This window comes from Hyalella azteca, unplaced genomic scaffold, assembly GCF_000764305.2.
Source record: "Hyalella azteca isolate HAZT.00-mixed unplaced genomic scaffold, Hazt_2.0.2 contig7236, whole genome shotgun sequence".
Lineage (NCBI taxonomy): Eukaryota > Metazoa > Arthropoda > Malacostraca > Amphipoda > Hyalellidae > Hyalella > Hyalella azteca.
The window spans coordinates 294,394-350,580 of record NW_025937364.1 but is presented as its reverse complement, the minus strand read 5'-3'; the positions used below and the strand labels follow the sequence as shown (position 1 = coordinate 350,580).

General features: G+C 37.4%; 2 long non-coding RNA genes across 3 annotated transcripts; both read left to right on the top strand.

Moving 5' to 3' along the window:
* The first annotated feature begins 29,429 nt into the window (after nucleotides 1–29,429).
* Nucleotides 29,430–35,724, top strand: LOC108672469. Its single transcript, XR_001930896.2, has 3 exons — nucleotides 29,430–29,484; nucleotides 33,029–33,143; nucleotides 35,642–35,724. It is a non-coding gene; the product is annotated as an uncharacterized LOC108672469 (long non-coding RNA).
* Nucleotides 35,725–39,807: 4,083 nt separating this feature from the next.
* LOC108672468 lies at nucleotides 39,808–54,991 on the top strand. 2 transcript variants are annotated; one of them, XR_007156799.1, is made up of 4 exons: nucleotides 39,808–39,912; nucleotides 43,142–43,415; nucleotides 43,764–43,941; nucleotides 53,620–54,991. It is a non-coding gene; the product is annotated as an uncharacterized LOC108672468 (long non-coding RNA). The 2 variants fall into 2 exon arrangements; XR_001930895.2 differs by lacking the exon at nucleotides 53,620–54,991 and adding an exon at nucleotides 44,680–44,740.
* Nucleotides 54,992–56,187: the final 1,196 nt, after the last annotated feature.

The window sequence follows — 56,187 nt, the reverse complement described above, 5'->3', positions numbered from 1 at the left end:
GCGTTCAAGAACAGACTAGATAAAGCTATGGAAAAATATATGTTCAGATTTGAAATGCCTAGCTCCTTATCGAACCCGGTGGAAGTCTAATAGCTTCTTCAAACTATCGCCAGTCATGAAAAGATCCGGTCAAATGACACGAGTTTAGATCTATGAACAAGGCACGAAATGGAAAAGAATCGGCGACAGGCCACATCAGGCCTACACTTCAGAGCCGACATCACTATGTTATGTTATGTTACACCTTTTTTGGAAAGCTCCTTAATTGTCTATGCTACAGCATATTAAAAGTTCAGTTCTCCAGTTCTTTTTTTCAGTGTTTCAGATCCCTCCACAAAATTAAACCAAAGCTAAATTGATATACTAAAAATTAGCAGGTAATGGTAAATAAAGCTAAAATTTTCGGTGATTTATCGGTTTAGCGTTATTAAAGCTAACTTTTTAGTTGGCGGATTAACGGTTATCGAAGCTAACTTTTCGGTTAGCTGTGCCCACCACTGCATAAATCATTATATCATGCCAGGAGAGAAGTATTGAATCTTGCCACATAGCCAAACGTTTTTGAAGTCTTTTCCTGTCCTATGAGACATTCATGCGGAAGCTTTTTCCTTGTATGCATGATTCTTTCTTCTTACTGCAACGTCGAGGAGGAAGGCTTTGTTAGAAGATATTAGTATTATTTCTGATCCTGGAACATCTGAATCAATACCTGGTTCCTGAGTTGGAACCCTAGACGATACAGGACTTGTAGCTCTAATTCTAGCAACTTCATGACAGACATTTCCCTTCTGCATCGCTTTATCGAGTGGTTTGATGATTTATCTTTACTTTTCTCCTTTGTTTGCTTTTAATGTTCCATCCGACCTGAGATGAACCTTTGTCAGTCTCACAATTAAAACGTAATTTCCATCATATTTTTTTATCAAAGTTTTCAGGGGATTGTTTTCTTGATAGCTCCCATAATCCGACTATTCCATCAAAAACTTCATAACCAATTCTTAAATCATTACCTTGAATGAAGACAATTATTGTATTTTCTAGCATGACATTTTTCCATCAAGTTTTATGCCTAAATCGATGTCGTTTTTAGAAATAGGTTTGAATGCATAATTTAAAAAAGTTTTAAATATTGAACCAACTAGACTTTTCTGAGTCCAGAGGACCTCATGCTAATCTTTCGACAGGTTTGATTATTAATACTTCTCTAGGAGCATCTTTCAGATAGCTAACCTTGTTTACTTAGTTTCTTCTACCATTTAGGTGAGAGTTTCAATCAGAGGTTATATACTTTTTTAGCATCATTGTATAGACCTTGTTCCATAAATTTTTCTCGTGTGTATTGTTTTCTCGAGTCTCTCTTAAATTTTACAGAATCTTTTTTCGTTTTTCTATCAATTAACGACATTTTATTAAGTAAAACATCGTAAACAACTTGGACTCAAAGTCTATTATTTTTTGAACTAAATGTGTATTCAATTCGAATTTGATGTGTGTTTAACTTAACGTCAGTTCAACTTGATGTGAGTTCAGCTTCAGGAATCCAATAAGGATCATCATATCCCTTTCATTTGATTAACAATTTACCTCTGCTTTTTTCAAAATTTTATCAATTTCATAAACGTCCCTGATATATTTTGATCATTCTTATTTGTAAAAACTCCCTATTACTTCTTCACCGTTCATTTATTTTCCAACCGCATAAGTTACTGATTTCGGCTCTGATATTCTGGAGATGATAACCAACTCACGTGTGAAATTAGGGACCATTATTAAAATCCCTACGTTTTCTACCTGACACGATATCCAATCTTAAATTTAGGCCTTTTCACAACAGTCTTTATCTCGGGTAATAAATCTACATAGACTATTTTACTATTCTGCACCACTGAAGCTTCACGAGGTGTCATTTTCATTGATCAAGCATAACTATTGTTAGAATTTTAAACTAAATCCTGTAAAAGTTTTCCATATTTCGTCTTGAAAGTTCGGTTAACCTTTTCAACAACTAGATCCTTTGGTTTCATTTTCAGTAACAAACCATTGAATTTTAAGCTCAATGAAAAATTATTGTGTTGGCTTGCTTATGAATTCCAGACCTATGTCTGTTTGAATTTTAGAGGGAATTCGTTCAGTGAAGAGCTTTTGGAAAGAGGTTGTCATCTCTTCTCCAGTCTTTCTTCGTATAGGAACTGCTTTTGCATGTTTACTCGAGATATCAATCACAGTTAGAATGTAGTATTTACCTTTATCTGTATACTTCTGCATGCCAACTTAATTTGCCTGCCATTGATCATCGATTTTTGTTACATTGACCCTTGTGTTGAAATTATGTTTTATTGGTTTATGTGGAGTTTATGTTTCCTGTGATTCCAACCAATCCATGACTTGCTTCCGAGATAAACTACTCCTATACGAACAAGTTCATTCATCCCCATGTAGCACGTTTTAGGATTGTAATAAATTTCATTCAGAATTTTACTTTTCACTACAGTGAGTGGACTTTTACGTTTTTTGATACTCCGAGACCTCATTAATTTTTTCGAGCTATTATAGCATTAACTAACATGGTTCTAACATACTCAGGCTTAGTAGGATCTATCGCAATTTCAGCCGCTTTATTTGCTAGTCTCTTTCTTCATTTAGTTCTTGCATTCATACTACAAAATATATCGTGCTCTCTACCAGATATATCCAATAAATTAACTCCTTTATACCTTTCATTAAGTCTTTGTTGCACCTTAGTGCCAATACCACAAAAGGAGTAGGTATGCTTATCAATGAAAGAGCCTTTAATAAATTGCTCAGATTGAACGTTGGAGGGTAATTTTAAATGCCCTTCTGGCAGTGGTAATTTCTTTAACATCGTGTTAAAAACTTCACTACCAGTTTTTTATTACGTAGAAACGCTTTCAATTGGTTTAAATATTCACTATTATCGGTTGATAGTAGCTCAGGACAGTTTATTGATACGCTTTCATTGTAGACTATCATTTTATTAGATTATTTTATGCAGATTTTTATCAGCTTGCATGCATTACAATGGTTACCGTCTAATTCATGTCTTTCATCATCGTCACCATTCAGTGCAATCTTTTTTATCTCCTTCGTATATGATTCATGGTTATCACTTTGGATATTATACATTGTTTATATATAGTCTTATTATTCAAAGCACTCTTATATTCATCCATGGTGGTTTTCTTTTCAATGACATTTCTCTTTACACCGTTAGCTTTTTTAGCTATACAGAACATTTTGTTCCATAACAATACAGCTTTGCTCGAAGACCGACAAATTCTTCTGTGGGCAGTCCCCCACTTTCATCTTTAATTTTACTGACTACTTTTTTGTTCTTATTCGATTATAGAAAATGTTCTTTAGGATAGTTCGATGTATCGAATGAGTCTTTTTTCTTTTTAATTTCTTCATCGAAGTCGTCGGTTTGGATGCCATAGCAGAGTTGCTATGCTTATGCCATGCATAGATAGAGCATATAGAGCAAAGCTCTGCTCTATGGTGATATAGCAATATCTCTAAGGTGATAGAGCAAAGCTATATATATATGCTACATATGTATAAATTTAAAATAGATGTCTTTGTTCACTTCCGTTTCCAATTGTTATTGTAACTTAAGATTTTAATTTCGAGACTCATTAGGTTCATGTTGTTCCGAGATTCGTCAGACATTTATTCGGGCTCTATGTTCGGTATTCCCACGATATGTGTCCATAGTTTTGTTCGAGATTTTGCCTGATTTGTTCGGCATATCTTTAATATTTCTAAAATTTTAGTGGACTTTGTTCGGGATTTATCAGAAATTTGTAGTACATTATCTGAATACGATATAGCTTTGCCCCTTCCTCTTCGAGCTTAGCCTGATTTTTTTTGCAATTTGTCCAATTTATTTCTATCTCTCATTTGGAAGGTGTCCACATAAAATAATGATAGGCATATAATGAATTTCCATAAAAAAGTTGTTTTAGGGGGCCGAAGCCTCTCTAAAATAATCCTAATTATGCTACTGCCATGACCCATGTTAAAATTCAGGCATGGTCCCTGCGTCATCGACGTCAGTGAGGATGGCCAGAGGGGCTCTTATCACATGCTCCTCCCAAGCACGGAACGCGAGCTGACAACACCGATGACTTAAATAAGGAAAGCCATGTAAGGAAAACAATGTCCTAGACAGTAATTTTAAGGTGTAATTACATATAAATAATATATCAATAACACAAGTTATAGAAATTTTCGCAGGCCAGCAAACATGGAAACGGCGACGACCGCTGCGAGTGTTTGTGTTCGAGTGGCGTAACCGCATTTATATTATTGGACAAAATTTATTCCTCAAACGTGTTTGTATTGAAAGAAATTCAAAATAATCAAGAAGGATCAATTTATGTGGTAAATTACTAATCATTCTAAGCATTTTTCTCTACTCACTTTCAGCAAGCACCTTTAATTCTCCTGCTCTGCTAATTATTATTATTCGTCACTTGATTAGTCCTTCATATAAGCTGCACACACCACTTGCTCACTCCACTTATGCACGCGAATCGCTCATCTCACCTACACACCTCATTTACCCACATCACAAACTACCTCCACACCCACACCTCGCTATCTCAACTTATTCATTCCATCATGCACTTACCTCGTAGAAATTACTTACTCCGCCTATTCACCCCATTAATCCTTCAACTGCACAAACTTACACAACCCACGCATTCAACCAACCTAATCAACCGCTCACTCAGGCCATCTACTAAATACACCTACTCATCCCCAATTACTCTTACCCACTTACACATCCATACCAACTCGTTCCCACTTGCTCATCCGGGTAAGTGGGGATGAGTAAGTGTCCGATATTCAAATGTGACAGTTAATTATTAAATTGACTGTCATAATATTGAATTAAGCTCATGCCCATTTACTGATACACACTTACTAATACCCACTTACTCATACCCACTTACTCATACCCACTTACTCATACCCACTTACTCATACCCACTTACTCATACCCACTTCAATGGACAAAACTTTGAGGAACGAGCTGATAAAAATGAATGTGCAGGAAGCAAAACAAGAACGGAATAGAGGCTAAAGAAATCCTTTCCTTATTTAAATAGTTTCAAGACGGTATAAATGGCCATCAATTCCACAAGATAGTTTGGTGCTGCCTAATTTCGGTAGCGGCTCCTCTTCAATATGCGTGAAGAAGCAAAGGAGCCGCAATTCGCTCCCGCGTCTGCCCAACCCGAAATTTCTGAAGAAATGGAAATGGTGGTCAGGCAAGTCACAAAGTTCAGCTCTGAAAGTAGACGAAAAAATGCTCGATGCAATAATAGGTCTTTAATGATAAAAGTTTGCAATCGTAGCAAAAGAATGTCGAGCTGGTGCAACTTGTTGCCACACGTTTCGAGAAAGATGCATTCTATATTATTGGAGAATCATGAATGAAGTCTTAAAATTATCAATAAATATTTAAATATGGATAATTACGGGCTATATTATTTATTCGGGTTTCAAGTGAAAAGGAACAGGATTTAACACCTCATCACCGCTTGCTCCGTGCCTACGAAGATAGGGTGACGTACCTGAAGTGCTAAAAAATCCTTCGGTGAATCGCTGGTGAGGTGCCGGTTCTTGGAGCTGATCCACGCCCGCGCAGAGGTAAGTAGCCGGGGTTAAGGTAGTGGTCGCATCCAAAGCGCCAGGTGTACCACCGAGGTAAGTCGTGGTGCAGACGACATCCACTCCAGCACGTGCCCACGCATGCATGCGTCCAGAGTCCCGACCGAGCTCAAGCTAATCTTCCATGGGTGGCTTCACTCCATGGTTACAAAGGTGAACTGGGGCCAAAGATTCTTCAATAAGTTAGTCCGCACCATCTGACTTGAAGTGTAGACAGATACGTTCGAAATGAATCTGGCACGAATCTTCAACAGCACCCTGGGAGTTGTTGCTATGAGGTCAGGCAGCGAACTGGCGAAGTTTATTTAGAGAAAAGTTAAGTAAAGTATTGGGCGAGATGTTAGTTTCTCGTTGAATGTGCATACTTAAACTACTTGCAACGTCACCCAAATCATTTGAGGCACAGAGCAGGTGAAGATGCAAAATTAATGCCCAAAATTTATCAGAAATTTAGTGAATGAAAACTAAATCATAGTTTTTTTTGTTGGATAATAACCCACTTACTAATACCCACTTACTCATGCCCACTAACTCATACACACTTACTCATGCCCACTTACTCATACACACTTACTCATACACACTTACTAATACACACTTACTAATACCCACTTACTTATACACACTTACTCATGCCCACTTACTCATACACACTTATACCCACTTACTAATACACACTTACTCATACACACTTACTAATACACACTTACTAATACCCACTTACTCATACCCATTTACTCATGCCCACTTACTCATACACACTTACTCATACACACTTACTAATACCCACTTACTCATGCCCACTTACTCATACACACTTACTCATACACACTTACTAATACCCACTTACTCATGCCCACTTACTCATACCCACTTACTAATACCCACTTACTCATGCCCACTTACTCATACCCTCTTACTCATGCCCACTTACTCATACACACTAATCCAGAAAGAGGAAGAAAAAATTAAGAGAACACTAGGGTATGTAAAAGGCGCATAGTGCATGCTTAAGTTAGTTGTATGTGGGACTTGATTGAGGTTGGATAAGGGGGGACAGGACTTTGAGTAGTTTACATGGGGAGGAGCGATGGTTGGGTGGTGGTTTTTATTCACAAATAAAGATGATTCGTGCTCATATTAATTACGTACGTTTTAGTTCGTTTTCCATTTTTAACAGTTTTCTTTTCATAGGTGACATGATGAGGAGTGAAGTGATGATGGTGGTGATGATTGATGATGAAGGTGGTGAGTCACACGAGACTATAGGAGAAAGGAGAGATCCACAAAGGAATTATAAATTCATCAATAGAGTAAATTGTCGTCTCCATCAATAAAATCTAGCGAGTGCAGAACAAATTTCGATCGCGAATACAAAATCGTGCTCAAAAGCTGCAAACACAATTCAAAAATTGTTCCTTCTGCTCAAACAAGCAGATCAGGTTTCATTCTATGTGATTTTGAATAAAGTTATACGTATATTTCTGCAGTACCTACATTTCATCTTTTACTGTATAAATCGACAAACATTCGATCTTCCAGACATTAAAATTTCATAATCTCGAGGATTTTTAACTGCGTTGAAATCATGATAAGTATAATATACCAGTATGTAATCAATAGCAGATTTCGTGAAATAAGCCAACGAATTAAAAATCGGAATTTAGCAGTAAAAATGTTTACAAACATAACAAATTAATATCCCCACTTTTTGAAAAATTACAATTACTTGCCCACTTGTTTACAGCCACTGCATCAAGAATTGAGAGTGCATTCCAGGTGTCAATTTCTTTATTGAAATGCTCCAGCAGGAGGCTGGAGTTAGTTAGTGGCCTTAATTAGTTAATTTAGTGGCCTTAATTAGTTAGTTTAGTGGCCTTAATTAGTTAGTTTAGAGGCCTTAATTAGTTAGTTTAGTGGCCTTAATTAGTTAGTTTAGTGGCCTTAATTTCTGGCGCTTCAGGTCGGGGTATCTCTTGCCGAAAGTCACGTTGGGCATTGCGGGCTAAGAATCAGAAAATATCACGTGTTTACTAAGACCGAATGTTTAATAAGGATCCTAGAAGTCGGTTTCCCATACCCTAAAATGATAAAAGAAAGCTATTACCCTATAATTGCAAAAATATTGGTACAATGTAATTTTGAATAAATTGGGAATGAACGTATTTATTTTGCAATTAAAACCAATAAGAAACCCGGTTACAATGTCGAGACTGATCCTTTATTCTGATGTTTTACTTTGACTGGAGTAGAATCTTTGCTTCGCATAAATCAAGAAGGAAAATGAGACTAGGAATTTGTAATGGATGTAATGTAATGTAATGGATGATGCCTGGCAGTCATTCTCCCATCCTAGTTTAGCGGGACGAGAAAGGTTGTCAATGCAGTAAACGAGGAAAACGCGCCTGCTGGAAAGTCTTCTTGTACATGGGTTACTTAAAAAAAGCATGGTCATTAGGAAAGATTAATTAAGGAATCAATAAATATATAGTATATAATAATGATTAATTATATTTTTTCTGCTGCAAAATGGTTTTTGCAGCCTACGTTACCCAATTAATGAACATTCTAACATGAATAAATCAATTTTTAATTTTAACAATTACATCTGTCGGCATTATTCCAGAGAAAAATTAATTGCTTGTTACACTCAATAAACCTGTAGTTATACTCGAACAAAAAACTTTCACGAATTGAAGAATCTGGATCGAAAGAGAATTAGCGAACCGTAGCTGACAAGTTCATCTTTTGTTCAGTTTTTCCTTATACGAATTAAATATTAAAGTAGTAAATCATAATACACTCGCTCCAATATCATTACGAAAGCATTTAGTTGTAACATGGGCAGCCTAGCGGAGGCTATTGGGCACATTTTAATAACCCAAACAAGATAACAAAGCGCATATCAAAATTTTAAACTGGAAACTAACGTAATTAATATAAGTATCTCTTTTAATACATCATTCGACTGTTTGTTAAGCATTCGTAAAACAACATACGTAGTTACAGTACGTCCATATAAAATAGTTCAAGGACATTTATTCAGGTATATCTTGGGTAATTACTTATTACAATACGTAAAAGGAAATTCGGCATCAGGAAGGGAACATTTAAGAATGAAGCCGATATTTTGAATGTCTGATGACTGACGTGATTGAAATTAATGCCTTGCATTCATTGTGAAAAAGAGAGTCTGCTCTGGTCGTCAAAAAGAAATTTCAACGACGCCAATGACACGATTTTTTAAATTTCTAGGCTTTTTTTTAGAAATCTTAATATACACTCAGATTAAAGCTTTTCCGACCACTAACCGGACTCAAAAAATTTGTCGGCCTATGAAAAAAATTTTTTAGGGCTGCTCAGGTGAATATTTTTCCGGGCGGTCTCACTCTCTGTGCGGAAGGAAAAGAGGTTCGTGTGCTTCGTAAAAAACTTCGTGGCGGATTCCGTCTTCAGCATTCATGTTAATTTACTTCAGTTGCGTCCACCACTTTCACCGCTCACCAATCGGTCTTAAGTATTATATTTTTTCGCTATTTAGTGTGCTCGACACGGGATTATTTATGCTCAGTTTCGGAGCCTCTTTTCCACTTCTTCTTGAATAAATTCTGGACCTGCAAATTGAATGATTTCAGATCCGGAAGACTATCATTTTGAGTAGGATGCTCAAAAGAGTTTGTACTGCCAACTATTTTATGAAAATTAATCTTAAATGATCTATTTTATGACTAAAATTTAGTATAAGCTGACCATAGTTGGCAAGTTGAAATTATTTATCAGTTTTGACCAACATAATCTTAACCTCTGAACTTCACTCGCAAGCTTTAATACCAAAGTGTCAGTGAGTGCGAAACTTTTTCTACAATTGAAGGGAACAGTTACATGAAACTTTAGTTTCGAATCAATGTGATAGCATACGAGTTCCTTCCTTGTAGCGTCTAGTAAATGCGGTGTAAACCAGTGCTGGCACAGTTCCGCTAACTTTTAGTGCTGGCACAGTTCCGCTTCTCATTAGCGAAGCTAACTTTTTCCTCAACGGATTAGCTTTTCAGTTAACTTTGAAAACCATCAGCGGACCAATTAGCTTCCGCTGAGTTTAGTTCCGCTAACTGACAGTCCGCATAAAATGTTTAATAATTTTTTCTGATCTGAAAAATCTTTCAATTGTAGCAGCTATCATCATGAAGTCGATGGAGGTCAAGTCCAAAGGTCTTCAGTACTGCAGTCTGGTAGACGCAATGCAGGCAGGCATTAGGAGAAGGTTGGGCCCCTACTCGAAGACAAGGAGTGCCAGCTGGCAGCTGCCTTGCACCCTAAGTTTCGTCTGTTCTGGCTGGAAAAGCATAACCACAGCCATCTCAGCAAGGTAAAGAAGGCAATGGAGACCGCCGTGGAGGCAGCCCTGAGGGAGACCGTTGAGGAGGGCAGCAGCACCACCAGCAATGACGAGGATGGGGAAGATGACTTCTTTAGCAGCATCACTCAGCCCCAGGAGTGCAGAAGGAGCCACAGGTCACTGAAGTCCAAGGCAAAAAACTTTTTGAAGACATGGCTGGAGGCCAGCTCGAAGGAGGTCCTAACTGACGTTGCCTTCTTGGGTGAGCAGATGTTGATGGCCCTGTTCGTTTAGTACAACACAGCCATCTCATCCAGTGCTGCAGTTGAGCGCCTGTTTTACATAGACAAGGGCATGCAACTTGAGCTCCGGGGGGTAAAAATAATAATGTAAATAATAGTTCATTATTTACATTATTGAGAGGCTGATGTTTATCAAGGGCAACAATCATCACCTCGATGAGATGAAGAACAAGCCAGAGTAGAAGCAGTTTGTAACCCTGCTTCTACCTGTGTGTTTTTATTTCTTTATATTTCTTTTTCGTTTAATACGTTTTTATTCGTTTAATAAACTATATGTTGAATGTCAACTACTGCTAATTCCACTTGTTCATTTAATTATTTATGTACATCTTGATCATCATCTCATCTTGGCATGCTACACGTTTTTTGGAAAGCTCCATTGTCAATGCTACTACATATTAAAAGTTCAGCTCTCTAAGTTTGATTTTCAGAGTTTTAGAGCCCCCAATAATTAAGCCAAAGCTTAATTGATATACTCACAGTTAGCGGTTGGCGGTAAATTCAGCTAAATTTTTCGGTGATTTATCGATTTAGCGTTATAAAAGCTAATTTTTCAGTTCGCAGATTAACGGTTATCGAAGCTAACTTCTCAGAATTAGCTGTGCTCACCACTGACTGGAACGCATTGGACTTGTTGGTATAGGGAAAATGATACATGTTCTTACATTGATATTTATGGTCTGACATGTCCTAACGTGTTTGAATAGTAGATGAATAAATGCAGCATTATTTGGTCTGCTTATCCCAAAAAAATTAGTGAAGTAATTTGTGAACACTTATGAATAGAAATTTTAAAACGACTGGAGTATGAGATTTGAATCAATCCCATTAGATCTTTACAAGAATGGATATTAAAATTGCTTTATTTTTCTCTTTAAAAAGGCGTGTATTAATATCTGTGCAAATAAATAATTTGAATCTTTCATCAACTTGCATAGATGTGAGGAAGAAATAAAGTGTCGTCGTATATATTTCCTCGAGTCTCTGCATGAAAACTTCAATTGAAACTCTTCGAAACCAGATCAGCCGCTATACATTTTTTTACTTTTTTTTTCTCTCTCTTCTTTTTGCCACACAATTCCAACTACCCACAGCAATCCCCAAATTGTGGCCTTTTCCTGTGTGTGTCATTAGTGTATAAAACAGCCAACGGGGAAATAATGCAAAAGCCTTAGATGTTAATATAAAGTTCATATAAAGGAATAACATGAAAAAATGTATGTAGTTTGAGAGGGTGTCACGGTGCAAATCGACTTCTTCGAGAAAGAATTGCCTGCATTAAAATCGATAGTGGAAAATGTTGATAAAACAGTAACTCAGGAAATAATACGCGTAGAAACGAATTCAAAATTGGAAAGTCACGTTAAGGAAGTAAAAAAATTGAGAAATTGAAAAAAAAAACAAATGGAAAATGTTGCGTCTTTGAAGAAAAAGTATCATCATTAGAGAAAATAAAAGCATTTATTGATGGTGCTGTTACAAATATGGGCTCATATATGAACGAACTAGCAGAATTAATAAGGTTTCAAGATCAATTGTTTGAACGAATCGAAGAAATTAAAGGTCACTGAGGAGCGAACCCTGAAACTGATTTACTGCCATACAAGAAACATTTTATCTAAGTTTATAAATCGATTTGGTTAATGTATGTATAATCTTGTTTAATTAAAATGAGAGCTTATGTACCATATGAAATCATTGATAAACAAAAGATTGTTAATTCACTCTACTTAATGCATTGACGCTTTGGTTTAGAAAAGTCATTTCATCTAGTCAAGTGCGATAAACCCAATAAAAATATTCGAAAATACAGAGTGATTCATGATACAGGGTGCGGCGTGGGAACTTACTCTTTTAAAAAAATCACAAAGTAAAAAGTATTAAAGATAGCGTTTTAATTCTTTCTTTTTTACAAAGAGCTACATTTAAAGTTTCGTTGGGTTTACTTACAAGTTTAATTCTTGAATATTACATCTTGTAGGTGACCTCCATGCTGAAAACGCACGCTGGGTTGCAACGATAGACCGGCCACTAGAAAAGTACACAGAGACTGCGAACGCGCGCTCCTCTCTCGACCACTGCATGGTCGCAACTGAACTGAGTGGACGAAAAACTTCATAGCCCGCGCACCATATTGCGCATGGCGCCACCTTCCTAGGACTAATGGCCGCCAAGTGGCGCGCAATTCAAATAAGTAAGTTCCCGCGCCGCACCCTGTACAAATAATTAACGTTGATAGAGGGTAGTTCATCTACACGCTATTGTCATTCGAGGCAGCCTGTGAGGAGATAAAAGCTTGATAAAATTGCTTAAACAACGAAGACGTCGTTACAGATCTCCATGAGCAGGTGATGTTCAATTCTGAAATAATAATCAGCCGCAGATTGATGTTGGTAATATCCGCGACGATTTTCTCCACCTCTCCATCGAAATAAATCCGCTTTTAATTCAAGTGAATATACTAGAACAAGCATTGAAAAGAATGTTGCAAATATAATTTTAAAATGCTCTATACCGGAAAGGCGATAGTGAAAATGAACAGAAGAACCATTTTGTACTTCCTTCTCCAAGTTTGAGGTGTCTCATAATTAGGAGATCGAAGTGTGGAAAAACATAACTGTTACTGAAGTTGCTATTGGAAAATTCGATTGATTTCAACAATCTTTTCTTCTACAGCAAGACAACTCATCAGACTAAATATGAGTTGTTTAAAAAAGCTAAATAACTCTAAAATCCTTGGTTTATTTTTCAACGGCAATGGATAGTGTGATGAATGTACATTGAAAACTTATCTAAAAGACGCCTAAAAAATGTGCAATCGAATACTGCTTTTGCCTTGACACATGTGTAACAGATCTTGCTAATAAAAATCTGGTCATTATTGATATTGCTACGGGAAAGAATCGGAATCATGCTGATTCATACACCCGTGCATTATTCTTACATCATGCTGTTTTACACCCGTGGAAGACACAATAACTGTAGTTTAGATTACTTTTCCCAAAACTTTCACATTTCACCATGACACACCATTGGAACGATCTAATTCAAATATATTAATTCATTTCGAATCACCTTTAACTGATATGAAGAATATTTGAAGTGATTACACTGCTTGCGATATGCCCTTTGCAAAGTTAAAATTTGATGGACATGCCCTGACGTGGTATGACCACGTTCAGCAGTGGTAAGAAACTGATATGTTTTAAAAATACCACATCGGGTATTGGACGGACCATAAATGTCCAAGTGATCAGGTTACGTTTCTATGCATCTCTTATATGAATGGTAATTAGCATGACCTGAGGGTAGTTCGTATGTAGCTGGATCCGATGATATAGAGGGACAGCGTAAACGATTATATAATATACTTTTAGGATTATAGTTCGGCGCACAGTTTAGGATAATCAGATTATAAGTTGGAGCTTTAACACTGATGTCTTTGGCGTCCAGTTGGAGTATGGATACGTCTAGAGTGTATCTCCTACTCTGACATTAATTTAGGGTTACTGTCCTATTGGATACGGACAGGAGTTAGGGCTTACACACGACTGTTCACGGCCCAAGACTAAAGTTTCCGAGTTTGGGCTCTGCCCAAACGCGGTTAGTTTAGTTATAACAACAAAAGCTATCATTTAAATCCATGAATTGGTTGCATATCATATTGAGGATCTGCATGGCTTCCATCTGCTTGACTTGGTAGCCAGCATGACTTGAATCTCGGCAGTACAGGTCTGGCATGACGTAAGCTGAAGCAAATGCGTCATAATATTCGTTAAGTTGGTTTAAATATGAATTTCCAGGCTCAAGTAAAGACCCTATATGATTAACAAATACATTCTCCGGAAGCGTTATAATTTGACGGAAAAAAGTGTTGTTGTACGCTTCTGCGTTAGGTCTTATTTTAATAATATAGTCGGCTGTTGGTGGACAAACCTCGTCGGATAATCGGTTGTGGAGCTTGAAAAATTCCTCAGGAGGAAAGTCCAACTTTCTAAGCAGACCATACGCTTAAGTGTGGGTAGGCATGGGGTCTATATTATATGCGTACTGAATTAGATAAGACGAGAATGGATCGTGGTGGAATAACGTATCGCAATCGCGTAACGAAGAAAACGTCAATGGTTGTGTCGAGTCCCAAAACCAAATCCCGGCATGTCCTTCAGGATCAGATGAAGATTTCTGTTGACTCCTCTGGGAATCTTTACCAACGGTTGACATTTCTTCCATATGTATTCGGAAACGATCTCGAAATGAAAAAGAGTTTGGTAGAAATGAAAATGCATTGCTAGGTCTTGCAATAACTCCTCTCCAGAAATCAGATTTATTTCCCCCAGCATAAGGTGCATGAAATGTGGTGAGTTTTTTTCTGAGATTCAGCCATCCGAGATCCGAGAAATGGACCCACGGATATCGAGATAGTTTTTCAACGGAAGTAGGCTCTTTTTCCTTATAGGCATGTGGCTTTGGTATATTTTGAGCGAGGAATAAGACGCGTGTAGTATCCTTCATGTTTAGCAACATGCGCAGCACAATGGCGTGAATGTCCCACAGATTGTGCACGAGTGTCAAGGGTGGCTGGATTTGACGTCCTTGTAACTCCAGCAGCATCATCCATGTTCCATATCCTGTGTAAAAATGTATACACGTCATAGTTTGCATACAATTCGGGAATGAAATTGATGTGTAAGCATAAGCAATACATTTCATATAACCGCATTTCCTATAATATATATATAAACGCATTTCCTCACCTATTATGATTAGGTCAGGCGCGGGTTCCTCGCCCAGGGCCCAGCTTAGAAGTTTCTTGTAGATGTCAGACTCGAGGATTTCTCCAACAGTAAGCTCGTAGAAACGAGCAAAGCTTTAGATTGTTGAATAAATTAAGAATTTCAAAAGTCAGGAAAAGGAATCAACATTATAAACACACCAAATAATTATTTGATTGCACGTATAGAGATAACATACACGGTATGTTTATTTATTAGAAATAATAATTTGAATATTTCTCCTCGAGCGGTCTCGTTTTAGAACTGCATTGCAACTAACATTTGAGGATCTGATCTCTGAAATTTCTTCAAGTTTAATTGAATTGAATTTGCGGCAAATAATCCAGTATTATAATTCTTATGTTACAACGAATAAGTCATGTGTTTGGAGACGTGAATCGCAGTTCCTATTTCTTGGTACTTGTTTGGGACATAGCAGTCCCAGGCCACGATGGATCGCCGCCTCTGATTATCGTTCATCCGCCCTCATTTGGGCCACCTGATGCACGAGGCTGTTGCTTGCTTCTCGCCGCTGGTAGTGTTGCAGGGGAGGTCGATCTGGGATTGAGCCCAGGAAAACGTCCAGTTGTCCCTTGAAGGTCTCCAGGGTGAACTCCCCTTCTTTTAGATCCCTTGGTATGACGTTGAACAGCTTTGGCCCTGCCACGGAAAGTGATCCTTCCCACAGGGATTTAAATCTGACTGCGGATCTGTTACGTAATGGGGGGACCTTGCACAGTCTCCCCCTTCTCTCGTTGTGATATGTCACAATCTTGAAGGTCTCGCTCTCGAAGTTTGGCACTATTCCGGTTATCATTTTCCATGTGTACAGAATGACATACCTCTCCCGTCTCCTCTGCAGTGAGTACAGACCCAGGCGCCTCAACCTCTCGCAGTAGTTCAACTCTTCCATCCCTCTGATCCTGGAAGTGAAGGTTCGCTGGACACCTTCCAGTTGCCGCACTGCGCCGAGTGTGAACGGGGTCCAGAGCTGGCAGCAGTATTCGAGAATTGGTATTACAAGGGCTCTAAAGAGTGTGATCATCGGTTCCGCTTCTCTTGTTCTGAACGTCTGCCAGATCCACCCCGTCTGTCGCCTACCTCTTGCGGTTATTGCCGTTACGTGATCACCAAAATTTACCTGAGTATTCATCAACACTCCTAGATCACGAACAACTTGTTTCTCTTCGACTTCCGAGTTGTCAGGTGCTAGGTAGCGGTGCTCCATACCAGCTTTTCCGCTACCTCTGTATCTCAGAATTTCAAACTTGGTCCCGTTGAACTGCATGTTGTTCACTTGGGCCCAGTCATATATTGCAGAGAGGTCTTCTTGCAACCTCTCGCAGTCCCTCCTGTCCGTTATGGTCATTAGTATCCTGGTGTCGTCCGCAAATGACGATGTAGTGGCGTGGTTCGCAGCCGCATCTATGTCGGCGATGTGAATGAGGAAGAAGATTGGGCCGAGTACCGTTCCCTGTGGTACTCCACTCTTCACCCTAGCCTCGCTCGATCTCGAGCCTCCTACAACAACAGCTCGTAGTCTTTCTGTTAGAAAGCTGTGGATCCATGCCAGCAATTCACCTCCGACTCCCAGCAGTCTTAATTTTCTGAAGAGCACTCCATGGTCAACTTTGTCAAACGCTTTTGCGAAGTCCAAGTACACCACGTCTACCCCGGCCCCCTCCTCCAGCATGGCCAGGATTAGGTGGTGATGCTCCAGTAACTGAGACAAACAGGAACGATTTCGTCTAAAACCATGTTGCCTTCTGTTGAAAAGGTCATCGTCTTCCATGTACTGCACCAACCTTCTGGTAACAACCTTCTCAAATACTTTGATTAGGTGTGATGTTAATGTAACCGGCCTGTAATTTTGGGGTTTGTCTCTTGCACCTCCTTTGTAGACAGGGGTAATTAGCCCTAATTTTAGGTCACTTGGAACATTCCCTTCTCTCAATGTTTTCCAGAGCAAAGTCAGAGGGACTTTTAGTGCACCGACACTTTTTTTCAGTAATACTGCAGGGACTCCATCTGGCCCGGGAGCCGAGTACGTAGATAATTCTTGGATACTCCTCTCTAGATCCGGTGTTTCAAACTCAATGTTCATCAGCTCCCGCTCCCCTGGAAGTTCCTGAATGACTCCAATTTCGTTCTCCTGTCTTGAGTATCGGGGTTCGCTGAATACTTTTTCAAATTGAGCTCCCAGAAGTTCGCACATGCCCTGGTCGTCTCCGACAAGGACATCGTTATTTTTCAGAATTTTGGGTACCGCACTTTTTCTCGGTTGTCAAAAAGGTGTTGAAGGATTGCGTATATTGCCGTCGGTATAACGCACGAACCATAAAATTGAACCAGAACGCGTATCGTGAATTCCGTTCTAATCCACCGACTATCCCCTACAGGTACTTATTCATGGACTACATTGGCCCTATTTCCATTAAAGTATATGGGGTGCGCACTAAAGTCTACATTCTATGTTTGACTTGCATGTGGTCCCGTGCCATTAATCTCAAAATTTCTATGGATTTATCTGTTGAGGAATTCCTTAGATCATTCCAATTGCATTGCTTTGAATACGGTTTGCCAGAATATTGTATCTCGGACCTGGGTTCTCAGTTCGTTGCTGGCTCGAACATCATTCTGGATTTCCTCAAAGATCAGGAAACCAAATCTTATCTAGAGAGTCATGGCTTGAAGTCCATTAATTTCGATCAATTCTACAAGGGTTGCAACAAGCTGGGATCCATGGTGGAATCGTGTGTTAAATTAACCAAACGTTTAATTACAGGTTCAATTCACAACCGCGTACTGTCTTATAGAGATTTTGAATTTCTGGTTTGTCAAATCGTTCATATGGTGAATCGTAGGCCCATTGCCTTTAAGGAGGCTCTCCGTGATTTGCCTGATGCGCCAGAACCCATTACTCCTGAACAACTGTTGCGTGGCTATGACCTGGTTTCGGTAAATGTAGTGCCTCGCCTTCAGAGAGTTGATCATTCGGATATCCCCTGGGAACCCGAAATTCCTAGCTGTCTCCCGTCAGCTGCCGATAGACTGAAGCAGGCGAGAGATTCGCTCATAGACTTGTATCATTCAGAGTTCATTTCAAATTTAATTACTCAAGCTACTAATGTTAAAGATAGGTACAAGCCCGTGACTCATCGTTCAATCGCCGTAGGCGATCTAGTGTTGATCAAAGATAAATTCACGAAGCCTCTCTGCTACCCGTTAGCCCGCGTTCAAAGCGTTCAGCTAAATTCTTTGAGTGAAGTAACAGGAGCGGTAGTGAAAAAGGGGAAAACGGAAGAATTGCTGAAGCGGCATTCGAGCGCGTTGATACCGTTGATAGAAGCATGCGTTCCACAGGACGGGCCCGTAAGCAAAGGATCGGACGCCGCAGAGACTTTGCCACAGAGACCTCGAAGAAAGCATGCCGTGCTCAGTGAGCAAAAAACGCGCGCCATTCTTCAGGATACTGATGATTGACTAATCTTAAGTATTGTATTATCTTGTATTCTAAATTTAAGACTTAGTCTAAGTTTCCAGTTCCAGAAAATCCTGGCGTCTCTAATTTAAGAACTTAGTCTAAGCATTTCTTGTTCTGTATTTGTAAAGATTACCATTTCCATTTTTCACCTACTTTGCGAAAAATGGAAATCCCTCGCTGGGAATGTATAAAATTATCTTGTCTAAGATATTTCCAGTTGGACGTTTATTATTTGGGTTTGAGTTAGTTGTAAGTTTATTTGGCCGGCTGCAGTTTCACAACATTTTTTGCAATAGTGTCGGCAACCTTCCGCATTTCTTCGAATCCAACTTTGAAGATTGAGGCTAAACTCAAACCTCTAGTCAGATTCAGAAACAGCCCAGCAGACAGATCCATTACGACTGCCAACGACGCCACACCTTTAAGCTTTGTCCTCCACGTCTACGTTATGGAGTGAGACCTTCAAGCGTGCGTCTCGTCTGAGGTGGCGGCCTCGAGGTGTTGGGATGACCTGGGGACTTCGGCATCAGCTCGTCTTCTTACGGAGGACGGGTCTCTGCGAGAGCTAAGGAGAGGACCGGATGCTGCAGGTTGGTTGTCCGTCACTTAAGCTCAGGGTGTTGTGGCAACTTGTAGCCCCGGCCGGTTTCCAATATGGATAACCGTTTCCCCTTCACTACTCTCAACTCAAATAATAAAACCCGTCTTGTCTTACAACTGAAATATATGCTAAATACCTTTGAAAGCCAAATTTGTTGTATAAATCTCTTATTCTAAGATTATCATTTAAATTTAAAGAGCATAGCTGCCAGGTTCGTAAATTTAAGATTTAATATTTAGAACCCTAACATTCAGCTTGTTTCAATTTGTTCTTCGGCTTTCGTTTTCATTTAAATCAGTTGGCATTTATTTTTGACAGGATGGGCGGCACGGAACTTAGCGCGTCAGTTTCTCTGTGCTACCTGGCTGGCTTGCGCTGGCCAGGTGAAGCTCTTGCTCCCAATTCCCGAGGACTTCCACCGGGCAGCAGCTCGAACCAGTTTACTATTCACAAGATTAATTTTGTGGTGTTCCCATGAACACTGTTCTGAAAGAATAAATACTTTCTTCTTTGACGTTTTTTCCCATCTTTAATTGTTGTTGATTAAACTCTCCTTCCACTGAAAAGGGAGGTCGCGCTAAAAGTTTTGTACACATTGTAATTAACAATTCCGATCATTGTTAAGAAACTTGTACACATGACACTGATGCGTTGACCCACGTATTAGCTTTGCTTTATATTAATGAAGCGAGGGCACTTCAACAGCGTAGGGGGGACGTGTCAGGCCATGATGTCATCAGCGACTATTACGTCACCTTCTGTGACGTCACTATTCGTGGGTCACCGCGTATATAAGCTCGGTGAGCCGACTGCCAGTCAGTCATAGGTCAGTCATAGGCGAGTCTTAGGCAGACAGCCTTCAGCTGCAGTCATGCAGTTAACTCTAGACTCCGGCACTCAGCCAACACGCAGTGTCGTATACTCTATCCCCAAAATTACTGCACATACTATGCTTTGATCCTGTAACTTCTATCTAGTGTATCCCGTGAACCTTCTTCAATACTTACGCTTAGATACACGTCTTGTCATTATCCTTCCCTGGCAAATGAATATTTAATATGTTATTCAGACAATTATAATGAACCCAAACCCCTCAGGTTTATCTACAATAGATCAGACAGATCCTTTCAAGGTAATGACTGTCAACCCAGAACAGAGTTATTCATAACTTTGACACTTCCATACATACGTGTTAAAATCAAACCCACATTTGACAGCTAGGGTATGAGCTTCTAGGTTTTGTTCATTTCGGTTTATATTGGATAGTCTTCAAACTTTGATACTCCGGTCATAAAATTTGACCAGCATAATGAATTCGAATTCATTCGTAACATATTCCAACTGAAAGGGGATCATCATGCTATGTGATTAGTAAAATTATTCGATTCTTAATTAACTAACGGATTTTCTGAATCGGTTATTGAGATTAATGACAGGGCAATTATATATTACCCTTTGCCCGACTTTGGTAGCTCCTCTGAAGCAATGTCCAGATATGTGAAACTCTTATTCCTAAAATATTTTTCGAATGTTAATTTTCATGTTTGCTGGTGAATAATTGGTTCCTTTTTCAGATATAAGGACGTCATTTCTGCCCGAATGCGGTCTAAACTGGTTTATCAGTACAGTTGTGCGCGTTGCGCGTCGTCGTACGACGGAATGAGGTCCCGTGTTATGAGCTTAGAGTTTTTCAGCTATGCCTGATTTTAAGTAATACGTCATAATCGTTTCATTTGCTGACATCAGTTCTACTCAAGGGATTGATGACATTTTCATGGTTGAGTTCCTAACTTCGTACATTCTTCTGACATAAACTTCTCGTATATTGAAACGAATTGGAATGTTGCTAACGTTCTCCTACTAATGTTGCAAGTTTCAACAAGCAACTAATTCACAACATCATGACCTATTATCTTCGTGGTATTGCAAAAACCAGCGCTATTGGGTTTTAGTGGCATAATCTCATACGAATATCATCTCTATCGTCACTGAAATACTTATTGATAGGCATTAAAATAACATAAATAGAAAATAAATGCACCAAATCACATTTGAATATCATGATAGAGTCCATAAAACAACTCACAGATACACATGGACACACGTGATGTGATATCAAAATTCTCCTGTCAGGCGAGAGGTGCAACACCTCCGTAGCGGGAGGGGTGCAGTGCGATGAGGTTGATGCAGGGAGAAATCGAAAGGACGAAATAAAAAGAAAAGAAAACAACCCATGAAATTTTCGTGAGCGTTTTAATTTTAACAAACCGAGTAATTTGAATAATTGCAATTTTTAAAGCTATTTCATGTCAACCAACAGCAGATAAAGATATAGCGTGCTCTATACTTGAACGTGCTTTTTCAAAATTGCTACATGTCCTTAAAATTAGGAGATTCAATGTTCAGGAGAAATTACGACGATTATCGTGCTAATAATTTACCAGAAAATATTATTTTGCACCCGAAAAACTCGAGACAAGCAACCGAAGTTTTTTTTTAAAAATCACTTAATGATTGGACATTAACTTCTGTTATTAATTACAAAAAATAATAAAAATAACTACGGAAGCATTTTGAGCCCAAGGCCTTTGTATAATGCGGCTTGTTGCCTTTCCCTTTCTACATATTGTAATCTCTAGTCACAAGAGGATCCTCGAGTCGAGTTTTGTGGGGGCTTTTTAACAGTGCAAGCAGATATTTCCCAAGACCTACCTCACTTCTCCGCAATGAATAATTAAATTTGTATTATTTCACCATCAATAGGAGAACAGAGGAAATTTGTGAAAGAGAGAAGAAATAGAACAGAAATTTGTTAGAAGACATAGAAGAAATTTGTTAAATCAAAAGAGTTCAAGGTCATATTCAACAGGACGAATTTGCCAATAGTAATAGTTTCAAGTGCAGAATGAAATAGGAAATTCGTTCGTGGCTATACAGTTCATTAGCGCCATAAACATAACAATCGACTCGCGTTGATGGGAAAAGTAGATTCTTCCTGAAATCGAATTTATTCATACAAAATTCTAAGACAAATAAGTGGAGAACTTCAATAACAATTTACTCAAATAATTCATTCTCAAGATCAATTGATTGAGATTGAGTAGGAGGACGCCTAATGCTTGTAAGGTGTCGGCGTAACATCGGGAAATGAAATGGCCACGGCACCTAGCTGTAGAGGAAGAAAATCTCGGATATCAGTTTTTTAGGTGCGGTCCTATAATACAGTCGCTATTTTTTCAGGTCCTTCTAATCAGGGACGAGCGGCATTTTTATCCTGGTAGTAGGCAAGCGCCAGAAATATCTCGATTGTCCTCATAAGGCTCTCTGTGATGGAAAATAAGTAGGCTAGGGCGAGCAAATTACTGCATTGAACATGACAAACTGGGGGAAATTACTTACAATCTTGACTTCAGATTATAAAGGTGATAGAGAAATATACAACGAGAACTTGGTGAAAATTCGGCTGAGGAAAACTTTTTACTGAGGCTCGAAATAATAAACGGATAACAATAAATACAGATCATAAAATTTGCATTTATATTTTAAAACATAAAAGTAAGTTTGGCGTTCGCTGTTCTCAACAAATTATTTTATTAAACAACCATTTTTTTGCCAAACGCCGATTTTATTTAAACGTTCACTATCATGATTATTCTCGCTTATTTTCATTAATCAACAGTTATCGACACCTTCAAGCCAAAATGTTTTTTGTATTTATATAAACATGTATTTTCTGGCAGATTGAAGTCACGGTCCTTATTCACAAAAGTACATCCCTGAAATCGTAAGCAAAAAAAATAATAAATCTGAGAATAAGGAAAAAATTTAGTGTGTTTTCCTGTGGAATTCTGGAAAAAATGTATCCTATATGATTCTGTAGCAGCCTAACTTGATTGAGAAACTCTTTTTACTAATCATTTACAACGTTATGCGACAATTTCTACAATTTAAGAAATATTGATCAATTGGCGATATTAACCACTGCTAACGTGGTTATTAAAGCTTCAAAAATTCACTCAAGTGTACTTATTTTAAAGTATACTTGTGCCACGAATTATTTAATAGAATTAATAACAAGATTCAAGTTCTGCATAGCTCTGTCGATGTCACATATTTTCGGTCAGAATTAAGTTGCTCTAACTTTCAACTTTGTGCAGTCGTTGCACATTATTTGATGCGTTTTTACAACTTTTCGGAGTTTGGTTTCACAAAATTACGGAAATGATTTGAAACAATGTCGTGGGTATAGTTGTAAACAAAAGGATGAATAGAAAAAAGAAATGAAAACTATAATAAACAAACGACAGATACAAACAATGACAAGAATATAACCGTGTGGTCTCTTTGCTCTATTTCTTACTTTGGACTCAAGATTCGGACTCAACTTTGGACTCAAATTAATAAATAAACAAGAATTTAACTCTAGCAATGACAAAGGTTACTACAGAGCTGGGCAACGCTACTTTGAAATGTAGCGGCGCTACCGCTACCGCTACATGCTCTAAATGTAGCGGGCGCTACCGCTACACCCACCAGATTGTTGCGAGTGCTACCGCTACCGCTACAGTAAAATGTAGCGGCGCTGCATTAGCCGCTACAATGGCCAAAATTATTGGAAATCTCTAAATATTTATTGTTTTGCTATTAGGATTTACTCATAAACATTTAATGATAATAAAACATTTTCAAAACATATCAATGCAACTTTATTGCAATTGACCTAACCGAACTAGTACGGGCTAGATACAGTAAATAAAAGTTAGTTATTTTTATGTTTTACCTTCCCTACATGGATGTCTACTTTAATCTACCAATCTCAAAAATTATCCACATATACATATGAAAAATCAGTCTTTTATTTGTATATTTTTGTGGAATTTTTTTGAGATTGGTAGATTAAAGTAGACATCCATGTAGAGAAGGTGAAACATAAAAATAACTAAAAATAATTGTAAGCAAACTGAAACATGAAAAAATACCTGTAAGTGGTAACTGGCAATAACTTAACAAGTAACAACTAACATGTTGACACTAGTAACAGGCTGAGGTTGAAAACATTACACCGAAATCTTTCGTACAGTTTTATTCTGTATTTTGTATTATGTATGTATCATGCTGGTTTTTAAATAATATTTAATACTATTAAGTAAAATCAAAAGCAGTGGTTCCCAAACTTTTTCAGGCTGGCGCCCCCTTCGGCTCTCTAGTGAATTTCTAGCGCCCCCCACAGACACATATAAAAACACGCCTCTTTATTGAAATTTAGTACGCTGCAATTTTAAAAGATAAAGGTTAAACACTAATGTGAATTTCACGAATAGAACCCCATTTAGTGAACCAATACGTATGTTTTTCAGCTGTTTTAACTGTTTCAGCACTAGAAACCTAGGACGTCTCGGGCAAATGTACGACCGGACTCGTGGCTAACTAATTTACGTAGCTCAATGAAACTTGGAACATGTAAACATCAGAACCTAACGCGGATTTTTAGCTCGTAAAAATTATTAAATTTTACCTTCATTCGTGAGTTATTATATTGCGATACAGGCCAAAATTCGCAGTGATCACAGAATTTATTCCAAACTACTGAACAGATTTGAACAAAATTTTCAATATACATTCCTAACTACCAAACGATGATTCTTAGCTTGTAAAAAAATTTTCGATTTTACCTTTGTTTGCGAGTTTTTCTTTATTTCACCGTCATTCTTGATTTCACACTTCCTTATATTCAGCCCGTATCGCCGGATAATTAGTCGCTTAAATTCGCGGCGATCAAGAATATTCTTCTAAACTACTAAACAGATTTCAACGAAACTTTGTATATAAATACCTAACCTCTCAATGGTGACGTTTAGCTCGTGACAATTTCTCTATTTTGCTTTCGTTCGCGAGGTATACAGATATATAAAAGGATCGACTGGCTTTTCTACCGGAGGGTTTAACCAGGAGCCGTTTACGTATATCCGTATAAGTATAGACGTATAACTCGCAAACGAAGGCAAAACGAAAAAGTTGGAGCGAGCTAAACATCACCGTTGCTGAGGTTAGGTATTTAAATACTAAGTTTCGTTCATATCTATTCAGTAGTTGTGGAAGAAATTTCTTGATTGTACGTATTTGAGCACGTATTGCTGTTTAAATCACGAATGAAGATGAAATGAAAAAAAAACTCGCGAACAAAGGCGCAATCGAATAAATTTTCACGAGCTAAACATTACCGTTCGGTGGTTAGAACTGTAAATTCAAAATTTCGTTCGAATCTGTTCAATAGGTTGGAAGAAATTCCTTGATCCCTGTGAATTTCGGCCCGTATTGCCATATAACGGTGGCAAAAAAATGAAGGCAAAATTCAAACAATTTTCACGAGCTAAACATTACCGTTAGTTCCTAATGAACACGTGTACCAAGTTTCATCGATTTAAGTTTAATAGTTAGATAGATATTCCATGATCATTGAATTTGGAAATTGGCCGCGAGTCCGGCCGTTAATTTATCCGCGACGTAAACCCAGGAGAGGTTAAAAATGCATATCTGGGTGAAAAAACCATCGCTGGGAGTCATAATGTGCTGCACGTGTTGTGTACAAATCGTCAAACAAACTTTGGAACTTCTGACTTTGACTTCGGACTGCCGCCCCTCTTTCCCGCCCCCCAAACACCCTCTACTTCCTTATCGCCCCCACAAATCTTTCTACCGCCCCTAGGGGGGCGATATCACCCACTTTGGGAACCACTGATCTTAAGGCTTTATTTATAAATGTAGCGGTAGCGCGGTAGCGGTAAAACCTCGTATCGCTACTTAAATATGTAGCGGGCGCTACCGCTATCGCTACATTGCCTTAAAAATAACGCCGCTACCGCTACTGAAAATGAAGCGGCCGCTACATGTAGCGCGCTACTGCCCACCTCTGCAAAGGTAGAATATAATGAAAACCAGATAAATAAATATTACAATGCTTAAATAATAATCATGAACACCTCTCAACACTACCATTGAATTGAAGAAGAAAGTTATCACAAATATCAGCATACCAAAATGATAAGTATATAATAATGCGTACCTCCGTGGTGGATCACACAGCAATGGATAAGTGCAGAGCATATCTTAACGAGGTCACGTCCGAGGTGACTTAAAACCAAAATCAGAATACCTAACTGTAATAAAACACTATTGCACTGCGTCCTCTAACAACAACATAAAAATTATGTGTGGCAAATTAAAGACCTCATTGTTTTGTTTAGATAAGTATTACTGAATTGTGTAATTCCTAATCTTGAATTGTCTAAATTTCCGATATATTGGGGTGGTTCCGAGCTCTATATAGGAACGTTGTTTATTGTTATTTTCCATGCTTCGGCCCTGCACCTGGAACTATGTTCAAATAAGTAAAAATTTTTGTTCTTCAAATACCTTTCAAATATTAATTTTCTTGTTTTGTTGACGAATAATTTGAAAATCGGGTCATTCTTTAGGTACAAATATCTTATTTCTTTGATATGTGTTCGTCTCTACTTTAAAAATACAGTTGTGCGCGATGCGCATCTGCGTACGTTGGTATGAATTGCACTCTTACTTTTAAACTTTCAGAGCGTAATTAGGGAAAGGAGTTGTAGAATTGGACATTTTTTAGCGCCCTTCTTTCATTCGGCTCTGCGCTTTCACGCTGAGCAGTGTAACGTACATATCTGATTCGATAGTGATTTATTCAACTATGGTGTTTCAAATTGGCGTGTTTTAGAATCCTTGTAAATTTTTTACAGCTTGAACGCAGCCTTCAGTTCACATCCACTCTGAATATTGAATAGATTGGTTTATGTGTGTGATAATTTACTATGTATTTTGTCTGTAACTTTAAGCTCAAATTTCTGTTTTTCTCTTAATTTTGATTGTACTATGAACTAATTGCAGTATTCTCAAACTGATGGACCTGGACTCCGAAACGTTTCATCTGATGGTGAATCGTTTTGAAATTGCTTAGATTGGCTTGTAAAAATCTAATGAATTTGCAACTTGAACACAATCGAGTGACATTGATACTTGCATTGCATCAAGTATAATAGATTTCCTGTCTCCTAAAGTAGTTTATGGATACATCAAAAGTTGCAGCCATGGGCCTATACTTTCAAAAAAAGTTAAGAGATCGTAAGTTCATCAGCCAATCATTGACGGCCTTTCGAGCAAAATCCACCAATCATAGACAAGAAAATAGAGCGTAAATACTTACGTTCACTTAGCCAGTTTTGAAAGTATGGCCCAAGGGCTAGAACGCAACAGCAGCTCATACTGAACTGAAAGGGGAAGTCTTCAGGCTGTTGGAAGAGACTCTTGCAAGATAAGTGCATTGGTTTGTGTGTCAAATACGCGCAAACAAGCTTCCTTTAAAAATTTTATTCAAGCAATAGAACCACAGAACCACGTACCTTCACCGGCACAACAGGCAAGAAATTGGCTGACTATAAAAAAGAAGTCAAATAATTTAAAACAATACTGAATAAAAACATAAAATTTACATAAGAATCTTGAATACCGATCAAAAGTAGCTTTTCATGATTCATTGGGACGCCGCGAGTGATTTGATAAAAAAACTTGACCGAAATATACCCTGGAATGATGCATCGTGCTAGATGGTAGACAACTGGTTGTCAATAGCATTTAACGACTTATTACTGCAACAATTACTCCCTCTGAGATGTATAAAATAATATTGCAGAATGGTTTACATTCCTTATTGGCTCAAAAGTAAGTGTAACTCTTCCGAAGATCATGGAGCTTGACATTTACACCATTTGATTTTCAGTTCTACGATTCTTCTGAGGAAATCCCGCCTAATTGTATATTAAATGTGTGGTAAATCCCTACTCGAAAAAATTTTTGCAATTCGCTTCCCTGTATATTTTTTCGATTCCTTTTTATCCTACTGTTCTATATTTGAAAATACCACCTATGATAGTTCTGCGACACCGATTTCAGTTGCAGATAAGATTCCGACGCAAAAAAAGTATTGTGGATGCGTACTCACACAGCCTATATATTCTCGTTGTCAGGCTCCAATGAAACACTCACATATACAAACAAACTCGGGAAAATATGTAATAGATTCAGAAAGTTCAGAAAATATCTATATCATTGAAAGCGTCGGGATCGCCTGTTCGGCTCCAAATTATATCGTCTTGATAATAATGATATTTCTTTGCTTCTCTATTTGACTCTGTACGTCGCATATAATAAAAGCATGGTTGCAGCTGCGTAAGTGAATCCTTCGTTTTGTTATGGGGTTAAAACCAATGAAGAAAAAAAATCAACTGTAATGTGAAAGAATAATAATCATATCACGTATTCGAGTATCGCTATTATTCGCTACGCACCGTAAGATAAAACAATAGTGAATCAAAATAGAGCCAGATCCCCGTAAAAAAATCGGCAAAAACTATTGGATAGAGAAAGCATGCAGAAGTGCTCGGAACAGATACAAAAAATGGCGATTTTCGGGCTTGACCAGAAAATTATCGAAGCTTATCGACAATAGAATAAATCATTGAATAAAACTTAACCGAAAACGTTATTTAAAAGAACTCGACCTTTCGTTACGACACTGCAAATAAAAAGGAAGTTGAACTTGTACAAACCTTGGTCTAGATTTCTCGACACTGATTTCATTGTTCAAAGAGACTTGGCAAAAGACGTGCATAATTGAGCATCCTAAAGCGTACGAAATTTTTATCGTTGTTTAATTTGATAATTGGCACAAATTGAAGCATTTGGGAGCTTCTCGGCTTAATTTTTAACAATAATTTCTTTGATGTGCAGAAATCCACGAAGTTTGTTTATCTTTCTTTAATCTACCATTCAATTTCGTCCAATTAGTTGAATAAAAATTTTTTGCCACGTGTATATCATTATCTGATTCGCCGATAGTCAGCTTCCGATCTTAAGCCAGTATTAAGTTTCTAGTATTAGGTATACATGACAGGTATACCTAATACTAGACAAGATTAGGTATACAAGTTACTAGTATTAGGTATACATGACAACAAAAGTTGAAAATTATTAGTTACAGATGAAAACTATGCATTTATTGCTTGCTGCTTGTTTTTTTCGAGCATGAAGTTTCAATGCGGAAGAGTGATATTCCACAAAAATTTTGTTATGTGGCTCATTTGGTTTTTTCATTGCGGCGCAAACGTGGCCAGGATGATAATCTTGTTTTCCTCGAGCCCGGGTACAGTGGAGTCATACTGAGTTGGTCGGCCGTGGACGACGATTTCCGAGCCTTCAAGGTTTATTCTGCCGTGAGTTTAACTTTGTGGTCTAAAATACCTGGTAATTTTTACTCTCTTCATAATGCCTGCCTAATACAATTTGATCAAAACCTTGTTATTTTTCCATGTATAAACATAACGAAGTGCTCATGAAATGATCAAGAAATCGTCGGCGGAACGATTACTTCGCAATCCGTAAATCTTAGGAGAATTTAAAAGGTCCTCGAAATAAAAAAATGCTCCTCTTCTAGTTTGAGTATGTCGGATATTAAATCACTTCAATACAGATTCTATAAACTGCACTAATATCTGATAAAATATATGTTATCTCAAAGGTGGGTAACATTTGCCTTCAAAAGCCTCAACTAAATATATTATTGAAATTACTAGCTTGCAATGCCGGCGTTGACATGCGCTATATTTACTTATTTAAAAATAGCGATAACCCAAATCCTGTCATCACGAATCCTATAATCTCGAACCAAATTTCTAATTTGCAAATGTAAACAATGCTATAAGAAAACCTCGTAGAACTCGGTTCAAAATGGATAACCTTCTTCACCTTCGTTTCCAATTATCATGTAACTTAAGATTTCCATTTTGAGATTCATCAGCATGTTGGTCCGAGATTCGTTCGTTACTTGCTCGTGATTTATATATCATATTTCCCATATTTGCATGACATTTTTCTAACTTTTTGTCCAAGATATATTGTCGGATTTGCTCGGTATTTGGTTAAATTTTGTCAAAATTTAGTAGACTTTGTGATTTATCTGAAATTTGTCTGCACATAATTTGAATTCGATCGAAACTTTGTCCCTTCTTCTTAGAGTTCATTTTGAATTTTTTTTTCAATATGCTTTATTTTTCCCTATATTTTCAGAAATTTTGTCAGTACTTTTTACAGACTAAATTTGTCCAATTTTGTCTGTACATTTGCCAAGCTTTGCCCATGTTTATTTTGAAATTTTTCATAAATGTATATATAAACTTGCCCAAACTTTGAAATATATCCGAAATGACACGTTTAGCTCGTGAAAATTTTTTACGTTTTGCCTTCGTTGGCGAGTATTTTTTTCTTTCCCTCATTCGTGACTTAAACACCAAAATAGTGCTTAAATTCGCAGTGTACCAGAGATATATTTTAAAATACTGAACAGATTCGAACGATACTTCGCATATAGAAACCTAACCTCCCAACGGTGATGTTTAGCTCGTGACAATTTTTTCGATTTTGCCTTCGTTTTTTTAGCCGCGGATTTTACTCTTAAATAAGCCCTGGAGCCAACGCCCTGCTTCACCATGTATTTACTTATGTCACCCTCAACGATAGAAGCCTCATGCTACGCTTTTGAACTCCGTAATCCAGACAAGCGACACACTGCCGAAAGATAAAAGCACCGTAGGCCTTCAGCCAATGCTTCAGCATACTCGCTCATAAGCAGGCAGTTTCTTATCCGGCCGTACCTACTCCGGCCAAACCTATATATTCAAGCTGTCCCGGCTCACAACCTTCTTGCAGCCAATGCCTGGCTCTACCAGCACACTTGGATCGCCTTTCTAACTTCCTGCAGCCAATGAGGTTATATGTCACTGTCGCGGTCGCAAACCAGTACAGAAAACCCGTTTCAAGTGGTCCGAACAGTTTTGCAAATCATTCTCTATGATGAAATTAAAATGCACGGTAAATTCCGAGCGTTTATATATCCGCTAAAAATTAAGACAGTTACACAAAAAAATAATATACCCCTGTTGAATCACACATTCACTTACCTTTTCATGATTGAATTTACCTTTTCATGAAATATTATTTGAACGATGAGAAATAGGTAATTGTTCATAAACAAAGTCGAATTATATATTTCGTCACCCTGAAATTAGCGCCTCGTTAGTTTAGAGGCATAGTTACCCCAGTTAGATTACCATAGCACCCAGTCAGTTTACCAGTCAGTTTATCAGTTTACCAGTTAGTTTACCAGTTAATTTACCAGTTAGTTTACCAGTTAGTTTACCAGTTAGTTTACCAGTCAGTTTACCAATTAGTTTACCAGGTATAGTTTACCAGATAGTTTAACAGTTAATTTACCAGTTAGTTTACCAGTTAGTTTACCAGCTGGTTTACCAGTCAGTTTACCAGTTAGTTTACCAGTTAATTTACCAGTTAGTTTACCAGTTAGTTTACCAGTTAATTTACCAGTTATTTTCCCAGTTAGTTTACCAGTTAGTTTACCAGTTAGTTTACCACTTAGTTTACCAGTTAGTTTANTGCTACTTACTCATATTGCTACTTACTCATATTGCTACTTACTCATATTGCTACTTAATCATATTGCTACTTACTCGTATTGCTACTTAATCATATTGCTACTTACTTAGATCTCGCGCTATATCATCCACATAGATCTTTGTTCTGAAGTTTACGCGTTCCCTCTTTCTGATCGCTAAAATCTAACTCGGTCTCCTAGCCAAGTAATTTTTCTACAATTCTATGTTTTTCGTAAACATTGGTCATTAAATTTAGATACTGTGAAGTATAAAAATGAATAATTTCCATTGAATTCATAAAATATTTCCATCGTAACATTTACATAGCAAACGAAAATGCGTTATTAACGTCTTGAACTATAGGTGTGATTATTGTTTACTATGTAACATCTAGGGCAACTGAGAGGTAGGTATGTCAACCTCATGCAATCACGAGAAGCTTGAACAAGTGTTCGGCATGTATACATTAATTGCTTTTGGGACCTGATATTTTAACACAATTTCATCGTAATACATATGTGGTAGAACGTAGTCATCTAATTTCCCATTCTCATTTCAGTCACAAAAATTATAAAATAGTGTGCATGAACTCAATTCATCATGATACCGATATTTTTGCAGATAAATTAAAATAAAAACATATATTTTTCAGCTAGAATCCGTCAATAATTACTTCCCAAATTCACTGCAAATAACGAGCCCAGAAGCGAGTCTTCATTATTCGTGCAATTCGCTCTTCGTACGTACGAATGGCCGATGCAATTTTATCTGTATATTATAATAGCAAATTATAACCTAGAAATCAACAAATCAAAGTGCTCTACTCTGCTGATTACCAGAGAAGCCTCCCGAGCGATTTTCAATGCTATGAGATAAACTCATTCATTGAAATAAAAATGACCATAAATTTGTTCTACGTTTACACAATCATAACAGCTGATGTAATTGTTATTTTTTTAGCTAGTAAAGAAAAAATATTTCTAATAGAGGGACTGCTTTTCCATAACAGAGGAAGAAAATTTTCTTGTATTCCATGCTTAGAGCAAACTGAATACCTCAAGTGTTTCGCAATCAAATTTTAGATCGCAGAAAAAAACACAGAGAGATGTCAGAAATATTGCCTTGGTGCTGCAAAGAGGGCAGCAACAGATGCAATTTTTAATTTGAAATTAATTTAAAACCCGTATTTCATAGTTCATCCAGCGATTGTCCATTTATCATCGATCCAAAGCGCGATCATCCAATGTTCATCAATTTTCTTCTTTATCGCAAAAAACTAACCGAGCCCTTGACCTTACAACACAAACAGGGAAGATGGCGTCCAAGAGACTGTTACGTATCGGACGGAGCATCAACTGTCCTACACTAGTGATACTCACTACGGGGGTCCTGATCACAATCACGCTTATGCACATCAATGGCACGTAAGTTGACATATACAACGGTAGATTATGCGCTATTTTTGTTAGCTTATTTGCAAAAATTATGTATTAGTGTGCGGTATTCAAAGTCGGTTCATTTTTCAGATGGATGCATAGAAGTGTGTGATGAATGTTCCTAATATCAGGCCCCATGAAATAATAAGTGTCTAATAGGGCAACATGGGGCAGCACACCCCCCACTTTTTTTAAACTAAATTTTTGATGAAGTTTTAATTGATACGAGGTGGTTCTTTGTTTTGTTTAAAGATACAACTAATGAGGAATGTATGATGTGAATTAGACGCCTATATATTTATTCAATTTTTAATGAAACACTATTTTGTAAAAAGTGTCAAAATGGGCCCATTGCCCCACCCCTGGGGCAATGGACCCATGGGCTTGAGGCAAGGCGCCCACCCTTGGTCCCTTGACCATAAATGCATATTTTTTTGTTTAAAAATGAAAAAGCAACACTTTACAGTTAAAAATAAGAAAATGTAATAAAAATATGACATTCACTCATTTATTAACAACTCAAAAAAAATCATATTCTTAACTTGAAAAAAATATACTCTTGCCTTAAAAATCTATCACTGACGTGAAGAAAAATATTTCATTGACATAAAAATATATATCCTTGACTTAAAAAATATATCCTTGCGGTAAAAAATTCGTCCCTGACATGAATAAATGAATCCTTGACTAGAAAAAATATATTTAGTTGATCAGAAAAAAACTTCGTTCCAGTTTCGTCTATAATCAGATATTATGTGCAGAGAATTCGTACCTAATCGTGATTTCAGCCAACACCATAAAAACTCATCAACTTTTGGCTCATTGGTGTTGACTGAAATCAACTTTTGGCAAGGCAAGAGTCAATAACTCGATAAGGGGTCATAATTACGCACAACTAGAAACTAAACCTGCTGCCTTAAGGCCACAAATAAAAAAATCATGCAATATGAAGTGTAATTTGTAATTTAAAAAGCTAGTCATAGTTTGAAAAGGTCATTGAGACAAATCTAATGATGTATAACACAAGACTTCAACATGGGCGCTTTGCCCCGTGACACGCGTGGGCCCGTTGCCCCACTAGGTATCATTTCTATTTATATCTCATCAACATTTTATTTTAAAAGCTAATAGTCTAAACTGGATCTCAAAATTATCCCTATAAATATTACTTTGAAAATATAATTGACAGGAGTTTCAAAGCTTCATCTACAGTAATCGAAAAAAATTTTATTTAGCAGCAAAAAAATTTTTATCTGGACTAAAACAGATTTTCACAAATAACTTAATAGCGCAAACACTTAGCAAAACGTAAATCCGTACACTTCATCCCAGTGAAACTGTCGACCGGCGGTAGAGAACACGGACCAATATCTGCCATACTTAGCGAGAAACCCGCTATGGGCCCATGACCCGCAGTGGGCTCGCTGCCCCATGTTACCCTAATAAGTAATAATAATATTAATAAATAATAAAATGTATAAAAATGTCCCTTAATATTATCGCTGTGAAATTGATACGGAAAACAATTCTTTCAACCTTGATTCAAAGTTTGTACGTATGTACAAACATGAAATAAATACCCGATCGCCACGGTCGCAAGCGGGACCTACAAACGTTGAATCAATGTTGACAGTGATAATAATTTCTCACTGATATTATCACTGAGAAGTCTATCATTAATCTATCAGTGATAATAATTAGAGACATTTTTATACATTTTTTTAAATCAATATCTTTCATTACATATCATATCTGTTTTCTTGCAAGACTGACGATGTGGACAAAATATGTGTAAACTTTACGACAGAAAAAACCTAATCAATTTGACCCATCACGCAAAATATTTTATAGCAGATACTAGGTAATAATTTTTATGACAGAGACTAGGTAATAATCTTCATAACAGAGACTAGGCAATAATCTTTATAAGAGAGACTATATAATAGGTTTTATAGCAGAGACTAGGTGATAATCTTTATAGTAGAGACATTAAAATAGTCTTTATAACAGAGACTATGTAGTAATCTTTTATAGCAGGGACTAGGTAATAATATAGTCATTATAGCAGAGGCTAGGAATCAATCTTTATAGATGAGACTAGGTAATAATTTCTTATAGCCGAGACTAGGTAATGATCTCTACCGAAGAGAAACTTGATAGCCTCAACAAGAGATTTCTATTATATGTTGATTTGTCGTTAGTGTAAATTGCAGCTTTTTCCCCAGCCAAGGTGAATAGGACTCATAAACCTACGATGCTGTAAATTAAGGCATAATAATGTAAACCCATTTATTAGAAATCTCCTCCTAAATTATTGAATAAAGTAACTTCATAAAAATATATATCAATTTTTCAATCCAATTCTATGAGCAGAATATTCCAGGCTTGACACGCCTTATTTATTTATATTTTTTTATTTATTATTATTATTTATTTTTCTACACGCCGTATGGCAGTTGTTAACAAAGATTTGTTTAATTTTTCAGATCCAGACCGATTTTTGAGCCACCGCGTACAGTTTCAAGTGAGTGTTTCTGTTGAATTCAAGAGACTCTTAAATTCCGACATGAAATATATGTATTACTGTAGGTCGGCAGAAGCTGTTGTTTAATACAAGATATACTCTCAATAAGATTATTAGCCTAATTTCATGATACTGAAGAGAGTTCGCCCACTGGACATTGTAACTTGAGATCGGACCTGCACACTGAGATCATGTAGAAAAAAATGTTGCTCCACCACCTTGCCGTGCTTTATCAAATTGTCGTTGTACTTGTAGCTTAAATTTTGTACCTGATAATGGAGCTTGGTCTCCGAAATGTTTGGGATGAAAAGATAATTAATTTATTTTACATTTTCTATGCTTTTTTAATTCCTGGTGAACCGGCGATTTAAGCAGACTGATGATATAAATACTGATCTAACCTTATTTATATTTTCAAATGGGATAGGTATTCAAGGTGCATTGAAATCGCTGTACATTACTTTTCTAAAATATTTTATGCACGAAGTGGCGAATTACGGCCATATTAAAATTGTTACTAGCTTCATGACGAGTCATGTATATTCGAGACGTTGTTAAGGCTCTAATTGAGAACGCGACCCTTCGAACAGGGCCTGCTCTTCCCTATGAGTTTCTTCACAGAAAATGCTGGACTTTACTCCAATCTTAAATGAGATGGCGATATAAATTTTTCCATGCTTGCCCAGCTATTTATTTACAAACGGTGGTCAGTTACAAAAAAATATTTAAACCTTGTATTAAAAGAGTTACGATGAAGGTAATTTCAAGAAGCTTTGAATATTAGTGTTCGCCAAGTCGGTGACTGTTACACTTTTCGAGATGCCAACGGGTAATAATTTTTATTATCCAATGAATGGTATCCTCGGCATTTCTTGATCAGCCACTTTATGTAGATATTATCTACCACAAACTAGTTATGAACGAGCATGCTTATTCGTGAAGTGAAAATCCAGTCTATTGACAAGGCGTTGTGAAAAGTTTGAGGGGAAACAATAAAGCGTCCTAAATCTCATCTGTCAGTTCACGAGTCAGTGGTACGGAGAAGGGGAACTCAATGAGGGGCGAGGAATAATACGTTGCCAGTTGTCGGCCGAGACCAATTAATTCCAGCCAACCGCTGGCCATTGATCGGCCACCTGGAAGCGCCCATTGCCCCTAAAACTGTGCTGGCTCGGATCATATTAGTGATATTACAGACTACAAGCTCGCGAGTAGAAACTGGCTCAGCTAAGGACGGAACGAGGATTTCATACCGTTGTCGTGAATACCTCGCTCTCAGACTTCGCCGCAGTCTGACTCCCAGCCTTAAGGCCCTGATTGAAAGCCATGCGAAGTCTGAGAGCGAGGTTTTCGCGACCATCGTGTAAAATCCTTGATCTGCCCGAAGCTCAGCCAGTCATTACCCTCGAGCTTGTACTCTTTGTAATATGATATCCTAGCCAGCCCCTTTCTCGCGGCAACTGGTCGCTTTCAGTTGGCCAAGGAATGGCCAACGGTCGGCTATAACTAATTGGACTAGGCCGACCACTGGCCACGTATTATTCTTCGCCTCTCATTGAGTTCCCGGCACCATACCGCACGTCGTGAACAGACAGTCGAGTAATTTACGACGTCTCTTTCCCCTCAAACTTTCCACAACGCCTCCATTTGAGCAGCTAGTATGCGGGATTTTCCCTCCGCGTATCAGCAGGCTCGATCATAACTATTTTTTGAGAAAGAATATTTACAACAAGGAGGCTGATCAAGGAATGCCGAGTATACCATTCAATGGAAAATAAAAATTACAATCCTTTTACATCTCGAAAAAAGTAAAAAAGTCGCAGACTTGATGAACAATAATATTCAAAGTTTCTTGAAATTTCCTCTCATTGAAACTCTTTTAATTCAAAGTTTACATATTTTTTGTTACTGTTTGCCGCTTATAAATAAATAGCTGGGTAAGCATGGAAAACTCCATATCGCCATCTCATTTACGAGTGGAGTAAAGTCTATTCAAATTTGTGAAGAAACGCTTAGGGAAGAGCCAAGCCTATTAGAAGCCTCGCGACCTTCAACCAGGGCCTTAAGGCTCTGGTTTGTATTAATTACTCGACTGTCAGTTCACGACGGGCGGCATGGTGAAGGCGAACTCAATGAGAGGCGAAGAATAATACGTGTCCAGTGGTCGGCCTAATCCAATAAGTTATAGCCGACCGTTGGCCATTCCTCGGCCACCTGAAAGCGACCAATTGCCGTGAAAAAGGGGCTGGCTAGGATATCATATTACAAAGAGTACAAGCTCTACGGTAGCGACTGGCCGAGCTTCGGGCAGATCAAGGATTTTACACGATGGTCGCGAAAACCTCGCTCTCAGACTTCGCACGGTTTTCAATCAGGGCCTTAACTCTTCAGTATAGAATTGAAGGCTCCTTGCGGTCATTGACTGTCACCAGCCCCACCGAGAGACGTTGCAGACGAAGCTTCTAAATACGTCAGTTGTCTGCCCATTCCATGTCTATCAATACCGAGCCCACTTAAAAGCCTGCAGTTTGCTGCCCACTCCATGCTACCCAAAACCGAGCCCATTCTAAAGGTAGGAGAAGTTAGCTGCTCATATATAGTGCCCACTCATTGTCCCTACATGCAGGGCCAAATTAAGTTTTATATCATTTCTCAATGCCATCCATTTATCTCATTATAAATTAAGTAGTCAAGTACAACTGTACGCAGGGCTTAATTAATGTGATGACCAGCACTGAAGTTGATTTTGCTATTACCGTCATGTGGAAAATTTATGTGCGATCATTACACAGGAAAAGACGGGATAACCGTTTTTAAATAAAGCATTTTAGCTACATTGAACGATCGGAACGACTATAAATAAGAATCAGCAGCGTTAAGAGGCAGTGTAATACGAGCGTTCCTAAAGCAAATTTACTAAAAAAATACCAAGCCCCCTTAATCAAGCTATTCTAAAAATCAGATCATAACCTCCTATTTTCATGTAAACTTGTGTTAAGTTTAAGCTGAACTCACAAGCCGTTCGGACAGCCGCTTGAACCCTAACAAAATTCAAGGTATGCTTCAGCCTCCGCCCCAGAGTCGCTATGCTCGCGTTAGAGTAATTCTGGGTCTGCTTGGCCACCTGACCGCGATCAGCAACTAGTCAGAAGCTCCATGCCGACTTTATAGTCGCCTAGGAGTATTGCATGAGTTGGCTCGGCCAATTATACCGAACTTGCACGCTGCGCAGGTGCTGCAAATCAAGCCCTGGACAGAAGGCCCCGGGCAGAAGCCTCCGAGACGTTTGAGTACGAGCATGCCCAATCCCTGTAAATAAACTTAAAATGGATCCCTGATATATTCAGCAAATGTTTTTATGAATCGGTTAAATGGCAGACTAGGCCTCACAATTGTATGTAATATCGATTTCTTTGGGTAATGGCAGTTAACAGTTCATTTGCATTCAACCGACCTAGCGTTTCAATTATCAATAAACAAAAAATCTATATTATTTTGGTTTCATAATAAAATTTATATGAAAGAGATGAAATTATTCGAAGAGATGAAAAAGAAGATGAAATTATTCAATTAATTAAATATAATTAAATGACTATGAAATAAATATAAATAACTAATCTTTTATCAATAAATAAATAACTAATTTCTTGTCTGTCGGCATCACTCGAAGTAGAAGTGAATTATTTTTTGAATTCTAAAAAACAGTTCGTGAACATAAGGAAATGTAGTCTAAATATTTCAAGCCTTCGAGTGATGCAGACTATTATAGTAAGGAAACAGGATGTATTTATGGAATCCAGCTAATCGATTATTGTTCTGATGCAGGAGACTGAGAAATATTCATTTGCTTCAAGTGGAAGATTTACGTAAAGGTGCCTGAACACAAGCAGTAGTTTTTTTTGCACGGTAGTAATTAGCTCATCTAAAAACTTTTCAAGTTATATATTTCGGTCTAAGAATATTTTCATATGCATCATAAATATTTTATTCATATGATAAATATTTTAAAATTTATGTGATGGTGGTGTAGCAATATTCATGAAACATGAATAGATTGAAATGGAGGTATATGCCAATTTTTTGAACCGATGAAGTATTGGAACACTGCTTGCAGGCCGACGATTGAGAACGACTACAGAAACAGATTAGTACAGAACACAGAAGGAAAGCAAGTGTGAGATGGCTGCGGATGGTGGCTGGCTGTCGTTGGAACAATTTATGAATTTTAGCTGTGTGAGTTGGAAAGTTGAAATGAAAATGTATCTGTATGTTAGTTAATACGATGGATCACAAATACTACAGCTCTTAGTCTTAGAAGTTCTAGGGGTTCGTAACCGTTGTAAGTCGTGACGCGTGGTGGTTAGGTAATGGCGGTCAACGGTCATGGTGATTTGAAATAATTACTGATTAATTTTAGGGTGCAATCGTCTCAGATTTTAAAAATTCACAAATTTTAGTTGCATATAAAAAATTTTTTGCTTAATATGAAACTGCAGTGACTGCTGTTGCAGTAACACAAGGCCTACGTCAGGGCTACCTAAGTGCTCTAGCTGTGCCTGGTCTGGTCGTTATTTTAGAAATGGTGGCACTGGCAAAGCAGAGAGGTTTTAGAGTCTACCACTCTACCTCAAGTTCATTTTCGAGTCCTATATGTAGACCAGTAAAGTATCATGGATATTAGCATTATTATACAATAATAATTGATTTAAATCTTGAGTATAATTGAAGAAATTGAAATGAACTGATTCAAAAAAATCTCTGATTTATCACCATCACCATGAATTTATTTATTTAAACCACAACCACTATGAAATGCATGATGCATCAGCATCATTATGGTGGTTTAAGTGGTTAGTGACTTAGTGGTTACTGGTTGGTTCATATATTCAAGATCATTCCAGCCTTGTTGAAACCTAATCAGTTCCAAATATTAGCAAAACATAATAAACCACAGTTTTACATCCAATATAGGTATATATCAAAAAATGATCAAATGTGCATTTGTTCAGTAAATAATCATTTTCAAAATATTGATATACCTAAGCTATAACTTTCTCTTATACTTTATTTTCCCTTCTTGGCTGCTTTCATCTTCAATATGACCACAAATTATTGTTCCCCTTGCTTTCTGCTCTAATAACACTCCTCCTAGACCAGTTACTTACAGTCATGGTGAAACTGACAACTGAGATGTTTTCTTAGAGATCATACATTTTTACTTTCCTGATCTACTTCAATCTCGTGGTTCTATATCTTATGAAGGACAATTCTTCAATCCATGCTGGTATTTATGAATGATACTGGTCCAGTACTCTACTTAACGGGCTCAAATAGTAACAAGGAAGGTCAAGTGAATCTCATTCACCATTTTGCCTGACCTTGCTTTCCTCTTTTTTGTATACTTTTAGAAGTAAACAAAGTTTTTTTAGAATTTTTTTTATACTTTTTGATTGATTTAGATGATGATGTGCTGTCATGGTGCTGCGCTGCCAAGTATGGAAGCTTGCCAATAGAAAGACCTGTCTGTAAATGTCTTTTCAGAATTCAGGGTCATCCCATATGAACTCATTGCTCGAGTTTAGTCAATCTTAATGTGTGGAGCAGATTTTTTTTAAATCAATTCCACAAAGAAACCTTGAAGTTAAGCTGTCAGGTTTTCAAAAATTACATATACTCTACATAAAACCTAATCATGATATATGTATGTATATATGTGTGTGTCAGTGTGTGTGACATTGCTTTTGATATTAACACATGGAAGTAGAGAATCGAGACATATATATTATTGTTGACATTAGGCAATATTGACTCAAATATTGCACCTTCATGATACTGATAGTGATAAAGTTACTAGAGTATTAGTATAGGCACCTAGTTAGTGGTTACTAGTAATAAAAACTACCAGTGTAGGTTAGAGAAGTCTCAGTTGTAATAGGAAGTGGAGACTAATGGCAATTTATGTCAATTGTTACATGAGTGTGGGTCATTTAAATAAAATCTCAAACAATCAAAGAAGACAATTGCTCCTAATTTATTCTATTTTATCAGAACAAATTTTCAGCGTTGCATACAATGATGTCTCCATATTTTAATAGATCAATGGGTATTTAGGTTATATCTTTACAGGTTGGAATGCTTGTAAAAATTAACATCAGACTCATTTTGAGTAGGCAATAATTGAATTAACTAATTTGAACAGAACTCGGTACGAGTATAAAAATGCTTCTTAATGAAAATGTATGACCGTTGAACCTTGGGTATACAATAGATCATTTTTTAGATTTAAATTTTATTGTAAATTTGATTTTAATGGAAAGAGAGCAAGTTTTTGGGTTTCTTGTAGTTTTTTTACTGTAGCAAGATATATATCTTTGCTTAGTATGATGGAATTGTAAGAAAGGTTCCATTTCAGCCATATTTAAAATGAATATAGTTAATATGACTGATAGCCACATTCTGCATGAAGAAATAGTCAAGTTTGTGACAAAACGATACCAGAGCCAAGTTTTTTAAAGGTTGCTTAAGGAGGGCACAATAAATAAAATTGTTGAATAAGGTATTTATGCACAGAAAAATGTACATAATAATGGCAATTTGCATCTAAAATGCCATTTATATAAAGACTTTGTTAGCAGTAGTGAATTCAGTATTTCCAAATCCCTCATAGTCACTCCTACGTCTTGACTGGTTAGTGTAGAGACCTCAGGTTAGAAATTTGTTTGGTCAGCAATGCAGGTGCAGCTCATGGAGATGGATCCAAAATGTTCAGTCAGTGTGTCTCTAATAATGCTGATTCATATTCAGTTAACTCAACATATTTGTTTCTTTAGGAATCATAATTTTCTAAGAAATCAATTTTTTATGCAAAACAGTGTCACAGTATTATCTCAGTAATTGTTTCATGTATATATGTAATGTTGAAGTGAAAAATGACCTATTTGTGCATCACTATTTATTGGGCTGTGGTTCACATACAGAAAGGTTCAAAGAAATATAGTATGACTTGTGTGTAAATTTCAGGTGCAAAGCCATGCCCTGTATTGGCAACACGTTTTTTTCATTGCTTGGTGCCTCCTCCAGCTTATTAGCTGCTTACTTTAAACATTCCCATGTTTTTTAATCAAAATCATTATTTACATATGGAATCCATGTTGAATATTTAACAGCACTAATGAAATTGACCATTGAGTCATTTGAGTGCCATTCTCATGAATTATTTTCACCTCACATGCACTCAGAAATAAGATCGTGATATAATTATAATGAAGTTTTAGCTATGAATGGTGAATGTGCAAACTCACCACTTTAGGTGTTATGAATTTGTTCTGGCTTAGGGTTGTAGCCTAGCTTGTATATGAAATTTTTTTAGGTTTCTTGTTTATTTGAGAATAATGTTCAACACATGTTTCTAAACTTTCATAAAGCAGGAAAAAACTTATCATGATACTCTTTTGCTGAGCAGTCATGAGTGATCATCTATTTGGAGCTCACATTTTAACAGAAGCGTAGACGAAGACAGGAAGCCTTCTCCCTTCAACTTGCTCTCAAGATGCGAAGGAAGCAATCAGAACCTTGTGTACTGGCCCATATGAAACTGCAGCAACCGACGAATGTGTTGCGACTGGGGAATAGTCAGACATCCCTATTGGGGATACTTGTGAACAGAGTGAGCAAAGGACACCGACGACAGCTCTGGCATGCACTTGGCTATCTCAGTAGAAGAAAAAATGAAAAGGGTAAATATGGAATGGTCTGTAGAACACAAAACTGTGTCGGTTCAAAGTACAGAAATACAATCTGGTTGTTCCTGCCAGATAGCAGTAGCAGTGCATCAAGTATTTACCCAGTGATCTTTGATTCACACTAAATGTAACACAGTCGTAAATTTTGCTGCTAAGATTTCGTAATCAATTACATTGTAAGCTAATATATTATGTTTGAGAAGAATTCCGGAGATGTTAAAAATTTACTTATGGCGACCAAACACGACACTCTTCCAGAAATCTGGAAATTGAGTAGCAAGTTTTTTCACAATAGTATGTGACTTATATTTACGGGTTAAGACATTTTCAACATTTTATCAGATGGATAGGCTGGCTGGGGCGGAGCTGTCGTCGCTTCAGTCCACTATAAGGGAAACGTTGAAGCTTCTTCAAAGACTTTGCTCTTCTCGTTCAGTGGTCTTCTCGTTCTTCGCTCGTTGCTCGACGCCAAAAGACCAAGGAAAGCTTCCAAAATCACGAAGCATAAGAGAGGAATCAGGTAAGTTATAAAAAACTATTAATGAAACCATGTTGACATACAATGAACATTGCAATCTAGAAGAGTAGGAAACTTGGTGCCCTGTTTAACTACGAAAGTAGCGACTTCTACTGTTTAAAGTTCCTAGTTTTTTCCCTAGTGGATGAACAAACAAACGCCTTGAATAGAACATTTTTGATAGGGTTGATTTCTAATGGAAATTTTTTCATCTATATATCGGTGAAGCCCAGTGAAACGGTTAGCTTTTATAATGGCATCTAAGGTTGCTCTTGACGCGCAGAGTTCCATTTGTTATTGTAAAAATAACAATTGATTCATACGTTCAAAGAAGACATCACACGAGTGTTACTGCACCTTGTGAGTCATGGTTGTTTGTGTCTCTAAAAACGAATTTTGGTAATCGGCGGAATTTGAGTTGATCGCATATTTGTATCTACGAATCTAGGCTTTTTATGAATTTGCAGGGAATAGTAATCGTTATAATCGTAATTTGCAAATTACGCACGCTCCTGGCACCGCAATAGCTTGAAATGCGGTTGTAGCGCTGGACTTTCAAATACTGGCTCACCTACGAGCGCGATCTGCTCCTTATTCCTTACTATTCCTATAGTTGGCTCAATCACTAGATCCGCTATATACCTTTTGGATTGACAATGTCTTACAGAGATGTTTTAACGCTATTTTGTTCATTTCAGTTTATTGTCAGCCCATGCAGTTATTTTCTTACGTATTTTACAGTCGCTCTCAAGAAAACGAGATTCGTCAATGCGAGACCTGAAGTAAACCAAGCAATCATGAGTGCGATAAAAAACTCCTGCTTGATGATGAGAGCCTCAACTATCGTCAGTCTTGTGGCGTCTGGGCATCTCATGATGATTCTGGTGTGGGTCTCCAACGTCGCGCGAGTGAGTGTCTCATTCGCGAGTCGAGAAAAATAATAAGAAAATTGTCAATAAGAAATACTCTCTGGTCTTCAACGAAACCTGCATTAAATATACATAAAATGAACAATTTTCCCCAAAATGTATAAAGGTTAGTTTGAAAAATTGAATTTATGGTTCATTAATGCGTTAATTGCAGTGTGTTTGGACTCATTTTGTAGCTGTAAAAATGCGCGTTCATCAAATCATTTCTCATTGATGTTAGGCAATAATTTTTGCGCGGCGCCGTTTTTAACTTTTACAAAAGAAGCATTTTATATAAACAATTATACTGGAAAAATCACATTTATTGCTTATTTTTCGCGTAAAACTGGACAAGAAAAAGTCTCAAGACGCGTGAAGGTATCTTCAATACGCATATAATTGGCAATGAAAAAGCTGAAGCTACGGTGTTAAGAACTTTTTTAGAAATTTCTTCTTTTTCAATAGATTTTACTTCTTTGGCTCCCTTGAACAATTAAAATGTCCAAAATAAATCTTCTTAAAAATTTTTCTCCTCCTATAATTTTCAAGCTACATCATTGAGATACATCTCATTCGATTTTCTAAGACCATATCTAGCGACTCTATATTGAACGCTTTTGGATTATATGTTGAAAAAAGTAGGGGGGAGGGGGAAAATAGGGAAAAATTTAAGACGTGCCATAAGAAACTAAAAATAAAAAATATAGAAATCAGTACTCACTGCAGTGAGTGACAGAGAGCGCATTTTCTCGTCGACGAAAACGTGAAGTCACGGACCGATCGAGAGACAGACAGACAGACAGAGGATGAATAGACGGACAGGGAGAGCTCAATAGTGAATTTTTTCGATAAATGAGAAAATGCGCTAAAAAAGGCTTCTAGAATCGGTAGATATTATTTTTACGAACCAAATGACATTTCTGTCGATGTTGAAGCGCGTAAATTTATTTATGAGATTGATTTTGACCCCCTCTTTCTGCCGTTTTCTATTCAGTATTCATTTCATTTTTTCTTTCATTTATAAAAAAATTCACATGAACAAAATTCGCTTGCCACTATACGAATGTGTACGAAGTTTCACAAAGATCCGTCACTAAATAAAAAAGTTTCACAGAAACTTATTTATTTTGACGCTTTACCCGGACGCTTCCCTTAAAAAATTTGTGAGTGATCACAAGATCTACGATGATATTTGATCTAAGTAATAATATCACTCGTTTGCTTGAATCGCAAATTTATCTGTGTTCTAGGATTTTCGAACTGACGATGGAGCTGGACTCCGAAACGTTTTCTTTAAAGATACTATGAATTTTTGTGGTGTTTTATTTGCTATTAAGTTTTTAGATATTTGATCTGAGTTAAGCATACAGAACTTTAGAATAAAATGTGAATGGTGATTGACTAATGGGACTAGCATTTGAATTATTTTATTGCTTATATACATGAACCCTCCGAAGTCTTCCGTTTATTTTGAAAACTGGAATCCGTGCACTGAAATTTATGCTGCAATTGAAAAAAATCACTTTATTCCGGAAATTCTTTTGCGCTTACAAAGAACGCAAAACTATGATTAGGTATATACAGAGCGCCCACAAAATTCGGTAAAAAAAATTGCAATAAGTATTTTTATTGCAACTAAGGAGAATTTATTGATGGCATGTTGACAACATTGCCGATGTCAGATTCGTCAGAACTTCTTCGAGGGAATGATCTTGCGTTCGAGACATCAATCATTGTCGCGTCTCAGGTCAGATTGTTCTAAAGTAAACTGATTGGATGCTCTGTCGAAATTCGTTCCTCAAAATTCCGAAAATACTGGACGTAAATTATTACAATGTAATTTTTAATGCATACTCTTATAGCCCATGATGCAGCCCTTGTATTTTTTTCCAACGCATTATGTGATCTTAACAGCTTTCATTTTAAATGCATTGCATGAACTACTTTCTCTGGAGCAGTTTAATTACAGCGATGGATGTTGGATGAGGGAGCTGCAGAATGCGATGGACTTCAAAAACGGCCTCCAACGCATTCGCTACCAAAGCCGTCACAGCAATGCTGATCCTTGGCTATCAGCGCTCCTGCAATCAAGTGTCCCAATTAGAACAGTTGAAATGATTTTAAACAAGTATCAACGGGCAATTCATCGTCTCGCAGCTATTGTGTTGGAGGGTTGAATTCAAATTATCTAATTAAAACAATGTAAATAATAATTCTGGGAAACCCCACGTTTAAACATTCGTCATTACATTCGAACGATTTCTGTGATCCGGAAAGTCGAAAACCTTTATCCAACAGCAGAATCTCTGCTCTGGAATACATAAGTTCTCTTGCTGTGACGATCCATTACCTGATTCATGCACGCATCCACTACATCCCATCTACCACTGTCAGTTATATGGAAGTTAAGCATTATGTGCTGTTTTTTTTTTTTTTTTGTTTCCTCTATTCTTCTCCATAAGGGAACTTTTTGGCCATAACCTGACCTCGGATCGAATTAAGCTTGCATATGTCCGGGTGCCACTTTGCTGTACGTATATAAAAAATATGCACCTAAATACGTATTATCAACCGTCTTCAGCTGTTGAAAATGTTTCGACATCGTTTTCTTATATCAAAGTTCTTTCGTTTCTGTTTCGGCTATGTACTCGATCTGTGCCTCTGAGTTTATTAATTCTTTAATAAGGTACAAAATGAGTTTGGAGTCAATTTGATCAATTCAAAAGTTTTCTTCTAAGTATCTTCATTAAAAAACTGTCTCTCAATACACAACAACGCAAATTGTTCAGTCACGACACAATCAAATATCAAGGATATTTGAGGGATTATAACTGCATTGCATCGAGAGAAACAGAGCGCTTATGTATGTGGAATGTAATATTTATCAATAACCGAATAGCATGTATAAATGCATGTATAAACCGAATAATGTTGGATGAGCTGGTTAACTTTATTACGTTCAATTTTATTAGGTAGAAGTATGGTGTGTGCATCGAATAAGCTTTATGTTCGATGCTTGAGTATATATAGATTTCCAAGTCTTGCGAGGACTGATCGCCGGATCAACTCAAAATGGAAAATGACTGACCAAAGGTAAGGATCCGCACCCTCCCGAAATATGGTACTGCAAAACATACGATGATTTTCAATAACTCATATAGCTACTCGTTAGTATTTAATCTATGTTTAATGAAAAAAAGTTGTAATGGAATTGACAGACCTGAGATTTGGTTGCGCTTGTTGATAAAATATTTTATTGAGGAGCATCTCGTTCGGAAAATTATTTCCTACCTAAAATGAAGAGATAGCACGACACCCGAATGGTCATAGAAATAACAAGAGAAGACGAACTAAATGGAAATTAATGAGCCAAAGCTTCACACAAGGGGGAAAATTTCCCACGGATGTAAACATAATAATGTTCGCAGAGTTATTGACAATGTCAAAATTATCAGTCGAAATTAATTAAAATCATACGTAAATCTGAGTATGTTGTTTATTATACCACATAGATATATGCAATCATGCATAAAGATATAGCTGCGTTTAACTGCAGATGTTTCCAAGTTCAAAAAAATGAGTCTTGAGGCAGGAAAAAAATTCAAGCTGCTCGTGATATGATAATCTTCTCCTACGTAGATCTCGTGTCATCAATGTCTAAAAAATCTACTAGGAATATATTTTTTTTGTGGCAGCAACTGCTGGGTTTAAGAACCCTCAAAGCCCTAATCATTAACCTGGAGATTTGGGCTCCCGCGGACGAAGGTGGAGATGACTCGATTTACGACGGGATTCTCACGCGTCAAGAACTTAAAATTTATTCCAACGCATTTGTTAAGTTTAAAATTGTTCAAGATATGAATGAGAAACGAAAGAAAAATATTTTATTGGCTTACTTATTTGACATTTATTTTAATTGTTTCAAATTATCAAAAGATCATTCAATTTCTTGGGGGTTGAGCTATTCACGCGTATATTCAGGTCGTCATGATTGACACAGCATGAAAGTTATTGTCTGCTGTTGCAAAACCACAATAAATAAGATCAATTCCATGAGATATTACCGGGTAACTCCGGACGATGCTGTCAATGTGGCAAATCTGCCTTCCTTGATGAGCGAAATTTTTCTCCCTTGATAATGTTTATCGAAATTTCTCTCAAGAAGCACCACATTTGCGTGCTAAAAATTCACATGTGCCGTATATACATATGCGTACTCATTTGTGTGACGCTCATTTTCCCACTTCTTTTATACGGCGAACATTTACATGCTAATTTTATAAGAAGCACCTCTGCACACTAATTTATATGAGAGGCAAATGTGCATACCCTAACAAAATTCAAGGTATGCTTCAGCCTCCGCCCCAGAGTCGCTATGCTCGCGTTAGAGTAATTCTGGGTCTGCTTGGCCACCTGACCGCGATCAGCAACTAGTCAGAAGCTCCATGCCGACTTTATAGTCGCCTAGGAGTATTGCATGAGTTGGCTCGGCCAATTATACCGAACTTGCACGCTGCGCAGGTGCTGCAAATCAAGCCCTGGACAGAAGGCCCCGGGCAGAAGCCTCCGAGACGTTTGAGTACGAGCATGCCCAATCCCTGTAAATAAACTTAAAATGGATCCCTGATATAATTCAGCAAATGTTTTTATGCATCGGTTCAATGGCAGACTAGGCCTCACAATTGTATGTAATATCGATTTCTTCGGGTAGTGGCAGTTAACAGTTCATTTGCATTCAACCGACCTAGCGTTTCAATTATCAATAAACAAAAAATCCATATTATTTTGGTTTCATACTATAATTTATATGAAAGAGGTAGAAAAGAAGATAAAATTATTCAATTAATTATGTATAACTAAATGACTATGAAATAAATATAAATAACTAATCTTTCATCAATAAATAAATAACTAATTTCTTGTCTGTCGGCATCACTCGAAGTAGAAGTGAATTATTTTTTGAATTCTAAAATACAGTTCGTGAACATAAGGATATGTAGTCTAAATATTTCAACCCTTCGAGTGATGCAGACTATTATAGTAAGGAAACAGGATGTATTTATGGAATCCAGCTAATCTATTATTGTTCTGATGCAGGAAACTGAGAAATATTCATTTGCTTCAAGTGGAAAATTTAATTAAAGGTGTCTGAACACAAGCAGTAGTTTTTTTGCACGGTAGTAATTAGCTCATCTAAAAACTATTCAAGTTATATATTTCGGTCTAAGAATATTTTCATATGCATCATAAATATTTTATTCATATGAAAAATATTTTAAAATTTATGTGATGGTGGTGTAGCAATATTCATGAAACATGAATAGATTGAAATGGAGGTATATGCCAATTTTTTGAACCGATGAAGTATTGGAACACTGCTTGCAGGCCGACGATTGAGAACGACTACAGAAACAGATTAGTACAGAACACAGAAGGAAAGCAAGTGTGAGATGGCTGCGGATGGTGGCTGGCTGTCGTTGGAATAATTTGAATTTTATCTGTGTGAGTTGGAAAGTTGAAATGAAAATGTATCTGTATGTTAGTTAATACGATGGATCACAAATACTACAGCTCTTAGTCTTAGAAGTTAGAGGGGTTCGTAAATCGTAACCGTTGTAGCTAAGTCGTGACGCGTGGTGGTCAGGTAGTAATGGCGGTCAACGGTCATGGTGATTTGAAATAATTACTGATTAATTTTAGGGTGCAATCGTCTCAGATTTTAAAAATTCACAAATTTTAGTTGCATATAAAAAATTTTTTGCTTAATATGAAACTGCAGTGACTGCTGTTGCAGTAACCCTAGGCCTAGGTCAGGGCTAAGTGCTCTAGCTGTGCCTGGTCGGTACTTTAGAAATGGTGGCACTGGCAAAGCAGAGAGGTTTTAGAGTCTAGGCTACCACTCTACCTCAAGTTCATTTTCGAGTCCTATATGTAGACCAGTAAAGTAGGCTATCATGGATATTAGCATTATTATACAATAATAATTGATCTAAATCTTGATTATAATTGAAGAAGTTGAAATGAACTGATTCAAAAAAATCTCTGATTTATCACCATGAATTTATTTATTAAAGCCACAACCACTATGAAATGCATCAGCATCATTATGGTGCTTTAAGTGGTTAGGACTTAGGGGAGAGTGGTTACTGGTTGGTTCATAGCCTATAATTCAAGATCATTCCAGCCTTGAAACCTAATCAGTTCCAAATAGGTTATTAGCAAAACATAGCTAATAAACCACAGTTTTACATCCAATATAGGTATATACCAAAAAATGATCAAATGTGCATTTGTTCAGTAAATAATCATTTTCAAAATACTGATATAAGCTATAACTTTCTCTTGTACTTTATTTTCCGTTCTTGGCTGCTTTCATCTTCAATATGACCACAAATTATTGTTCCTTTTGCTTTCTGCTCTAATAACACTCCTCCTAGACCAGTTAGCCTACTTACAGTCATGGTGAAACTGACAACTGAGACGTTTTCTCAGAGATCATACATTTTTACTTTCCTGATCTACTTCAATCTCGTGGTTCTATATCTAATGAAGGACAATTCTTCAATCCATGCTGGTATTTATGAATGATACTGGTCCAGTACTCTACTTAACGGGCTCAAATAGTAACAAGGAAGGTCAAGTGAATCTCATTCACCATTTTGCCTGACCTTGCTTTCCTCTTTTTCGTATACTTTTAGAAGTATACAAAGTTTTTTTTAGAATTTTTTTGTATACTTTTTGATTGATTTAGATGATGATGTGCTGTCATGGCGCTGCGCTGCCAAGTATGGAAGCTTGCCGATAGAAAGACCTGTCTGTAAATGTTTTTTCAGAATTCAGGGTCATCCATATGAACTCATTGCTCGAGTTTAGTCAATCTTAATGTGTGGAGCAGATTTTTTAAAAATCAATTCCACAAAGAAACCTCGAAGTTAAGCAGTCAGGTTTTCAAAAATTACATATACTCTACATAAAACCTAATCATGATATATGTATGTATATATGTGTGTGTGTGACATTGCTTTTGATATTAACACATGGAAGTAGAGAATCGAGACATATATATTATTGTTGACATTAGGCAATATTGACTGAAATATTGCACCTTCATGATACTGATAGTGATAAAGTTACTAGAGTATTAGTATAGGCACCTAGTTAGTGGTTACTAGTAATAAAAACTACCAGTATAGGTTAGAGAAAACTCAGTTGTAATAGGAAGTGGAGACTCATGGCAATTTACGTCAATTGTTACATGAGTGTGGGTCATTTAAATAAAATCTCAAACAATCAAAGAAGGCAAATGCTCCTAATTTATTATATTTTATCAGGACAAATTTTCAGTGTTGCATACAATGATGTCTCCATATTTTAATAGATCAATGGGTATTTAGGTTATATCTTTACAGGTTGGAATGCTAATGTGTTGCGACTGGGGAATAGTCAGACATCCCTATTGGGGATACTTGTGAACAGAGTGAGCAAAGGACACCGACGACAGCTCTGGCATGCACTTGGCTATCTCAGTAGAAGAAAAAATGAAAAGGGTAAATATGGAATGGTCTGTAAAACACAAAACTGTGTGGGATTCAGTTGTGTCGGTTCAAAGTACAGAAATACAATCTGGTTGTTCCTGACAGATAGCAGTAGCAGTGCATCAAGTATTTACCCAGTGATCTTTGATTCACACTAAATGTAACACAGTCGTAAATTTTGCTGCTAAGATTTCGTAATCAATTACATTGTAAGCTAATATATTATGTTTGAGAAGAAGTCCGGAGATGTTAAAAATTTACTTATGGCGACCAAACACGACACTCTTCCAGAAAGCTGGAAATTGAGTAGCAAGTTTTTTCACAATAGTATGTGACTTATATTTACGGGTTAAGACATTTTCAACATTTTATCAGATGGATAGGCTGGCTGGGGTGGAGCTGTCGTCGCTTCAGTCCACTATAAGGAAAACGTTGAAGCTTCTTCAAAGACTTTCCTCTTCTCGTTCAGTGGTCTTCTCGTTCTTTGCTCGTTGCTCGACGTCGGAAGACCAAGAAAAGCTTCCAAAATCACGAAGCATACGAGAGGAATCAGGTAAGTTATGAAAAAACCATTAATGAAACCATGTTGACATACAATGAACATTGCAATCTAGAAGAGTAGGAAACTTGGTGCCCTGTTTAACTACGAAAGTAGCGACTTCTACTGTTTGAAGTTCCTAGTTTTTTCACTAGTGGATGAACAAACAAACGCCTTGAATAGAACTTTTTTGATAGGGTTGATTTCTAATGGAAATTTTTTCATCTATATATCGGTGAAGCCCAGTGAAACGGTTAGCTTTTATAATGGCATCTAAGGTTGCTCTTGACGCGCAGAGTTCCCTTTGTTATTGTAAAAATAACAATTGATTCAGACGTTCAAAGAAGACATCACACGAGTGTTACTGCCCCTTGTGAGTCATGGTTGTTTGTGTCTCTAAAAACGAATCTTTTTATGAATTTGCAGGGAATAGTAATCGTTATAATCGTAATTTGCAAATTACGCACGCTCCTGGCACCGCAATAGCTTAAAATGCGGTTGTAGCGCTGGACTTTCAAAGACTGGCTCACCTACGAGTGCGATCTGCTCCTTATTCCTTTCTATTCCTATAGTTGGCTCAATCACTAGATCCGCTATATACCTTTTGGATTGACAATGTCTTACAGAGATGTTTTAACGCTATTTTGTTCATTTCAGTTTATTGTTAGCCCGTGCAGTTATTTTCTTACGTATTTTACAGTCGCTCTCAAGAAAACGAGATTCGTCAATGCAAGACCTGAAGTAAACCAAGCAATCATGAGTGCAATAAAAAAGGTACTCCAGTGAGATGGAGGCAGAAACAACCGCGTCCGACGACGACCAGTGCCTCTGAAACAGAATGAATCTTCAACTTCGACTTTGGAAGTGCAAGAAAGTGCCGAAGAATCTAACGGCATTTCGGCCACTCCAAGACCCTCACCGAGGCTATACAATGCAACTTTCAATTCTCCAATAGACTGCGTTTTTTCCAAAGCCGTCAGGCTCCTCGAATTATAATAAATGCCTGGAATAAACGTGCATATAAGCCAAGTGCCAAACCTGCCTGGCCAAGTGAACGGTGCTGTAAATATTTATATCGTCAATTTGCAAACATGAAATGGACCATATTTTTCATTTGCCAGTTTTGCTGATGGTGTAGGAAATAATTATCTGGCCACCTATATATGTATTTTATTTTCGTGAGTGTTCAAATATTTCTGCTGAAAGATGAGTAGCTTCTGCGTAAGATGTGCTGTAAGAGAATATTGAATGAGTGTTTTATTAACCAAAAGTTCGCCTTCTCTCAGTTTCCATTAATGATATACGAGGTATCGTGTTATGCTGTATTTTGCTAGTGGTAAGTTGTAGATTATAAAAGGAATTAAATATTGGCGTAATGGTTTGGTGCCTGGGATCCGCAGTATCAAATTTATGCTGATTCATACGCAATCTTCAATTGATGAACCGATTATGCGATTGTGATATAACCTGTTAGTTGATACAATTTTCAAACATGAAATTTACAATAATTTTTGTTTGTCATTTGTGCTGAGGGTGCTGAGGGGTTAGGTCACCTGATTCGTTGAGTGTTGAACTGGTGATGAAAAGAGAATTAACTTACTCGTTGTATGCGCTCGATAAAAGAATTTTGAATGAGAATGAATATGAAATTTGAACTACTCGTAGCCTGCTATTGAATTGAAAAAAAAACTTGTGCGATAGTAAGTGATATAGCCTCTAAGGTTTTACTATTTTGATGCGGGTAAAGGAAATTCTTATCCATCTGTGTTGTATTTAGGTTCAAAATTGAATGCCGAAGCTTTACTCGAACTTGTGTTGGAGAGAGTAAAAATATCGAGTTAGACTGAACGCGCATGTTTTCGGCTAGAAATCGGTACCAAACATTTTTGTGTGTTGGTAGAATATATTTTGCACCAGTACACCATCAAATAGTGTTCAGAATTTTCTTGTATCATCATAATCTTCAACGAGTCGAAAAAGATATTGAAAATAAACTCGTGTAGTTAAGTATTCAACTTCCCCTCCCTTCCTCCCACTGGAGGAGAGGGTGGGGAGGAGGAGAATTGCCTTGTCCTCCCCCTGTAGACCGAAACGCGGACATAGGGATGCTGGTGGACTATGCTCCCCGAGTCCTAGGCGGTACTTAATTCAGAGCCGCCCTCGTCTCTAAATTTTGTTAGGGTATTGGATCCCGCAGATAACATAGCATATAAGGATGGCATTCACTGTCATGAGCACTGTATGGTGGACGCTCCGGTGACCATGGATAAGAAGATAGTTTACCATGGATTAGCAGAATATTTATCAACTGCTTTAATATAACATAAAGATATATAATAACTTATTTCAGTACAAAAAGGTAGAGCTTGTGTCAACTGTTAAACAAAAACTCGTGGCAGGCAAAGAGAGAAATCTAAATACTAAACCTGAGCAGAAATGACGAGTGTGCAAGTCACCCAAATACGTAAGTAGGTATGCGTCAGCCAAAGCACGCTCTTTGCCCTTAAATCTCTCAAAACCAGGGCCTATATACTATACTTTCAAAAAAAGTTAAGATATCGTAAGTTCATCAGCCAATCATTGACGGCCTTTCATGCAAAATCCACCAATCATAGACAAGAAAATAGAGCGTAAGTACTTACGTTCACTTAGCGAGTTTTGAAAGTATGGCCCCTGGGCACTTTAGCCACAAAGTAGGACATGTAGAAAAAGTGAAGGTCTTGAGGCGATCTATTAAGAAGCCCTGAGCTTGATGATGATGATAAACGGTAGCCCGCACTCATGTTCCGACAAAGCTTCCATTTATTCAGGCTTAGTGAGTGCTTCAAACAACTCCCGATCGCGTGCCCAACACACGCGATCGAGATGCCTATGAGTGAATAAATATTCACCCTTGCTTCACACGGACCGGCTTTACTCGAGTAAACCGGCAACGTGAATAGTAAATTTGAATCATGAGTTGTTGATCACGTAAATTGAATAATCAAGAACTATTATCTACTACATATAGAAAAGACAATAGAGCCAACAAAATTTTTATTATAAGTAACAACTAAACTTGAATTTGAATGTCAAAAAATAACTAACTTAGCAGCCCGTCACGTGACATGGGCAATTCACACACGACTAAAGAACAGTTATCGGTGGTAAGCGCGTTCCTATAGAGGAAGGTACAACCAGCCGTACATAGAGTGCATCAGCAGAACAAAGTCTAGAGTTGTATTCAATAAGAAGTGGAGGTTGGCAGGCAAATTAGAAGGTAGTGGTG